The sequence below is a fragment of the Pavona decussata genome, unplaced genomic scaffold (assembly GCF_977016875.1).
Source record: "Pavona decussata unplaced genomic scaffold, jaPavDecu1.1 SCAFFOLD_59, whole genome shotgun sequence".
In the NCBI taxonomy this organism is placed as follows: Eukaryota; Metazoa; Cnidaria; class Anthozoa; order Scleractinia; family Agariciidae; genus Pavona; species Pavona decussata.
The window spans coordinates 1,314,095-1,377,500 of NW_028145481.1; the positions used below are offsets into that span (position 1 = coordinate 1,314,095).

The 63,406-nt window shown below is 39.7% G+C and overlaps 6 protein-coding genes, 1 long non-coding RNA gene and 3 pseudogenes across 8 annotated transcripts in view; 6 read left to right on the forward strand and 4 right to left on the reverse strand.

Moving 5' to 3' along the window:
- Window positions 1-3,059, reverse strand: part of LOC146479335 (uncharacterized) — a 6,013-nt gene extending 2,954 nt beyond the window's left edge. Inside the window, exon 1 of the mRNA XM_085110840.1 lies at window positions 2,937-3,059. Within this exon, the coding sequence (XP_084966966.1) occupies window positions 2,937-2,997 (61 nt within the window). The 5' untranslated portion in view covers window positions 2,998-3,059. The remainder of the gene's footprint in view (window positions 1-2,936) is intronic.
- Window positions 3,060-4,940: 1,881 nt separating this feature from the next.
- On the forward strand, window positions 4,941-14,460 carry LOC146479336 (uncharacterized). Of its 2 annotated transcripts, none has more exons than XM_085110842.1 (4): window positions 4,941-5,155; window positions 11,438-12,162; window positions 12,879-13,561; window positions 13,818-14,459. In XM_085110842.1, exons 2-3 carry the CDS (start codon window positions 11,443-11,445, stop codon window positions 13,047-13,049), a joined length of 891 nt encoding a protein of 296 aa, XP_084966968.1. In that variant the 5' UTR covers window positions 4,941-5,155; window positions 11,438-11,442; the 3' UTR covers window positions 13,050-13,561; window positions 13,818-14,459. The 2 variants fall into 2 exon arrangements, with proteins under 2 accessions (XP_084966968.1, XP_084966967.1); XM_085110841.1 differs by lacking the exon at window positions 4,941-5,155 and adding an exon at window positions 8,875-9,072 and having other exon boundaries at window positions 13,818-14,460.
- Window positions 14,461-16,311: 1,851 nt separating this feature from the next.
- Window positions 16,312-20,337, reverse strand: LOC146479337 (E3 ubiquitin-protein ligase TRIM45-like). The gene has a single exon (XM_085110981.1). The coding sequence runs from the start codon at window positions 19,833-19,835 to the stop codon at window positions 17,661-17,663; it is 2,175 nt and encodes a 724-aa protein (XP_084967107.1). The 5' UTR covers window positions 19,836-20,337; the 3' UTR covers window positions 16,312-17,660.
- Window positions 20,338-22,740: 2,403 nt separating this feature from the next.
- LOC146479338 (uncharacterized) lies at window positions 22,741-24,712 on the reverse strand (annotated as a pseudogene).
- Window positions 24,713-31,215: 6,503 nt separating this feature from the next.
- Window positions 31,216-33,644, forward strand: LOC146479339 (uncharacterized). Its single transcript, XM_085110861.1, has 3 exons — window positions 31,216-31,384; window positions 32,543-32,685; window positions 33,543-33,644. Exons 1-3 carry the CDS (start codon window positions 31,300-31,302, stop codon window positions 33,642-33,644), a joined length of 330 nt encoding a protein of 109 aa, XP_084966987.1. The 5' UTR covers window positions 31,216-31,299.
- Window positions 33,645-33,709: 65 nt separating this feature from the next.
- LOC146479340 (uncharacterized) lies at window positions 33,710-40,738 on the forward strand. Its single transcript, XR_014864934.1, has 3 exons — window positions 33,710-33,810; window positions 39,035-39,488; window positions 39,807-40,738. It is a non-coding gene; the product is annotated as an uncharacterized LOC146479340 (long non-coding RNA).
- On the forward strand, window positions 33,951-38,719 carry LOC146479341 (uncharacterized; annotated as a pseudogene).
- Window positions 39,873-48,155, reverse strand: LOC146479342 (uncharacterized). Its single transcript, XM_085110843.1, has 7 exons — window positions 47,912-48,155; window positions 46,028-46,611; window positions 45,359-45,535; window positions 43,893-44,102; window positions 42,914-43,114; window positions 41,507-41,791; window positions 39,873-41,081 (listed from the first exon to the last, which is right to left on the reverse strand). Exons 1-7 carry the CDS (start codon window positions 47,961-47,963, stop codon window positions 41,025-41,027), a joined length of 1,566 nt encoding a protein of 521 aa, XP_084966969.1. The 5' UTR covers window positions 47,964-48,155; the 3' UTR covers window positions 39,873-41,024.
- A 2,702-nt stretch (window positions 48,156-50,857) lies between these two features.
- LOC146479343 (uncharacterized) lies at window positions 50,858-53,917 on the forward strand. Its single transcript, XM_085110844.1, has 4 exons — window positions 50,858-50,941; window positions 52,054-52,379; window positions 52,979-53,094; window positions 53,760-53,917. The coding sequence occupies exons 1-3, from the start codon at window positions 50,893-50,895 to the stop codon at window positions 53,087-53,089; spliced, it is 486 nt and encodes a 161-aa protein (XP_084966970.1). The 5' UTR covers window positions 50,858-50,892; the 3' UTR covers window positions 53,090-53,094; window positions 53,760-53,917.
- A 715-nt stretch (window positions 53,918-54,632) lies between these two features.
- On the forward strand, window positions 54,633-56,052 carry LOC146479344 (uncharacterized; annotated as a pseudogene).
- Window positions 56,053-63,406: the final 7,354 nt, after the last annotated feature.

A 63,406-nucleotide genomic window follows, 5' to 3' on the forward strand; every position in this document is an offset into this window, starting at 1 on the left:
TTTGTGTTTGTGACGTAATCACTTTAGGCACTTTAGCGGACTCTACTTTGCAGTGTCAAGGTTGATAATTAAAGGTTAATCATGCGAGGCACAAGAACTATGTAATCACGTGATATATATTTTCTATATCATTGTTAGTAGCTGTTATAGTTTAAGTTCAGTTCAATAAAGAATGGATAATGAGTCCCTATGAGTCCTATGTTCTGTACAATGGAACTGAAAAATCCGTGAACTCAACAAATAGCAGTAGTAGTTATTATCGGAATGATGTGTTATTCAAAGTGACATAGGCATACTCGGAAAAAGGAAACCCGAGTGCTCCTATCAGGAGTCGAACTTAAGACCTTCCGATTACTAGCTAGCTAATAATAATCATCATGATGGTGATGAGATATGTATTTTTTCCTTCAGAGACACTAGCATATTTGAAAAAGAATATCCGTGTTCTACCAACAGGAGTCGAACCGATGATCTTCCAATTACTGGATCGGATGCTTTATCACTGAGCTACAGGAGACTTATGAGAGCTAATTAAGGCCATTAAACTAGATTCTTGAGAAAAACAATAACAATAACAATAGTAATAATAACAATGCCAGTTGCGATAAAAATAATGGCGATAATGATCCCAGTGGGGCACTCAGGTATGTCAGTGGCGGAGATGTCGGTAAATGAGGGTAAGTTGTTAGACAAAAAAATATATTAGGCTGAAACTGGAAACAAAACAAGTCCAACAGTCCAAAACAGACCCCCCCCCCCCCACCCCCTCCACTCCAATTATTATTCTTCTCCTGATATCGATAAAACCCTCCAAAATTCCCTGCCAAAAAAGTTCCTCCTAAGAAACGTTCACGGGAAGATTTCTACTGAAAAAACTCCCCGGCGACTGGTTTTCGTCACTGCCAGTGATATACCAGCTGAGTGAAGTCCCTAATTTGAAATTTAGTAGAGTAAATTGTACTACGTCGGTGTAGAAAACAAGGAGGAATTAGTCAGCTACATGCAAGATCGTGTTCTGTTGCGTGTCATATATCAGGTCCAACTCAAGTGCATGTCATTGTTGCTTGGTCGACGGATGATGACGACGATGATTGTGATGATGATAATGATGATGATGATGATGATGATGATGATGATAATGATGACGATGAAATGTAACAATTGTCAAGGGTTTAGCGCTTTTACGGTTCAAAAGCTCTTCCAGTCACCTGAAAGAATGGGAACGGGGGAGGGCGGAAAGGAGTACTATACACTTAATGTATGGTCCCGAGTTAGTTTAGTTTTCCCGAGAGTCCTGATGTTTTCCGGGACGATGTCGAGGGAAACATCAGGACTCAAGGGAAAACAAAACTAACTAGTAACCCGAGGGACTACACATTAAATGCTTTGTTATATATTTAGACTTTCCCTTCAACAATCACAGCAAAACATACAAACAAACAACTGAGATAGCAACAACTGCGGAATTGATATCCCGGTCAGGATACATTTGTATTTGATCAGTGACACGTGACCAAGAATCAACCAATCACAGTGCTCGTTTCGTTGAGTGAAAGTCTTGGTATATAAAAATCCTAGTTGATTCATGCTGCTAGGAGTAATATCGGGTCTTTCAACGACTTCATACAGTGTGCGGTGTTTATCCATATTTTTTCGGAGTTTCCTTCTTTTAATTTGAGAAACAAAGAAGAATAATACTTGACTTTATTGTTTAAAACATGCTAAAACTTCGCCAAGCAGACGCCATATAACGCCATCAATTTAAACTTATTGCGTGCTTCCAACCTGCTTGCTGTGTGTAGTCAATTAGGGTTTCTATTCAAATTTACAATGCGTATGTGATTTTGGATTGCAATTAAAAGCAGGGTCGAACAGCTGGCAATTTGCCTTCCCAGTAGATATAAATAAATCTATTCATGTTTGCACAATGATGATTGCTTCATTGATTGCCCAAGATATTTTCTCTTCGCTCTTTAGAGTATTCTTTGGGGAGATTTCATTCCAATCGTTTGTAATATGAGAAATGAATTTTTGATTTCACATTTTTTGTTTTTAACTGTCTTAATATTCAGATCAGACTGTGGAGTAGTTTTAAACTAAAACTGTTTTTAAACATTTGGTGAAAACAAGCTTTTACTAGACAGCTGCTCTATCGGGCTTATCGTAGGTTCGCAGTTCCGAGTGCAGGGCGGCCGCAATCGAGGGTGGCTTCCAGCTTATCGTCTAGTTCAAATCTCACTTACTGAACGTGACTTCCGCTCCGCGGCCTTGGAAGCGTTTTCACCCAAAGCGTCATCACACATCCACATTAAATTGACTTTAAGTGAGGTGAAAAGTGAAAGTGAAAATGGAAGAGTGTCATGCATAGACCCTTGCAACAGTAATTTAGAATTCTGATTTAGGCTAGGTAATAAAAAGTCAACACTGCTGAAAAGAGCACCTTAAAACACACCAAAGACCAAGCTGGCCAGCTGGCCTTTTTTCTCATTAACAAAGGAAGACAAGTGAAAATAAACGATAAAACCGAACAAAGGAAGAAGGAAGAGGGATTAATTTTCCAGAAGTACGAGATTTTGAGCTGCCATTTGTCGAGGTAAACTTTAGAAATCCTTTATAACTCAACCTGAATTTCTGACGCGATTTAAGTCTTCCAAACAGATATCCACCGAAATGAACTGTTGGGTGGCCTTGGCTTCTGTTGGTGAAAATTAAATATAACTGAACCAAGAAGCGGAGTGAAGCCTCCATGCACTGTTATAATTTACTAGTAGAGTTAGTTTTTTTTACCATTTCCATAGACGGGTTTGAGCTAACTAAACATCTATGGTTTTCTGTTGTGTTGTGAACTTCATTTTCATTTCTATATTTTTGACCGAGATTAAAGAAGGCAGCTGGTTTTTAAGTTGAAAGAACACTGAATTTAAGAAAACACTTACCTTGTGAAACAAGACTACTCACAATGATCCCAGACAAGATAAAAATCGAAGCCACAGCCATATCAAACACTCAACTTGGTGACTATAAAAAGTTGTCCAAAGTTGCATTTGAACAGGCCGTTTTAAAGCAATAATGATTAGCTTTCACACAGTCGAAGTCGAATTCTTTATTTGTCGCCAAGGTGATGTCAAAAAAATTTAAAAATAGGAAATGGAAAAATAGTTCTTCCTTCCAAGAAGTCTTCAAAAGAAACAGTAGTTGGTAATTTTTTTTAACAGACAATTTTAAAAAGGAGTTTGCTTCTTTTAGAATTGGCTTCAGACAAATTTAGGCCAGATTTATATACGCAAACACTCGTTTTGCCGTTTTGTCTGAAGACTGCGACTCGCTGGCTCCCTCTTATTGCCAGGTGGAGTTATCTGGATGATTGAATATTTCTAACTTTGAGAATCATTGCAGCCATTCAAAGGAAAGCTCTATTGTCATTTGACCACTGGTGTATGTGCGTGTATTGCTGTGAGTGTGGTGTTTATTTACCATTATGATTTGTTAACATGCACAGTCTTACAATGGTTTGAGAACAATTCAATGGCAGGAGATGTTTGTGCTGGTCAGCTCGACAGCGGTTACACGCAATATTGTACGTAGGAGGCACATTGTTGTAGTCCGCCATGTTGAATGGTCCAGTTGCGAATAAAAGGAAATTCTGCTATTAATATTGGTCTCTAGACTTTTGCAGGCCATGTAAAAATTGTTGAAAGATACCATTCTTCTATAATCTAAACCGAGGTCTAAAGATTCCCTTTATTGACTTCCCACGTGTTTTAAAATACCGTTCGATGATGATTCGATGATGATGATGATGATAGTGACGTGGAAGAAGTTTTTCAAACAATCAAAGCATGCTCGGTTCTCTTGCTTCTTTCACTCGTGGATGAAGTACAACAAGCCCACACGTGGCCCGAGAGGCAGGCTGGGAACGCCTTTGGCATGCTGGGTAAACTAACGCTTCTGTTAAACCTGAACAGGCATTTTTAAAGGATCACTCTACCTAAAATATGTACCACCACCTGTGGTATTTATTCTTTTAGTTATTTGGCAGCAAAATCCTGAATCGCACTTCCTAATCACAACCGCACTATCACTGATTTCAGCTCCTTTCGCCGACTAAAATTTTTGTCCTATAATCATATTACATAATCTTTATCAATTTTATTTTATTCTTTTTTGTATCACTAGGTAGCTTGAAGGAATTAGCAGTCATGCTTCTCTGTAAATTCGAGAATAAATAAAGTTTGTGTGTGTATGTACTGGTTTTAATAAGAAAAAATCAGACGTATTTACTAGCGCGCCGCCTGAATGGCAACATTAAAAAAGGGTTGCTGTGTGTACTTTGTTAAAGTTGTCTTTATGGAAATTTGTATTGTAAAGAAATGAGAAACATGAGCGGTACGTTTATGAGTGAGTTGGAAGACCTTGAAAGGTTGTTTGGTGAAGACAATGTTTTTCATAAATACCGGCTTCGAGTTCACTTGTTTCACGGCTTCAAGCTTTCGGACTGTTGAGAATTTTAGGTGAGGGTGCCGAGTATCCAGGCTTCTCGCTTATAGAAAAACAACAAAAAGAAAGAAAAAAAAATAGGCGCACAACAAAGGTAAGAGTGCCAAATGAATGTGCAAGAAGGAGAGATGCGACCTTTTCTTTCTTCTTACCAAGAACCCTCAGTCCCCCAGGCCTCCATGAAAAATGCTATATGTTTTATACCTTTACAGAAAATACCAGCAAAACGTGGAGTCTTTTATAAATTCTTTCACTAAAATTCTCTTTTAATACCTTCCTGTAAACCTTTTCTTTGAATTTCTTCACCATTTAAATTTCCGCGCTCAAATGATTTAACGCCCAGTCTTCACGCGCCTCTCACGTTCGAAGAGTGACGACAAAATCAGTTACCATGGGGATCGTAATAAACAATTGAAATTAATTCGCTTTAGTGCTGAGCGCTTGATTTAGCTAACGCGTTCATGGCCGAAGGTGGATATCGCAAACTACAAGTGGAGTATTTAATTCCCTTTACAATCAGATTACAGGCGAAGATGCCACTGCAAGAACTTACAGTTCACGAAGTGCACTTTCCAAAGGAGTGTGGACCAAAGACCTTCCCACAAATACCTACGAGCCTCTTGAGGCCTCGCACGGCGCACGGATCATGACCAAAAAGGTGAGCGTAATTTTTTCTTTTAAAATCTTTTTTTGAATCATTTTTTCGAATAAAGAGACCGTTGTTTACAACAAATGCAGGCCCAAATGACACAGTATGTTTAACAAAATACAATGAAGTCAAACGTGATTTTGTTTTTGGTTCAATGTAATGTTCTTTAAAAGATAGGCAACAAATCAAGGGGCGTGTAACTAAGTACAAAAACATTTTGGCTCAGATTTCGCTGAAGGACTTATAATATAACGTTCATTTGTGAGGGCAATTTTATTTGTTACGGAGTTACATTTTTTCGAAAGAAAAAAAAAATCTAGAAGACAACTCACAAAGAAGGAGCGCGCGCGCAAATACGCTTTCAATTATGACGTCTCTAACTTGCTTCGAATTCTTCCGTCATTCATTATATTCTGGAAGACAAAAAAGAGAGATAAAATATTTTACAAATAAAATGAGTGCGTAAATTAAGCTTTTTTGGTGAGGTAAAGAAAGTTTTGTGCTAATCTGACTTCCCAAGTTTCACATAGGGAATTAAAGTTGTCGGGAAATTTCGAAAAAAGAATCTTTTCTAAACCGCGGCTATCTGACGCAAATTTTTGTTCCAACACAGCTTGTGTTCTCATTGTTGTAAACATAGATAGCAAAATTGTCGAATGTTGATTGGTCAAGATGGAGGCAAAATTACTTTCTCCTTCTCTCCTGATTGGTCAAGGGCCAAAACTACCCGCTCCTGATTGGCTGAGGACACAATTTCTACAGTTACTAAATAATTCAGGTCATTCTCGTCCCCAGAGCCTCTTCAGTCCCTTTTAAGGGCGATTTACACGGTGTGACTTTGTCGCATGCGAAAAGTTTACGACAGGCCTACTACTACTACTACTACTACTACTACTACTACTACTACTACTGTTTCGTGTAAATCAAACCTTCAACTCGCTTACGACTGTCGTGTACGTCACAGAAAAATGTTGTAGGGTTTTTGCAATCGTAGGTATAGGCAATGTTAAAGACGAGAGTTGTGTGTGATTTTTTGCATGACGCGAGCAGCGCGCGTTCTAAAAACAGCATGCGACAGTCGTAAGCAAACGTTGTACCGTCTAAATGGGCCTTTAGCGAACGAGGTTAATCCGGTTCCTTCAACGCAACATTCGAGCGCAACAACTTTTTCGAGTTTGACTGACAGTACGACTTTTGCTCGGCCGGTAGTTTGTACAAAAAAGAAAAAATAATAAAAACAACAGGAATGTATGAAAATCAAATACTAGCTTGAGATGAAATTCCGTTTTTACACGGGATGGCCTGGGCCGACCTCGTTAAATAATCGGTCGAGTTTCGTTTCATCGTAGTCACAAATTGCAATGTTTTTTGTAATGTTTAGAACACGAGCAGCAGCAGTTCAATTTTATATAGCTAGAAGATTACAAGTTTGATTGTCAATTTTTACTGAAATACTATTTTGATGGACGAATCCTCATACTCTTGACAGTTTTCGTGAAATTTTTGCTGAAACGCATATAAAACAATCTTACCTAAACAAGCACATTTTACTCGCGAACGGATCAAATCTCCTTCAACTGTGAACGAAAGGACACGTCTGCACGCAGGCTAAGACAGCCACTGTCTCGCATCTCGTGCTTTAAAAGAACACCTAATGCCACTTGAAGATTTCAGGATTAAGTACAATGTTCAAACAAGAACCTTACAAAAGCGTTTCGTTCAAACTGAAACACCTTTGAATACTGGGCGCTTTTTTGACTCCTGAGTTTTCCAGCTAAAACTTGATATGAATGTTTTCCTTGTTATATCAGTTGAGACTGTTGTCGATATAGTCCAATTTTATCTAGCTTGAAAATGGACTTGTTACGTTTAGTTTGCGTGGTTTCTCCTCTTTATATATTCAAATGTTGGCAGTTAGCCATAGCAATAACTAGTTTATAGTACACACGACAGTGAATCGTATAAAGAGGCCTGCTAGCAGCCTTGAGTCCAGCGGGTATGGAACAGAGCGAGTCATTGTTGTGTCACTTCGATGCAGCAGTAAGAGTGTTACTCTTTCCACCAATTAACCCCATTCGGTTATCACTTTTTAGAGACAGTACAAGTAACACTGTTTTTAATTCTGAACTGAGCGCTTTCATTTACATTTGCATTTATTTTATATGTTTAATTAAACGGATTCTGACTGTGGGTAGCCATTTAAATTGTTAAAGCTAATGCTTATCGACGAGTACCAAAACATCCCGCGTGAACGCCTCCAGGCGTCTTGTTTTTGTCAAAATGGGTCGGCGCCTGGCAGGTTTGAAAAACAAATCATTCATGGCGACCACGCGCTTTCAGTTCACCGCGGCTTCTTACAACCTAAAGAAGCGGGCCAAGAACAGCAGCCATGGTAGTTTACTTAACTTAAGTAAACTGCGTGATTTCCCAACGGTAGAAAGCTGCACAGTACAGTTGAATCAAGTTCAGATTGAAGCTTAACATTTGGTTTTAATCACCGTTTACTTTGTTCGTAAATTAAACGTATATTGCTCTCTCCATTAGATGTACGTATACGTAACAATTATCCACCCTTGTTTTGTTCGCTCAGAGAAACGGGTTAACTGTACGTTTGTGTTAAAATGGCGAAAATAGGGCAAACTTGACATTGCTTCCCCAAGTGATGAGTTGGAGTTAGGATCTTTTCTTGGTAATATATCAAACAGGTAGCGAGGAGCTCCTTTAAAATTTAGACCAAGGATAAAGTTGAGACGTATACCTGAAAAGACAGTGATTAAAGAAAGTAAGATATAACAAACATGCCCATTTTTCGCACAAGTGCTTTCTCTTTATGGGAAAATATTTAACTATTTCAAGTTCTCCAAACGTTTTTGAGTGGGACCACAACGCTTGGAAAAAAAGAAAGAGTTTTCTGCTCAGGGGTCCGTTTTTTAAAACCCTCCAAGAGTTTTCGGTTTAAAGCAAGCCGCTAACTGCCACTCTTATGGCAGCTATCTGCTGTTGATGAATTCAACGCATGCGCGAAGACTATAGGATGCAGAAAAGCTGTGTCATCAGTTTTAAACATGACATTATCATGACTTGTAATAACATGTCTACTGCTGTCATGACATATACTGATAATATTAAAAGAGAAAGAGAAATAACTTTACAGGGAAGACAGGTCAACAGAAATGTCATCGCTGTCGATCTTTCACTTGCAGACCAACGTCAAGGTTAAAAAAAAAAACCTCCATTCGCTCTGACGAAGAGCTAGCGCTCGAAACATAGGCACTCGAATCTCTTTACGGTGGCCAATTACCTTATCAACGTCAATAAACAAAACGACCCAGCTTTGAAATATAGGTGGTATACCTGTGAACGGGGTTTCAAGCACGGAAAAGTGAATTTTTCATGGTAATGTTTTTCTGTTTTACACATTTTTATTCAGCTATTTATGATTAATTCAGTCGATGAAACCGACGGATATGTACACCTGAAACAGAACAGAAATATAACCGATAACCTAGTGTTGCTTGTTTACGCTGTACTGAAATGGAAGTCCTCAATTTCACCTTCGTAACGGCGGTGACAACGTAGCATTATTAAATTTGCGTGCAAAGCAAGAAAAACAATAATTCTTTGAAAGTATTGTCAGTCAGTCCCCCAAACCACCTGCTATTACTGGAGTGTATTCAGAAATTACGCAAAACCTGTTTATGAACGTTATAATTAATGACTTCCAGTAGCGAAAGACTAAAATGTTTCAATGCAGCCACATTTGGCTTAGACGAGCCAAATTAGGCTCAGCTGAAGTTCTTTCCACATCGCTTCTACAAAAGAAACCTTTTCGCTTTTCGGCTTAACGATGGCGTCCATGAAATGTCTACACACAAGCTTTGTAGTTGTTGTGTTAACCTTGGTCGTTACGGTCTCGACACTTGGTGGTGAGTTCACTTCAGTTTATAATTCTGATCTTTCACTTAACAGATCGAAAAGCTACCAACTGTGTTTGAAAGGCGCTCTGTTTCTAAATGATGTCGAAACATCCGACTCAAGTCTGAAATAACACCAAATGTTTGGTATGGAACATATTTTCAAAATTTTTAACAATCGACATCGGTAAGAAGTACAGCTTGACGACTTAGTTACTCGAATATGTGTTCTGGCTTCGGGACTGGCTAAAATGTAGGATTAAAGTTTTCACCGAAGTTATGAGAAGTGAAAAACGAATTTTATACTGAAACAAAAAAAAAAAAGTCGTTTATTTAACCAGACTTTTAATTTTGTGAAACACAAATTAACGTTGAACCCTGGATTCAATACTCAGTGAACTCATTCTCCGACACAATGTGATTCAGTAAGAATGACAATTTGAATACGTTAAACGCATCGTAGATGTTAAATTACAAACTAATGTGTTGGCTCGAGGCGTTTAAATGATCCAAAATATCAGATGAGTCGGAAAGATTTCAATGAAAATAAACTTCCAAATATATATTTTTTCAGCCTGGCTTGATCCTGACTTCTTCAAAGAATTTAAATTGCGAAATAAAATTGATTAAATAAAGTTTGTTATGATGACAGAGGCAATTTTCTAAAATGTCTTGCTTTTCATCAGCTTTTTCCGACGAATTTTCTTTGAAAGAAAGTTAAAGTAAAAATTAAAAATGAAGAAATCTCATTTTACTCCTTTGATGATCACAAGTAGGTTTTTCTTTAGTCAAACAATGTTTTAATAATTCTTGTTGACGGAGCCTTAATTATTAATAAGATCAGCAGATATGTACTAAGACAAGCAACGCGCGGTACTAGTTTTACAAAAGAAAAGTGTTTGTGTAGCTTTTTACTTTTCGAATTTAAACGTGAATTCATGAATGATTTTCAGTTAAAATGTATGAGTGAAACCATCAATGAAATTTATGAAGGAACACATGAGAATTTATGGATGAAAACAGGGCACGAATTTATGACTTAATACGTGGCTGAATATATGGGTGCATTTGAATGAATCTATGGATGAATACATTGATGGGAATGTACAAGTAATTTGGATTGAAGGGTGAATGTATTAAGGGAGCACAGGAGTGAATTTATGGGGTAAAAATTAACATTGCTAGCATTCCTGTTTTAGGTTGTTGAGCCGACGGGAACTCGGCAAGGCTTGCTCCAACCCCCCCCCCCCCCCCCTCCCCCGGTTCGTTCGCTCGACAATAATAAACAATAATAAAGAAACTAATAGCAGTCTATACGTACATAGGTGAGTTCAGAGGGCGATCGAATTTATAGGTAAAGGTTAATTCTTGGGGTGCATTGAAAAGGAATTTAGAACTCCATGGCTAGTGGGTGTAGGTGAATTTATGAGGATGAATACAGTACAGCCGCTGAAGCATTTGCGCAAGTAACACGAAGCTATGTCATGGCTTAGTGTCGTTTTAGTACATTCACAACGGTTGGGGAAATTCTCTGCTCGAAGAACATTTTCAACAGCAAAGTGTGCACCGATTTCTGCTATCTACGTGACTTAATCGCATGTTAGGGGCACGTAAGGAGAAAAATTAAACAAATACTGAAAATAGTGTCTCCCCTGAGTTCACGGATCATTTTGTGCCCTTCATGAAAAACGGAGTTTAAACAAGCACTATACGATTGGTTAAACCGAGATCATTACGGACTCCACAATACACGCAGCCGTACATTAATTCATTATTGAAGACATATTTGTGTAAGCTGATGTAGATTGATTTGTTCGGATGCTTTAGCTAAAGAAGTTTTAGGAAATGGAATTTTGTTTCCCGAATTTACTAGCTTTTGACGGTTTTAGAAAAATGCTAGCTGACCTATTTTTTGCGACGACTAATTGCCCTTCTAAAAACAAAAGCAATTAGAAATTTAGAAATTTAAAACTTCATTCTGCCGAAAAAAACGACAGATTTTCTTTGCGACTAACTCCGAATTTCTGGGGCGATTTTGAAGACGTTCCGAACTAAACCGAAAAATAATGCAGTTGGTGGCCCTTGCCGGTGTATAGCGACCGACATAAATGGCATCTTTTTGCAGCATAAGAATCACCACCAGTGGAGAGCTTTGCTGAAGATTTCATTCCCCCTCCTCTCTCAACTTAAGAATTTTAAAGCAAGATAAACAGTGCCCATTTTTGTAGTTTTAATTGACATCAGTCTTATCAACGGTCTCTCAATTTTCAGATCGAGGCATATCACACGAGAACTGCTTTGATTTTAGAACTTTGGGCTATCTCCCCGTTTTCAAATGAAGACTTCCGCTTTTCACTTTTCTTCTTCTTTAATACAGAAACGATGGAAATAGAGGTTACACTTAACGGAACATCAATCCCATGGGATATCAACTTTGCCAACCCCAGAAGCCTCGAATTCAAGCAATTGGCTCTGAACGTTAAAAATAGGCTTAGAGAAGTCTTAAGTCAGCAGAGGGGGATTAGCGAAATCAAGATCAAAGAATTCAAAGAGGACAAACATGGAAACACATCATGCGTGTTCGACTACAAGATGAACTCCGCGGTCGTTGAAAAGGAAGACATCGAGAAAGCCCTTAACGGTACAGTCGACATTGGTGTTATTGCGCCAGTGGCGTACGCCCCAATAAAAATGAGCTTGAAGTTGTTAAGTGTGTCATGGATTAACTCGTTCGATGATCGAAACAGTACGGATTACAAAAATCTGACGAGAAGAATCAAGGCTGCACTTTCAGAAGTTTACCAGAGCACAGGCGACGTTGTAGGTTTCGAAATCAACTCGGTGTCAAAAACCTCAGACGGATCTGTCTCTGTTGAATACATGGTTATGGTCTATCCGGACTCGAAACTGAAGAAAAAAGATTTGGAGAAAACATTCAACGAATTTACAAAGAACAACAGCTTTGGAGGAATGATCGCAGAGAACCAGTTGCAGCCTGTGAAACAAGAGGAAGAAAAGAGTGAGTCTGATGGGGCTGTGACTGGGCTGGTGGTGATTGGAGCATTGATGATATGTGTGGTGATTATAGCATTCCTTGTTAGGGTAAGTCAAGTGTGAAAACAATTATTTCTTAGAAAGATGTATTTTATTTGTCAATGTATATGGCACAGGTATCCTCGGAAAAAAAATACGGGTTCTCCTAATTGGGGTCGAACCTATGACCTTCCGATTTCTTAAACCACATGCTCTACCACTGACCTATATATAGGAGACTCCTGGGACAAGGCTCTTTAACGGCCAACATCCTGAATACTGCTGGGATGTGAATGCCGCCCCGTTCAGCATGATAAGGACCACCTGGGTGAGTCATTACGCTCGAAGAGAGAATGTATTTTCTGGTGGAGGAATTTTTTTGTGCGTGCGATGCACTGTGGGGCTTAAACGAGCTCTGCATTTTTCAGTAGGACATAAGTCGTAAAATCAGCTTCCTTTTTCACAACAAAATATCACAACACCCTACCATTGAACATTGATCCTCTATTTTGAACCAGTTAAAGCATATAATCTGACTGAAAAGGCTCAAAAGCCGTACACCGTGATGCAGCCACCCTAGCAGACGACGAGGAAAAATTGCGTGACAAGCCTCGCGTCTGCGAGGGAGACTATACACTATGAGGATTTACATGAGTACACCTGCATGGCCCATTAAGGAAGTCTCAGCCGCTCCCAGACTTAACACTATATTTATCCCCTAAATATATAAATCTGTGATTTTCTCTCGAGACAGCCTACTGAACTGTTTGTATTTCTTATGGTAGGTTATCAAGCAGACCTGGAAGTGTAAGGTGAAAGTTGCTGAGGATAATTTTGAATCTAACAAGCAAACGGAGGAACAGGTCGTCAACACTCCCCGTGTGAACTCCCCTACCTCAGCCTCATATTTAAGCGATAACAGCATTGACACGAACGTACAAGAAAGCAAAATGTAAAGAATATCAGGCCACACCCATACTAATAGCCTTTAAATTCCCCCATTATATCTTCTTGAAACTGGGCAAAACCTTTGACATCCTCATTCGCGTCATGAACGCCTGGTGTGGATCAGTCTTTCGGCTTCTTTGCACGGACCCGCGAATGAATCATGTTCATTGTAATTCCTCTGTTGTTACACTTGTTAAACCTTTTTTGTTGAGATTTTTTTCCCTGGATAGATGAATTTTTAGGATACTAAATGCTTTTGTCATAGTTGCTTGTGATAGTCATTGTAATACCCGTAACTTCAGTGGACCTTGCAAGAACCCGTACATACAAAAAGGAACAATTTGTAGTTATGTGATTTTAATTACATAAGTTACATAAATAACATAAATTACAGAAGTTGATTTCCTTAAAAGGAATTCAACTTCTGTTCAGTTGCTTTAATTTAATTAGTTTAAGGAATTTGCTTTTGTAAATTTAGTAGTTACACGACGCCCAAGCCTTTGGCTTTAACTATTATCATGTATACAGTCATTTCAACTAACGTTGTCGGTTCAAAGCATGCAGCTAAAAGACAAGACCGAAAGTTTACGTGGGATTTTTATGAATAAATTCATCAAAATTCATCAAAATCATCAACAATAGGTTGTAATCAGCAGTACAATGACCTGCACGTGCAGGGATGATTTTGATGAAATTATTCATAAAAAATAATCCCACAAAACATTGCGGTCTTGTCTTTTAGCTTGATTTTAATCCGACAACGTTAATTGAAATAGCTGTATAGGTAAATACGATGCAAAACTTGCCGTTTCATTCAAAACGTCGCCGGACTCAAGTGATCCATTAAAATCACAGATTGTTTTACATGTACCTCCGTTGAAGATGCGTTGGCAGAGGAAATAAGTAAATAAATAATAAATAAATAAACAAGTAAACAAATAAATAAACGAACAAGTAAGTAAATGTTAAAGGACTTAACAATTAATGATGTAGGCGATCGAACGGAATTACAATCGAACTCGCAAAAAAAATTTTGGCAACTTTTGAATTCTTTTATATCTTCATTGTGCCTGTAATTGTTGTAATTCGCATAGAAGGACCTTAACGTTCCTTGAGTCTATGTGCATGTAGTTGCAACCGACACTATTTGCGTTCAATAACTAATTGCTGCCGCAGCGAGGGAGCCTGAAGCGACCGAGCAAGGTTGCACTCTAATCGGGACAAATATATATATACCAGTATGGGGCCTTTCGTTCAGCTTTCTTGCAAAATGCAGAGCATTGTGGTTGCGGTAAGATTAAATGGGAACAAGGCATTGTGGTTAATTTTGTGGACACCACAATGCGACGCGCTGCTGTGCTCCGCTCGACTGTTCGGATCGACTGGAGAAATCGAAGTGAGTATTTTTTCGTTTTCAATGCCCCTAATTTTACGGAATGTTTCTACTTCGCTTTTAACTTCAGAACGCAATGTATTTGCCTTTAAGCTTAAGGTGTATCCTCGAGGTAAGAATAAATGAATACAGGCAAATTCTTGAAAGTTGTGTTGTTGACTTTGATCAGGCCAGGGTTTATTATTCTTATTATTCGCGATTTCGTCTCCAATTCCATATAGCGCCACGTCTGCCTTCACTTTCTTGATTACAGTGGTAGCTAACAAGTCGTACAACCTGTCAATTTCGCAGACTCGATAAGTAATATACAGCAGCCCTGTAGTAAGAAGAGTGGTTCACTCCGATGGGCCATGACCCAGTAGACGCTGTTAAAGGGAACCACCACTCTGACAACAAATTGACGGTTAAGTGTTGGAAATAGTGTCCAAATTCTGAATTTTGGTCTAAAACGTAGATATGACATTCAAGTGTGTTAAAATTTAATATGATTATCGACTATTTTTGTTTTTAAATTTCCTGGGCGCAGCCATTTTGAATTTTTTGACGTTTAACGGTTGCCACTATTGTTATTCATTAGACGTTCTTTTGTTTGAAACAATTAAGCAACCGTTTTACGTCATGAAATCCAAGATGGCGACGCCCAGGTAATTTAAAAGCGAAAATAGGCGATAATCAAATCCTGTTTTGTCCGACACTGAAATATTATTTCCATGTTTTTCGACGAAATTTCAAATTAGATTGTATTTTCAACAATTTAACGTTAATGTGTTTCGAGAGTGGAGGTTTCCTTTAAAGTGCCAGGATTCAGACATGATCACTTTTTAGAACAAAACTTAGGCACTCAGGCTACACTATAATTTGAAAACTACCTTATCCGAAAAGCAAAGAATGCGTATACAAGGCCTGTGTTTATAGAAAAATGGTATTACACTGAATGGTTCAGTTTTAGAACTTTGCCAGACCATAACGCTGGCTACCGTGCCGAAATCGCTGAGACAGCGTACTTCCAATCATGCAATCTTCCATATCGTCTCTGATTGGAATTTTTTTCAGCAGGCCAAAACTGCATTTCAGCTGAGCTTAAATACTTGAATATTTGAATGGCACAATGACACAATGACACAATGTTTTTCTGGATATTAATCGTTTTCAAATGACAAGCTTGACATGATCATGACAACATTTATTTCATTTCAGATTTTTCATTACGCGCCTTTCAACATGCCAATAAATACACTTTGAGTTGTTATACACCTCAGTTAATTGCATGAAACGTCCGACTCTGTTATGTCTTTATAGTCTTACCACCACCGTATGTTAAAAAATCTCAATACAATGTCTTTACTGGTCTTAAAGTCCCAACATATCTCCGAGGAGACCTCTCAGTATAAGCCCGGGGGTTTCTTGAGGTCTCCTCGCCACTTCTTACTTCTTTTACTATTATTATTTACTCTAAACCTATGTACTTGTAATCCTAGTCTATTATTCATTGTAACTTTCTATGTTTGTATGTCGTGGTGAATAAATAAATAAATAAATAAATAAATAAATAAATAAATAAATAAATAAATAAATAAATAAATAAATAAATAAATAAATTTGTCCATTACCGTAAACTGCCACTTATAAGCCCTGGGCTTATAGAACTTCGTACGGGGTTTTGACTGGCTTATAAGCGGAGGGGCCTATATCCGAGGGGGCTTATAACCGGAATAAAAAAAAGTTCCGTAACGAGCTATAGCCGTGTCGGATCGAAATACGTTTTGCTTTTACTGGTTTTTAATTTTTATTAAAACGTCATAATAAATCGAATTCATTTCAATATTTGGAACAAAATTAAAAAGTGATGTACAGTAATGCTACAGTTAAGCATTGAAAAATTACTTTAATGGTATTTTACAATAAAGTTGTACGGTAGCCGTGACATAAAGAGTAGATAATCAAAGACTCCTGTGAGCCAATTCTTGAATGCAGAAGTGAATAGTGGTAACCGTATTTTAATTATTAAATTAATTAGAACTGAATTGCTCGTTTTCACTTAAATCTATTCGGCACAGGATGCAAGGAATCGTTCCAGTTTTAACAACGAATTTGAATCCATCAGTTTGACTGACTTGGAATGACTTAACTTTAGTATCACACAATACATTTGTTAAAATTATACTTCTCAAACTCATTAATAATTCATCAAGCCATAACAAAGCAATTCACTTCCGTGAAGGAGGTTTAGAAGTGTGATCTTAATTATCATAAGTTTTTGTGAACTTTTGCTTTGAATGTTTCCAAGAATTATCGATAGTTTGAGAAGTTATATCAAACACTCGAAAGAGTGTTTCCTCCTATTTCCAAACACCTCGAAGTTGGCTAAAAAAACTCGGCTGCGCCTCGTTTTTCCAACCTACTTCTCGGTGTTTGGAAGTTGGAGGAAACACTCTTCCTCGTGTTTGATATATTACATGAAAATCAATCGGTATAAACAAGCAAGATTCGGACCGTTTCTATGTTGTTATTTAGGCTGCGTTGTGAGACGTATGAGGGAAAACAGGAGGAAGCTCTTTAATGTCACGTGAATTCCTCGTTCCCTGATATCCCGTCCACTATAAACAGAAGCGCCTCCGATACATACAGGTTACCTTTTACACTTTTATAAAAGCTTTTTTTCTATAATTGATTCAAGTATATATATGACATAATAGTAAACTTTTTCCCGCTCAAACAAACGAAACATCTGTGGCCCACACTTTGTGACTTGTTAAATATATCTTTTGTCTTTTTCATGCCCAAGCTTTAAAATAATTCCTTTTGACGGTTAAAATCAGTTGACCTTATCTTAAGAATTCTGCCAATCAATTTGGCTTTCAAATTTCATTATTCCATCAAAGTCATGTGACCATACTTTAAAAACCAACTCAGTGCTCGTGTGACTATGTTACAATAAATACAGTAAGTATAAAGTATTTTAAGTAAGTATATTACATTATTAATTTTGAAGTAAGTATTGGAACATCGATCTAAAATACCGAGCTTCTGTAAACTTCCAAAACTTGCCAAAAAGGTCGTAGTTTCCTTTTAGATTATGCAATTGTAAGAAGATATAAACAACTACTTTTGATTTTTCGTCGACATTTTTAAACTGCGTCAAGACACGCACTAAATAAGCGCAAGCTTAAACAAAGCTTCTCCTAATTGAAAGCATCGATAAGGTTCTCTTTTACGGTTCTAGTGTTTATTTTAAGAGATATACTTTTTTCGCTCCAATATCGGTCACTAAAATCCGTCCATCTGGCGTTGTAACTATCCCACAGGGACATCGTAGCTTAGTAACAGTTTTTCCGCTGAAAGAGCCTTCCAATGAAAACTGAACAATTCGATTATTGTCAGTATCACAAACAAGAATGTTGTGATGATCGCCACATTTCTCAACACACAGACCCCAGGGCCAGTTCAACTGTCCATCACCTTTGCCTTCTTCTCCAATCTTGCGCAGAAACTTCCCTGAACGATCAAAGATTTTTAAACAGCTGTTCCAGCCGTCACAAACAATGAACATGTTTTGATGGAAAATACATCCAGTGGGAGAGGTTAGTTTTTCTGAGCCGCTATCTCCAAATATAAACACTGGTTCACCATCCACTGTGAAGACCTGAATTCTATTGTTGCCCCAGTCGACTACAGCAACGCGTCCTTCACCATCCATACAAACACTTTTTGGATTCACCAACTCGCGGGCGCCTGCTCCCTGTTTTCCAAAAGCTTTCATAAAGTTCCCCGTGTGTACATTAAACTGCTGGATGCGGTGATTCTCATCATCCGCCACTAGAATGTGGTCGTCATTTAAATATGTTACACCAGCTGGATTCTCAAGCTGCCCTGCTCTTTTTCCTTTGCTGCCAAATTTTGTCAGATAGTTTCCTTCCTTATCGAAGGTCAGGATACAATGACCATTCCTGTCAGTTACAGCAATCAGCCCTTTACTGTTCACAGCAATATCGCGCGGATTTTGAAGAATTTCTTCTTGCAAATCCAATTCACCCACAATTTCAAGCCGACGTTCCATCACCTGGACAATGAAAGGACTCTGATGAAGACTGTCTCCGTTTATAGTTACTTTAATGCTGTACGTGCCTGGCACTTTAGGAGTAAACTTCACCAGGAAATTTTTATCTTCTCTTTTGAAGGTCGTCATACTTCCTACTTGTCCATCGTGTTCCACGAGAACTTCAACGTGAAATGTTCCTTGATCTGCATTAATTAATTTTAGAGAGATTACTAACTCTGTTTCTACTCCAGCTTGGAAATCTTGAGTCAGTCCTTCTACAATTGGTTCGCTGATTGCAGTGACACCGAAGGTTAAATTCTCTGGTTCAGCAGTCGAGACAAACTTCAGAAATGAGCCAACCGGAAGTGCTGGGGCCGTGATCTTGTTAAGATCTTCAAACCGCTTTTCTAGGTTTTTCTTGCTCTGCATGATATCTGAACTTGAGCTTCTTTGAACTAGGTTGCTAGCAAACTCGACTGCTTGATTCATTTGTTTGACCAACGACTGTACTTGTGCCTTGGCGGCGTTTAATTTCTCATTTCTCGACACGCGCGTGTTCTCGATCGCGGCAATGCCCTCTCGCTCGCGTTCTCGAATCTTGTTGATCATTTGTTCGGCCGTTTGGGAAACTTTCTGTTTAGCGGCTATGGAGTTAGTTTCCAGATTAACGGCTGTTTGCTCAAACTCACCAATCAAATCGCTACAGACTTTGCTTTTTTCTTTGATCAACTCGGCTGCCGCCATGACTTTAGCTTTCTCGACGTCAGCTGCTTTGTCAAGTGGATCAAAAGTATGATTCTTGTGATCTGTCACAACACAAATCTGGCACACACAAGTCTGGCAGTCGATGCAAAAAAACCTCGTAACCTCTCGCTCGTGGTACTGCTGAAAGCAAAACGATTGTCGCTTTAGAAGAGCCTCGTAGTCTTGTGCTTGAAAGTGTTTTATTGGTCTGACTTTGTGTCCTTCAAACGCCACATTTCTTAGAAGTTCATGTGCGTTTACACAGTCAGGGCACATGAATTTTCCGCATTCGAAGCAAAAGCTTGTCTCAGCGCTCTTTTTCCTACAGTTGCCGCAATTAATCTCGCTTCCATCGTCACTCTGCTGTACAGCAAGAACACCTAGCAAACTGTTCTGAAGAAAACCGGTCGGCAATTTATCGAAGCTCTCAGGGACGTCAACTTGGGCCTGACACTCAGGACAGCGAAATTTTCCACGTTGTTCGGTTGTTAGAGCGTGTCTCTTCAAACATTCGCAACAGAAGGTGTGCAGACATGTTATTGTCTTGGGTTCGGTGAAAGTATCCAAACAAATTGAACATGTAACGTGTTCTTTTAGGTTTTTTAGGAGAGATTCCATCGCAAATGCTAAACTTAATCTCGAAATCGCTGAAGCACACCCAGCAATTTAAGACATTCAACCGACAGGTCAATTTCTGTCTAACCTTGTGGCCTCAAAACAGCTTTTTGTGTTAAGCGCGTTGTTGCACGACATAAGTTCTGGTTGCGTGATTTATTAATCTCTGCCTTCTCCGCAGGCCTTTCTTATGTGTGCGAGCGTGAAAAACAAGATGGGGGAATCGAGCTCAAAGCGCCAAGTGTTTTGGTAAGGGAAGGTATATAATGCGAGTAATTTCTTAGTGTTTGTCCTGTGTAACGTTATCTTTGTTTGTTGCAGCAGCCCTTTTAGAGGTGTAAGCTCAGTATACATCGCTGTGAATGTAGAGGTTTTTGATGAAAGTCAAATCTCCACACATGAAGAATAGTAGACTGAGCGTCACGTGTAAGTAGTGGCGGTTGGAAGAGAATATGACCACAGGTTTACCATCTTTAGTTTGGCGTTGCTCTGTGCTTTTTGATGTTTTGGCACAAACAAGTCTTCGTAATATTCTGGCCGTTTTAACAGAAAAATAAAATGAAAAGTGGTTACGGAATTCCCTCGAAACTTCGTAACCAGGATCTCTCGGAAGGAAAAACTTAGCCTGGGAACGCCGGGTTGAAGTTTGCCGTGTTTTACTGCTGAGTTTTTTGCCGATTCGTGTTAGAGGAAACGAACAAAGACGTCACGTGCTCTTATCTCTTGTTTACCAGTGATCTCTTTGTTCACTCGCGATTGATATCTGAGGAAACAAGATGCCTATACTGGCATTTACGCGTGATGCTGTGTCTGATTTATTTCCACTGTACGCTTCGCAGATTTTTAAAGCAGGCGCGTAGCTAAGGTTTCGATAGGGGTGTTCGTTGAGCCCCAAATCTTGCTGAGCGCCGGAGCTCTTACTAGGGGGGTCCGGGGGCATGCTCCCCCTGAAATTTTTGAAAATCTAGGTTTCCAGAAACCTCATTCACGGCTGCATTTTGAGACCCATTTTAGGCAAATCACAACTTTGTTATACAGCAGCTTTTTAAGCTATATACATCACTTCGACGGCATAATTGTTTCAACTTAAACAAGAAAGTTCGGATCTTGTGTCTTATAGGGGGCCTCGATCGATGGTAACGGTCGATATGTCGGTCGACACACGGTCGACTCACGGTCGATATCTCGGTCGATGTATCCACCGAGTATCGGTCGATTGTCGGTCGAGTATCGGGCGAGTGTCGGTCGAGCATCGGCCGCTATATAGGCGACGTATCGACCGATCATTGGATCACCTTCGGTCGAGAGATCGACCGACAGTCGGTCGCGATAGCATCGGCAGAGTGTCGGCAATTTATCGGTGAACCGTCGGTCAAGTATCGGTAAAGTATCGGTCGATGCATCGGCCGATACTCGGTCGACACGAAAAAGGAACGAGGAGTTTGCTTTGTTTTAAACCGGTTAAACCGGGACACTACAGTGTAATACGCTGGCATATTTTTGCGCTTTCTCTTGACCTAACGTGGTAAAATGATGCAATGGTGGAAGAATCAAATGAGATAACGACAGACTATCGACCGACTATCGGTCGTTATTGATATGACGACCGATATTGCGGTGCGCGATGTACATGAATGTCGATCGAGATAAGGAAGAAGTGTCGAAAAAACATATCGATGGAATATCGACCGATATATCGGCCGATACTATCGGCCGGTAAGCGGTGAAATATCGATGAAGTATCGGTGATGTGTCGGTGAAGTGTCGGTGTATTTCTATCTATATCGGCCGACAGCCACCTCGGTCGATACGACGACTGCCATAGAGGTACAACATCGACCGAGTCATCCCCAATTATCGACCGAGTGTCGACCGAGTAGCGACCGAGGCTCGACTGAGATATCGACCGTCAGTCGACCGTGAGTCGACCGACATATCGACCGTTACCATCGACCGAGGCCCCCATATAAGACACATGATCCGAAAGTTCAACGTACATTCCGCGCCCTGTCAAGTTCTGATAACTATTCGATCTGCTGATAGTCATACACCAAGCTGTTAAACTGCATCATTCTCGGGTGTAGGCCTTTGAACAAATTGACTATCTCGTCAAGATTGACAGGCATATCATATTTGATATGCATTAGAGCCAGGGCGGACAGCCTACTCTCTCCTCATTGCGCTTATGCAACGTTCACATTCACAAGTGAATGTTCTCAGGCGAACTTGTACGTAATTGCGCGTGAAACTCAACAAGGCTTGAACTATTAAGTTTGAAGTGAATCTCATTTCAGAACAATGCCGCATTCAGAGAATAAAACATATCGCAAAGCATGCTTTTCTATGGCTTTTTCGGGCAAAAAGTGAAACGTCATTAAAATTAATCTCCAAGGGTTCTTGACAATTTTATTTTTACTAAGGATAAGACATAAGGCCTAAAGAACGGGTTTATATCTCTATTTTTCTATGGTTGATGTATTTCGACCATAGGAACTTTATTTAAAAGTTTTTCTTCCGCCATTATTGATCTTCAAAGGGGGTTCGTTCGAGCCCCTCGAACCCCCCCTCCTACGCGCCTGTAAAGCTATCTTCCCTTCGCAATTGAAAAATTGAGATCATACCGGAAATTTCTTTCTGAAAACGTCATGACAGGGGCAGATACATATCTGACTCAAGCGCTATTCAGGGTTATTTATATTTCCTATTTATCTATTGCATTACATTGTTCGGTTTCATAGGGAATAGGGAAAACTTGAATTTGCAGCGGTTCGCAGAATAGCAGCAAATTGTTGTTTTCACGGTTCATCTAATTCTGTTGTATTCTCTTTTGAATAGGGTACTGACCGCTGTGCCGGTAAAGGGCTAGAACAAAAAGAACGGGATTATGAGCGGAACTGGCTCTAAACGATTAAAACCACAAAGACTTTGTAACAAGCAAGCGTGCATCTATTGAATCTTCAACATAGCCATCCTTTGCAGACTCTGACCGCCATCTACCGTGGCGTTTCCAACAGCGGTCTGAAATCTGAGCATTGGCTGCAGCAGTGGCACCACCTGCTCTAAACGAATGTAAACTAATATTTGCCGATTCTGGCATCAATTCCCTGAGCAGACTAATAATTGATTCCCTAGCTGCAGTATAACTGATAAGCTTTACCTTCTGGATAAGGCGAAAGACGGTTTTTTGAACTTAACTAATGGCTTAAACAGATCAGTAATCATTGTACTTTCCATCAATACATGCCAAGGACAGGTATCTTCCCAAGTTCTTGACAGGGCATGTCACTTTGTCTGACCTACCTATAACGACTTCGTCCCCTTTTCTATTCGTGAGTAACTCTAATAACTAAACGAGTTGCATAAATCTGAGTAACGTCTTGAACAGGAAGTGCTGATATTTCACTAAATCTCTGAAAAAGAAAAAAAAAAAAAAAAAAAAAAAAAAAAACGGCAAACAACAAAAGTGCCATAGCAATGTTTCTACGTACTAGTAAATCATTACAATGTTCATACTTGTTACAGCATGCCAATAATGCTTCCTTAGTGATTGGATCTTTCTTTACCACAGGTTTCACGTTTTGCCTTTTGGCCCCTTCAACGATTTTTAACTAATAGGCTTGACATGGAATTAGTGACCCCAGCAACGTCGTGCACCCATTTCAGTGCACAATAGTTCGTTTCTATCACTGATGCTGAAACACTGATGCTGAAACAAATGACTAAAATACAAATTGAGAACACAGCTAACTGTTTGGCTTTAGCAAATTCAATCCAACGATTTAACGAACGACAATAGGTATTCACAGTTCTACTAGCTTTAGCTGCAAAAACAGTTTGTTTTAGGTTTCAATTAAATTAGTGAGTTGAGCATTAGACTTGACACGATCTTGAAGCTCCATCCAGGGTCCTTGACTGAAGATGTTTAGATCTGCAAGGAGGAAGAAAATTAAGTTACCTGACATTGTAACGTTTGCCAATTATCTAGCTGAAAATATACTCAAAGCCACTTGAACATCCATAACGCTCCCTTAGTGTATCGACACAAACAAGCCACCTGTGGGCACGGACCTTCTGAAAAGGGTCTACAACAAGCTACCTGTGAGCTGTAAGATAAGATGTCTCCTGTGGACACACTAAACAATTAACAGTTTAGGCAACTTTGGCACAAGCCTCTCTCTGATAGGCATGCAAAATCCGCTATTTTGCTACTTTCCTTTCGCAGGGCCTGCCAGTCAACATAAACAGCTATAAGTTTGAACTTAAGCTTGTCTCCATAGAAAATAGAATTATACGTCCGACCTTTGATTGTAGAGACCGAGTTGAACTCTGGGATGCCCACCCAGTCTGTAACACATTTAGCGGCATGCACATCATCAGGACATAGGCCTGGCCAGAATGCAGCATCTTCCACAAAGGTACAATCAAAACTCCTTTAGCTTTACACGTCTGAAAGTGACGCCATGTCCTATAACAATTCAACAACTGTGTGTAAGTCTGGTTTCATGCTCCCTCTCGCCATGAGGCGCACCACGTTCTGGTTGTCAGTATGCCACTGTACCTTATGCCCTTTTAAGGCACTTCCAACTGACAGTAACATGTTATGTACTGCTTTGCGTTCTTTCCAGGTGGAGCTCTTAGTACTTTCCTCTACTTCCCACTGGCCCTGACAGACCAAATTCGGCTTTCCAGAAATAATGTAACCACCGCACCCCTGTTCTAATGCATCAGAATAGCCACAGACTGAAAAGCTTCTGGCTGGTCAGATAGCTTCTTACCATTTAGATGCGTCACATGTGTGTCCCAAAAAGAGAGTTCCTCAATCATTTTAGTAGAACAGGGAACAATTAAATCCCACGGCTTGCAACGTGTAATTTCAATGGCAAAGTACATGGTCTAGTATGTAAATAGACACTTGAGCCGATGGCCTGTGACATGGATATTATGCAGCCGGTAACATGAGCCAACTGTCTGGCAGTAACTGAATAAGGATTGGTCAAAATAACTGAAAGAGACGCACCAGGAGCCCACGATTCTCTGCCATATTGAAAATATGCCCCAGCCATGTCTGCATTTGCTCCGCTTCCCAATTGCATTTACTACCACTCAAAACAAACCCCAGTTTACACAGATCCTCCTTAACTTCTTTGGACGAAATAGTGTTGTTGCTAGAAAGGGCAGGTAAAGTGTTTTCATTTGAGTGAAACTGAGAGCATGAAAGAACATTTTATTTCCTTTTCTGATTTTCCAGAAATTCACTGCTATGCAATACTTGACTTTATTCCAGGAATCATGATTTACGATTGAAACTTTCCATTCGTCTTTATATGCTCTCACCAGCGAGAGAAGTTCGGCCTTCGTGTGAGAAATGGAAAAGTCAGAAAACTTTAACGACGAAGGGAGACCGTGGAATGAACAGCAAAGAATCGTTGTTCATCGTCAATACACGTACTGTGGGTTAACCTAATCCAATTGGAACTCGTAATTAAGGGCGCGTTTTCTTATCCACAATTCTGGAATAAGAATGGTTGGTAGGGAATGCTAGGAATAATTCGGATTGTCTGCATAAAAAAACCCCCGTCGGTACGGTCCTGGCAGAGTAAACATTGCGTAACAAATATGGCGGCCGACGAAGAGGCTGCCATTGCAGCCGTTATCGCAGCAATTTTCCTTGTACTTTTAGTACAATGGAATTAGAGGCAATGTTTCATTTTGTCCAAAAGTGTAACCTGAGTGTTTCCCTTGTAGAGACCTGACGTATTTGAATCCGCATCGCTCATCTCGCCGTCCGCCATCTTGGATTTTCATTCGCTACATTCTGTTCATTCTGCCCCTGGGAGCAGAATGGAAGGAATGGCATTCTGTCCATTCCGAAATAGTAATGCAGAATAGAAAAACGCGCGCATTTTACATTCTGTCCATTCTCATTCCAGAATTGTGAATAAAAAAACGCGCCCTAAGTTATATCTTCAACCTATGCCATATAAAGACCAATATAAATTGAATAATCATTAGACTATGGTACACAGGTTCGAAAGATACTCTCACTGGCCTTGTCAAAGGCTGTTCGTGTGGTGGGTACTCTAGAGCACGCTAGGAAGATTTAACAATGACAATGTCAGACAGTGACGGTCCGTACGAGATAACACCGTCCCTTAGACCGAGCACGAAAATCTGAGAAATACCAGTCGCACCCCTTGTCCTTTGACACCAGTGCGCGCACCAGAAAATAAAATCTAAAAAATTTCAACCTCTTTAGGTGCTGACGAGTCCTCAATTTAGGTTCAATTGCCTTTCATAAATTTGACCATTAAGCTACGTAGAGTCTTATTTCTCTGAAAGTAGATTTAATTACTTACTTCATTATGGACGTAAGTGCGGTTTGCCTACTAGACACGAAAGAGGAGTTTCAGAAACCTATTTCTCTCGACTACCTCTAAGCTATACTTAGTAGCGTGTTTGTTGATGATCATCACCAAATGCATTTGCTCTATGCTTCTGGTCAACTTGAGTTTTGACGGCCATGTTCCACCCCCACCCCATCTCCCTTCCCGCCTATATCCCACCAAATAATAGCAAAAACGCAACAAAAGAAAATAAAACGAAACAAGACAAAGGAAAAATCTCAGTTGCGGTGGTTTTTTTCAGGATCTTTATCCTTCTTATTTTGGAATTTTATTCCTACTTCATTTTTTTCTTTTTATGGGCAAATGTTGGGGCTTGTCCTACTGGTGTAACGCCGATAATACTTGTCACGCAACCTGAGTCGAGTGACAACTGGCTTAGACTAGTTGACGACGATTGAGGAAGAAGAGGACAAAAATTTTTGCTTGATTAACAAAGAATCTGACGCCTTCACATGTGATCTACTACAAATATCTGGACTGCAGATAAGTAAGAGCATTTAAATTCCTCAAAGTCAGACTATAAATTAAGGTTAAACTCTTACCTTAAAAGACCTTAAAATTCGATCAGCCCTTCCGTCTGCAATAATGCAGAATAATGTTGTGTATTTCCAGTTAACATTTTATCACCATCAGTGACTCATCTCGAACAGAGCAGTATTTTCGACAAACACACAGGGAAAAAAAGATTGATTGGCAAGTGTATTTATACAGATGGGCATAGAGAAGATTTTTTGTTTCTACTTTCTGGTCATAAATGTATACAGAGGTAAAACAACGGACGCGTTTCATCCATGTGGCAAGTCGAGAAACGGCTGATGTTTACATTTACGTCGGTGCGCGATTTTTTTCAGTTTTTTCTTGCGGTGGACTTCATTCGTAATATTTTAGGCAAATTCTGTTTTAGGTCACGTAAAAAGGGAGCATTTACACTTTCTAGCTTAAGGTTACCCTATACCTTCAGAGGTGTCTCGCGTCCAAGCGATTTAGCGCGTCCGGTTTAAACTGTAGATACCTGAACCCTTATATCAAATTAAAGCTTTATATAATGCTGGCTATCAAACTAAACCAAGAATTTTGAAGTAAAATGAATCGCCAAATTTTTAGCGCTGTTTTTTTTAATCAATTTTTTCACTTTGGAGGAGCCACTTCAAAGAGCTAAAACTCAAAAGGAATTTGTTCGTTTGCCTGCAAATTTGGACAGTAGCTAGTTTAACATATAAACAACAAAAACGTGTCTGCGAATTTTTTCTTTCGAAATATTTTTTCTCCGAGAGCGATTTTTGTACGATCACTCCACATTTTTTTCATCCTATTTCGAAAATACTCTATAACTTTTCATTGCGATTGAATATGGCAAAACGCAGAAACGTTTTTTAGCGCTTTGTGTCCCGAAACTGAGGAGCAAATTACTTAGCGAAAGACAAAATTCGCTTTGACTTGTAGCTTTAAAAAGGTGATTCGGACGCTTGCATTTAGAGGTCGTGAAAAATTCGGCAGTTTATTTTATTTCAAAATTCTTGGTATAGTTTAATAGCCAGTTCTATAAGCTTTAATTTGATATAGGGGCTTAGGTATCTACAGTTTAAACTGGACGCGCTACATCGCTTAAACGCGAGACACCTCTGAAGGTATAGGGTAATCTTAAAAATAACGGAAATTTCACCTGAAAAGAATCAATTGATAACTTAATGCTAATATGGGGAGCACTCAAGTTTAAAGCTAGTTATTTACGTGTATGAAAGCACGAGATGAAACCAGAGACCTGGCTTTTATCTAAACGCTTCCGTGAACTGTATTGACACGTGCAAAGTAACAGGAGGAAGATGAAGTACTGAAATGGCGAATTGTGTCAAAGTGCATTCCACACATCTCGACCTAGCGCGCTCACTTTTCACGGGCCAAACTACATATTTTAACATGATAAATAAAAACAATTGCCCATTCAAAAAAGTTATTTTATTACCAGTATATTTGTATACCCCCGATGATATGGTCATCTGAAATATGGCAAAAATCACTCTATCTAACGAATAGCAAACATTGTATTCTTTACGTAGGCAACTTCAAATAAAAGAATGCTTAGGTCGATATAAAATATAGTTTGGAAGCAAGCACAAGGGATCTAAAAACGATTGTGAAAACATCAACTCGAGAAAACGTTGCCTTGTCTTGAACGCGGAGAGTTTTGAAAATGTACTAATTTGCATAATTTCAATTGGGCCATCAGACACATTTAGGCCGATTTTGAACTTTCCCAATTTTTGCCAAGATAAAAATTCGCTGGAACTTTTGAATATTATTTTTGAAAATAGTTCACCAAAAGGGTCGTTTGGGGCATATAAAAAGAAATTCGAATTTTCGCTTCTGTCCCCGGATTCTTGAAAGTTACTGACTGAACGGCTCTTTAAGTTATTATCGTGCATAAATAAATAAAGGCTTTATTTCTTGAAATTCTACTTCCTACTTGCTCACTGTGTCATCATCCTTAATGTGACGTGCGTTGTAGCGGTGGGAATAACTATCCCTTTTATCGTGTGGGTCCTTGTTTAATGTTTTTTCTCAGGTAGAAAGATCACCGTCTCCCCTCTCCCCTCCACCTGGTATGAAGCAGCTAATTGCGCTTATACGCCAAGCGCTTCAATCCAGGAAGTTCAGATAACAAGTGTAACACCCTGAGACAGAGGTGAATAAAGGTGATGCGCATGTTCATTACGTCATGTGGACATTCATTTACAACAAAATTGAGGCAAATGTTTTTCCTTTTATTGACAGGGCTAAATTCGTTTCAAACTAAATTTAGAAAATAATTAGCATTTTCATCTGAAAACACCAGACACTGTTAGCTCATTTCGCGTATATAAATGTTTACAAGATGTGTTCTGAATTTATGATCCACTGTTAAGTTGCCTTACGTACCACCATTCAAAATCTTTTCACGGGCGGATGTTAACCAAGAATTCACAAACAATTGTTTCAGCGTAATTTCGGTTTGGACCCCCTGAGTTGATTTAGATATTAATCTGATTCTGTTCAGTTTTGAACGCGGCTCATGAACTGAAATGCCTTAACACGATATTAAATAGCAGAAAAACGAGGAAACGTACTTCCTCTCTTGGCTTAATTCAATTTTGCATACACCTGTTTAGTCTCCGTCTTTCGGGTTTGCTCTACATTATTTTTTTCCGACCCTATACGCATGACATTTTGTGAAAACTGTTACATCTTTTGCTGTAAACAATATCGGACAGCTGTTTAACTGGAAACATCCTGGTTACTCCAGACTTGCGCTCAAGGCTTTTGGACGCCTTTTAATATCTGCCAAACAAATAAAAAACATGGTTCCTCCAAAAAATAAATCTCCCAAAAGTCATCATCCATCCACATAAAATTGAGGGTGTTTTTCATTTATCAGAACTGGTTAATTTATCAGACCGGTCAGTCGATTAATTGGGTCACTGTGAAGGCTTTATTCTGCAAAACTTTCAGACTTGAACAATCCAAAAATGGTACCTCCTATTCAGAAGAAATTCGAGGGACTAGCATGTAACCAGACCTTCAAATTTGCGCGTTCCCTTTGAGAACCGTGATTTGGTCTGGCAGGCCAGTTCTGGTATAGGGAAAGCGGCCTTAGATAAGTGAAATGAAGGACCGCGGTAGAAATTGGTGTTGCGGAAATTTAATTTTTGATGACCCAAAGATGTTTTCAATTAAATTATTAAGTTTTGACCATTTTTTCGAAGACACAGCCGTATCGAACACTATTGAATTAATTATTCTTACAAAGTTTATATGACTTAAAGTGGTTTGCTAAACGTTTTGACTATTTTCTCGAAGACACAGCCGTATCGAACACTTCCCTGACCGTGAAATCAGCCTTGCTCTTTTTTTAGATTATTTACTGTATTGAATCAATTTTTCTTACAAAGTTTATATGACTATATGACGTGAAGTGGTTTGCTAAAAGACTAATTTCTAACATTCTAGGAGAAAGTCTTTATTTGTCCCCATGGTGATGTCAATATTTAATAAATTTGAAAAAAAAATACTTTCTTTCAAGAAAATTTAAGATGATGACTTTGCTGATTGTGCAAATAAGAACAACCATGGAGCGCTTCGATGGAGCTATTATGACTTGTTAGACTCAAATCAGCTCAGACCGGCTTGATTTAGTCTGAATCGTCAGCCCGGTTTTCACCTACTGTTGCAAGTTCGAGCTGTCATTTAACTAAAAAAGTAGCACTATTTTACCCAAAAATGATAACTGTAACGGCGACTTGGATTATACGTAATTCTGTGTGACGAAGAGAAGAATGTAACAAATACAGACCATCTCCAGCTTTTCTGCAATAAACTGTGCTTAGTTATCAATAGTTGAATAACAAAACAACCAGATCCTGCTCAATCTTACGGAATATGGGATAAGTATGGGATAATATTCCCCGCAGGATATGGTTAACTTTGGGTTAGCTTTTCACGTTGTGCTTACGCGAAATAGAGTAATGAACCCTTTACGATACGTTTTACCTACAAAGATACCCCTGCACACGCAGTATACCCTAGTATATCATGAATACATATCCCTTGGCATAAGCGTGACATGAAAGAGTAACGTAAACTTATGAATTGGTAACCTCGCCTCCAAGGCCTCGCTTACCCTTCCACAATGGTGTCGTCAACCTACTTCCCAGGGTCTCTCCTCTTCGCGTCCCAGGGAGCGAAAGAGGGACGTAAAGAGGGGAGACCCTGGGAATGAGGTTGTGGTGTGTTTTCCGTGAAAAGGTCTATATACATGTACCTAGCCAGTCGGTTCGTAAGGCTTATGAAAAACAAATTTTTACGCTGAAATTATGTCCTCCGCTTCACCTTTGCAAGGAATCGGCTTTTGCGTAGGAAGGGTGAAAGATAATTCTTTAAAAGGATAATTAAAGACCACCTGCTCTCCCGGAGGAAATCGGTATTTGTAGACAAAACATGTTAATGGCTGTTAATAATGCCATTAGAAGAGCTGAATTAGCTCTTGACACTGCTGCTTCTAACGAAACCTCGGGCTTGGTAAGAGAAAAATGGCGTCCATGAAAAGGCCCCAGATTACAAGCGGCTTTGCTGTTGTATCAACATTGTTTGTTACAATCTCGAGCTCAACACTTGGTGAGTTTCACTTCATAATTCGTTCACGTAAAAAATGAAATAACACGAGTTAGCTTGGTATAAGGAGTACGTACACATAACGAATTCAGAGAGATATACTGAGGTATAAGAAAGCCGATGTGTGAGGACTGTGTAATGAACAGCCGTTTGATTACTTAAGTTTGTGTACACTGAATCATGATCGAAGTGTATAACATACCGATATTTTCTTAGCATACATATAGCCTGGCGTATAGTGATCCTAATGCGGGTCTTCAGTTTATAACTCAAATTTGAGTCATTTATATTTTTGGCTGATTAGATCTCTCACAGATCCTGCGTAAACCTGCAGCATTTTCGTTGTGCGGTTCCTTGTTTATTGTTTGCTTATTTATAAAGCCACTTCCTTTATTTTCTAAAGACGACCCTGTATACTGACTGTCTACCACTTGGGTTAGGGATGGAGATGATTGAAAGCTGCATTAAGAAATATCACAAAATAGCAACATTGTATGTCCCGTTATTCACATGATTATAACCAGGTTTCTCCTTAGTCAAACACTATTTGAATTTCCTGTTTTGCTAGCCCTTAATTATTGATAAGATCTTTTGGTAGCTATGATTAAATTTATTTTGGTCCGCGAAGATAAATTAACGATGAATTCATGACAATATAGCTTTTACTTGTATTTCACCGCAAAGTTTCATTCACTGGCTCAAAACTTCACCCTACCAGGTAAAGCGTAGTAGCTGCGCCCGCGACTGTTCTCAGTTCTGAAAACCTTATTTTACCTTATTTTAACCTTATTTTATATCTTCTTCGAACAAACTTGTTATGACCAGTTTTCCAAGAACCACATTAGATGACTCTGAGAAGATTCGTTTAATTTAAGAATTTTACGGTCTTCTTTTGGTAAAAACAAATACCGAACAGTACCTAGCAGTATGCAGGATATTTGTCCCATGAACCTAGTTTAATGGCCTTAGCTCCCAGACGTCTCCTGTAGCTCAGTGGTAGAGCATCCAAACTAGTAATCGGAAGGTCTTAGGTTCGACTCCTGATAGGAGCACTCGGATTTATTTTTTCCGAGTATGCCTGTGTCACTTTCAGAATAATACATCATTCTCAACAAAAATTATTTTTATTTATGAAGACCTCCGCCTTTCCCCTAATTCTAGTTCTCACAGAACAAATGATTATGAAGGTTAATGCAACATCAACCCCAACACGGAACAAGAGTGAGTCTGATGGGGCTGTCAGTGGACTGCTCGTGTTTGGAGCGTTGATATTAAGTGTGGTGATTTTAGTGTTCCTTGTTTGGGTAAGTGTAAAAATAATTAATGGTATTGTGCACTACCGGACCATGTTTCTTTATGCGCAGCTTAGAATAAGGATATAGCCAGCTCCAGAGTTCTGGGGCCCTTTCCATGTTGCCAAAAGTTTTGATCTAATCGGTTGAAATGTAAATAGTACGCGTGGATCAAACCAAAATTTTCCGGAACAAACGGAAGGAATTTGGGGGCACTCTTCTTTTCCCCTTTCAACCGGTTGGAACGGAAATCAGTATCGTTCCATTTACACAAAATTCCCATTTCCACTTTGTTGTCGTCTTGCGGCATCACCTTACTTCTTTGAACTACCAGTGAGATTGTAAATTTGGAATGACTGGAAAAAGCCTTTCCATTTGACCATTTGACACGGAAAGTTTAAGAACTTGCCCACCGAAAAAGAGGATCCATTGACCAGCCTTAAGCAAGGTGACCTCCTAAAGCAAGGCGGTGACCTCCTTAAGTAAGACACCTTGCTCCATATTCTACTGTATTTTTCCACCCAACAGTGTATAACTCTACATAGTGCATCAACAAGCTGTGAACCAAAGACCAGTGCAGGAGAGAGGAAGAGACTTCACAAGAAGCGACTCCTCTTGCTGGACGAGGGGAAAGAGTGTGAAATAGAGGCCTTAGATATTTTTGGAGACTAAAATATAAATGAATCTTCATCTCCATTTCTGATCAATATAATGCCCTAAAATGCCTCTCTTCCTGCGCCATTGGGGAAAAGCAATTAAGCGAAATTAACATTGCCAATTCAAAGTGCTCAAAATCTATACCCCGGGGTAAACCTTTATTTTACAAATAAACAGTGTACTGAATGGTTTGTGTTTCTTGCATATGGTAGGTTCTCAGACAAAACTGGAAACGTAAAGTGGAATCTCGCTGTTACGAAAAATTGTTGCGTGACCGTATGCTAATTTACTCTAGAATATTCTTGCATATTTAATTAGTTTTGCATCATAGTGACTAAGCAGTTTCTGAAGCCGTTTACGTGTGATCCTGTAAATAGATTTTATATTGTAATGTTACTTTATTTAGTTGCGTCGGAAAGTTCTAGAATCTTACGCTCATTAGTATATAAGGAAATCGGTTTAGCTTTTAGAGAGGTTGTTGTTTATGCGAAGAGAGTACGTATTTATTGTAGTGTGACAAAGGTCACGTGTAAAGTTTGGCAGAGGCCGTGTTTATTGAAGTGTGACAGAGGTCGTGTGTATATTTGGCAGAGGCCGTGTTTATTCAAGGGTGACAGAGGTCGAACTGTAATTTACAAGCCTAGCGTGTGCTTGTTGTGAAGTTTTGTGTTGAATTTGCTACGCTCATTTGGAATAAATAACCTTGTTGTTGTTCCGACAACCCTGCGTTCTGTTTAGACTACGAACTATTCGCCACTCACAAAACGAACTCGTAACATTGGGGGCCTGTCGCTGGAGAGTGGAATTCAAGGAACTGTTTGTTGTCTACCGATAACCAGGAAAGGATCGCAACTCGGAAGGAAGTAACTGTGCCGTGGAAACAAGTGGTAGCAAGTGAAAGAGCCTTGGAATTCTAACGCTGTCAAATGGAGAAACTTATGCAACTTGGTAAGGAGTTTGGACTGGAAGGTGAAAAGCTACTCGAATTTGTGCGTGAACAACAGAAGTTGGAAGAAGAGAAAGAAGAAAAACAAAAGCAGAAAGGCAGAGACGTGAGGAAGAAGAGAGGGAAGAGAGACGCAGACGCCAGGATGAAGAAAGGGAAGCGAGACGTCAGGAAAGAGAAATTAGGAAATTACAACATGAAGCTGACCTCATGAGACAGAAGGAAATTGCTGAGGCCGCCAAGAGAGAACATGAGTTGGAACTTGCTAGGTTAGCAGCAACGAATGGTGATGGTCGTACAGCAGAGAGAGATGATAGAGCTAAAGCGCCGAAACTTCCAGCGTTCGTGGATGGTAAAGATGATTTGGACGCATATTTGCAGAGGTTCGAGAGATTTGCAGATACAGCCAAGTGGCATAGAACTGGATGGGCATCAAAGCTCAGTGCTCTGTTGTCTGGACGGGCACTCGAAGTGTACTCACGCCTATCTGAAGAAGCAGCTAAAGATTACGGTAAAGTCAAGATTGCGCTGATGAAGAGATATGATCTCACAGAAGACGGCTATCGTCGTAAATTCAGAGCGTCTAAGCCGGAAGTTGACGAAAGTCCGGACCAGTTTATCGTGCGACTGGACAGGTACCTGTTACGGTGGCTAGAGCTTTCGGATACTGAGCGAACCTTTGACGGTCTAAAGGACTTGATAGTGAAAGAACAGTTTATTGATTCCTGCCCTAAGGATTTGGCCATTCACCTACGAGAAAGGGCACCTGAAACCCTAGCACAGATTGCGAAGATCGCTGACCAGTACTTAGAGGCCCATGGTAAGCATTTGTTTAGCCCAGTGAGCAGAAAGCCGGTATTACCGCCTGAGAGGGAGGAAGCCAAGAACACACAGTCTAATTCAACAGCCCTCCAGTGCTTTAGGTGTAACGCTCGTGGTCATAGAGCCGCCAACTGCCCAACCATAGGAAAAAGGTGTTTTCTGTGTGGCAAGCAAGGACACGAAGCTAGAAACTGTCGATCAGGTGGACGGAGATCCGGAGGACAAAGTAAGGATGGTAACCCTGTGCAACGTGGTCAAGTGAGCGCCAGTTGCTTAGTCCAGCAGACTGAGAGTAAACCCACAGCGGAAGAAGTTAAGTCCTGTATTAAAGATGAGAAGCTGCTGTTAGCCTGTGGTAAGAAGATTCCATTATTGAGTAGCGCCTGTGTTGAACCTTTGTCTGGAGTGAGAAGTAAAATGCCTGTAGTGAAAGGTAGAGTTGGAGAGAAGTCTGTTGATGTCCTGAGAGACACTGGCTGTAGCGGAATAGTAGTAAAGAAGGATCTTGTGTCTGAGGATCAGTTCACTGGCGACTTTAATGTTATGCTGCTCATCGACAACACGGCAAGGAAAGTGCCCATTGCAAAGATTGACGTTGATACACCTTATCTCAAGGGCCAAGTGGAAGCGCAGTGTCTTCCCGATGCTGTTTATGACTTAATTGTTGGTAATGTACCAGGCGCGAGAGCTGCTGACGACCCAGATCCAAGCTGGCAAGATCATGTGCAAGAGGCGTGTGCTGTAACCACGAGAGGTCAAGCAAAGAAGGCCGGAGAACGTATCCCATTGAAGGTACCGAGTACTAAAGAAAGTCCTGTAGTTGATAGAGAAAAGCTCAAACAAATGCAAAATGATGACGAGAGCTTACAAAAATATTGGGAGCGAAATGATGTAGTTGTGAGAGGCCAGGCTGAGATTTCATTTGAAGTGAAAGGTGGAGTTTTGTACCGCGTCTACAAACACCCTTACGTGAATAATGGTAAACCCCTGAAGCAAGTTATGGTTCCTGTGCAGCTGAGAAGTCGGATCATGGAACTAGCTCACGGATCGCTCATGGGAGGTCACATGGGAATAAAGAAGACGGCTGATAAGATTCAAAGCGCATTCTATTGGCCAGGTATTCAAGGGGACGTGACTCGTTACTGCAAGTCATGTGATGTATGTCAGAAGACGGTTAACAAGGGTTCTGTACCGAAGGTTCCCCTGGAGAAGATGCCATTAATTGACAAGCCGTTCAAGAGAGTAGCAATCGATCTGGTTGGGCCTATTGGCCCCCCGAGTGAAGACGGTCATAGATACATATTGACGTTGGTCGACTTTGCAACCCGTTATCCTGAAGCTGTCCCGCTCAAAAACATTGATACGGAGACTGTGGCGGAAGCGTTGGTGGATATCTTTAGTCGTTTAGGAGTGCCTGAAGAGATCTTGAGTGACCTCGGCACGCAATTTGTATCTGAGTGTATGAAGGAAGTGACACGGTTGTTGAGCATTAAACAGCTCACTACGACTCCTTATCACCCTATGTGTAATGGCCTGACGGAGAAGTTTAATGGAACCATGAAGAGTATGTTAAAGAGATTGTGCAGCGAGCAGCCGAGACAGTGGAATCGTTACATCAACGCTTTATTGTTTGCGTATCGTGAAGTTCCTCAGGAGTCTACTGGTTTTTCGCCGTTTGAGTTGCTGTATGGAAGAGCTGTCAGAGGGCCGATGTTTATTCTTAAAGAGCTCTGGACGAAAGAGTTGGAGGAACCTGAAGTAAAGAACAGCTACCAGTATGTGTTTGAGCTACGTGAGAAGCTGGAAGATACTCTCAAGCTTGCGCATACTGAACTTCAGAAAGCCCAGCACAAAGGCAAGCATTACTACGATCGTAAGGCTAAAGTCAGAAGGTTTGCACAAGGAGATAAAGTATTAATACTGCTACCGACCGACCATAACAAGCTTCTAATGCAGTGGAAAGGTCCATTTGAGGTTAGTGCAGTAGTGGGTCTCAACGATTATAAGGTGTGTGTCAAAGGAAAGGAGAGAGTTTACCATGCCAACCTACTAAAGAAGTATTTTGAACGAGAGGATTCTGTACCCGTTGGAGCAGTGGCTGTCGAAGTGAACGCTGACATTAGTAAGAGCGGACATGCTAAAAATGAAGCAGAAGAAGTTGATCCTGTGGATGGTGTTGATTTTTTAGAAATTGGTGGATATGTCGCTAAAGAGTCAATCAAAGATGTGGCTACTGGAGATAACCTTACTGACGAGCAAAGAGCAGAGTTCAAAGACCTTGCAAGTCAGTTTCAAAGCTTGTTTACAGAAGCACCAGGTACTACAAGCTTGGCTCAACATCATATAAAACTTACATCCGATCAACCAGTCAGATCAAGACCTTACCCAGTACCGTATAGCCTGAGAGAATCGCTGAAGAAGGATATTACAGACATGATGAAGATGGGAGTTATAAGAGAGTCAAGTTCACCATATGCCTCACCTGTCGTGGTTGTTAAGAAAAAAGACAACACAAATAGGATATGCGTGGACTACCGGAAATTGAACAAATTAACTGTGTTTGACCCTGAACCTATGCCGACTGCCGAGCATTTGTTCCAGAAGTTGAATGGTGACAAGTATTTCACAAGAATTGATTTGAGTAAGGGCTACTGGCAAATTTCTATACCTGAGGAAGACATACCGAAGACCGCTTTTGTGACGCCTGACGGATCATACGAATTCCTGAAGATGCCGTTTGGTATGATCAACTCCGCAGCGACCTTAAAGAGAGCCATGAAGAAGCTATTGCATGGAATGGATAACGTTGAGTTTTACTGGGATGATATTTTGGTTCACACCCGTACGTGGGAAGAACACATCAAGATACTACAAGAGTTGTTTACACGATTATTAGCAGCCGGAATGACCATAAGACCGACTAAATGTCTTTTTGGAGTTAACGCTGTTGACTTTCTCGGTCATCGTTTGGAGGGAGGTTTAATTGGTCTTCATCAAGACAACGTGGCAAAGATTAGAGATGTTCCAAGACCTACTACAAAGAAGCAGATAAGATCGTTCATGGGTTTAGCCGGATATTATCGAGATTTTATTCCCAACTTCGCAGCCTTAGCTGCCCCGCTGACAGACCTCACGCGCAAAGGTCAACCGAACAAAGTCGAATGGGGCGAGGCACAAGAGAAAGCCTATCAGAGTATTAAGGCCCTCCTCACAAAAGAACCAATCCTGCAGTTGCCAGATCCAGAGAAAACCTACTTTCTGCGGACTGATGCCTCCGACAGTGGTATTGGTGCTGTACTAATGCAGGAACATGATGGCAAGCTGTTCCCCGTTTGCTACGGTAGCAAGAAATTATCAAGTGCGGAGCGTAATTACTCAACCATTGAGAAAGAGTGTTTAGCCATTGTGTGGGGATTCAAAAGGTTTCACCTGTATTTATACGGAGTTCCCTTTGTACTACAAACTGATCACGAACCGCTGAAGTATATCAACAGTGCGAAGTTCGCTAATGGACGGTTCATGCGTTGGGCTATGTTTCTTCAGAGCTACAACTTTAGAGTTGAGGCTATCAAGGGATCCGAGAATGTAGGAGCAGATTATCTGAGCAGATTAGAGGAATAACTTTAGAGACATTGGACTACCTCCTCTCTTTGCGCTATTTAATTAATTTTTCGTTGTTAGTAGAAATTTAAGAAATTTCTTCTCAAGAGGGGGTTATGTTACGAAAAATTGTTGCGTGACCGTATGCTAATTTACTCTAGAATATTCTTGCATATTTAATTAGTTTTGCATCATAGTGACTAAGCAGTTTCTGAAGCCGTTTACGTGTGATCCTGTAAATAGATTTTATATTGTAATGTTACTTTATTTAGTTGCGTCGGAAAGTTCTAGAATCTTACGCTCATTAGTATATAAGGAAATCGGTTTAGCTTTTAGAGAGGTTGTTGTTTATGCGAAGAGAGTACGTATTTATTGTAGTGTGACAAAGGTCACGTGTAAAGTTTGGCAGAGGCCGTGTTTATTGAAGTGTGACAGAGGTCGTGTGTATATTTGGCAGAGGCCGTGTTTATTCAAGGGTGACAGAGGTCGAACTGTAATTTACAAGCCTAGCGTGTGCTTGTTGTGAAGTTTTGTGTTGAATTTGCTACGCTCATTTGGAATAAATAACCTTGTTGTTGTTCCGACAACCCTGCGTTCTGTTTAGACTACGAACTATTCGCCACTCACAAAACGAACTCGTAACACTCGCGTAGACCCCTGCGAATCTTACAAGCAAACTCAGGCTGAAATTGATATTCTTTCAATGCCAGCTCAGGAAGAACCCAACATCGACTCTGCAACCTCAGCCTTATCAAACATGAGCGAGAACGGTTGTAGCACGCATGTACGAGTCATCACTCTGTAAGGATACCAGGTCACATTAATTCATGTATATGTCCGCTCGCGGCGTTTTTGAGCCACTTTTGGCTGTTCTCATAGGGTGCTGGAAAATGATTACAAAATGATACGTTTTCGCTCTTACTAGAGCTCTTCTCGTTCACTGTTCATGTTTGCGTAATTTTAGTTAGTCAGTGTGAGTAGCACGGGGAATGCTTGCGCAATCTCCCGAGCTAGAGGCTCATGATTAAGTACTTGACAATAATCCAGATAGAATTTGAATTTGGAAATATTGGTTTTTGAGAAGAGGGGAAAATCGGAGTACCAGAAGAAAAACCTCTCGGAGCAAGGATCGACGAGAACCAACAACAAACTCAACCCACATATGGCGCAGAGTCCAGGAATCGAACCTGGGTCACATTGGTGGGAGGCTAGTGCCCTCACCACTGCTCCATCCTTGCTTCCCTAAATTAAAAGTTTTGGGTCGCCGTAATGATGATTTTTGTAGTCAAGTGTGACAGTTGTTTTGGCGAATGATCGAGGGAGGTCTCTACCGTGATCGTGAAAATTTTATTCATCATACGGTACTGTTCCTTAACATGAAGGAAAAAAAGAAGAACAACAATCAGTTTCTAGTTTATTTACCGAGCACAATCCAGTTGTTTTGTAAGAAATTGCAAACAATTTTTTTCTTTTCTTCACCTTTTACTATATTTAGGGAATTCAAAAGAGTTAGAAAGCGGGAAGGAAGCGACCTCAAGATTATTGCTTCCCCTAAGAAGTTAAAAGTACCTTAGTTAATAAAAAATGTAGTGTATAGATGCATACATATAAATGACGGCCGATTAGTAATTCTTAAGGTTTTCGATATATATTTATTAGCACTACCAACCTCGTTTTACATATTAACGTGCATAGTAAGGCTAATTTTCATGAAAATCAAAGCATAATTTATCGGCCACCATTTATGAATAAGGTCTATAGTTTTCCTATAATTAGCTTGTACTTGATATATCGTTTAACTTGAAGATAGCGTTTCGTAACTTTTGATATTCATACATATTCACTGTAATAAAATTTAATATAACCTACAAGCTATAAGAGAATTGGAAAAGCCCTGAAATCGCATTTTATAACTTGCTGATTTAATGCATTGGAATAAAGGCCACTTGATGTTCCTCTATATCATAATGATGTATGCATGATCATAAAACACCGCCCTTCCTCAAGGTATGTGAAATAAATAATAACTAAATAAATAAAATAATGTGGTTGGATGACCGACATTGTTTTTATTTTAAAAAAATTGAACGATAGAGACCGTTTATGCTTTGCGAGAATTCAGGATTAACGAGGTTACGAATCCCGCTAAGTTAAGACGTACCCTAACTATCGTTTCTTAAGTAAGGCGTGGAAGTTCCTATAATTCATTAGCAGAATAATCCAACCGATCCAAAGAAATCCGGTTTTCCTCCTATTTTCTTGCAGAGAACAGGTAAGCAGTTATGATCGATGAATTACATAGAGGCAGAAAACCACGGTGTGGTGATTAATCATCTCCATCCTTATCCGCTGAAGGTGGACGAACAGGACTCACATTAAATTTCTGCAGAAAAAAAGAAACGATCAGGACGTTAAGTATTTATAATCACCCTCCTCAGATGAACATTTTGCCTGAACAGAAGATGGAAACCTTCATTTTATGCACACAGCGTTCTTAACACTGATCCAACTTTATTGATTTTTAAGTTCATAGTTTTTTTGGAACACATTGACAACTAAAAATTGACTTATCAGGCCTGATAAGTTATCGAGACTTTTGCGGATAGTTTTCCCTCTTCTGGCTTCTTTTGTTTCAGATAGCTGATAACCTTTATCATCAGTTTAGCGTCGATGATAGCGATACATGTAACAACCCACAACAAGGTTTCGAGACAGTCCAGACAGTCATCCCTGGCTAGTTGATTATTCGTTATCTAATAAGTTTCCTCACACAAAAAGAAAAAATAAAACGTTTACTTAATAACTAACCTTAACTATCCCTCCCAGTGGTCTGATCTCAGCCTCTCTCTTCCGACGCTCTGCATCATCTTGTTGAGATGCTGTAGAATAGAACTGGATGCGTTTCAATTTCTTTGGTTCTCTTTTTGTATCGTTAATGTTATCCTTTTCGTGTTCTGCATCATCTCTAGTCGGTCCTTGTTCAAATGCTTGCACCTTAGAAAGTATGCTGGCTTTTCTGTTACGCTGTGTGGCATCACTCTCTGGTTTGTCTTCGCTAGGGTATGCACGGTTTTCTTTTTCTGAATTTTGATCCTGAAAAAGATAACTTTTCACTTAAATATGAAGATGTCTCATTTTTTTCACTTGCAAATTCAGTGGTAAAGACTTCCAAGGGGAATGCTAGAGCAAAGGCTGTCTCATAGAGAGGTGAAATGTTTGTGATTGTGATGATCATGGTGCTACCGTCTTAATCATGATGACGACAGCGACGCAGATGGAGTAGAAGACAACCACCACCACCACCACCAACAACAACAACAACAACAAAGAAGAAGACGAAGACGACGACGGCGACGACAAATATAAGATAATGACATGATGATGATGATGATGATGATGATGATGATGATGGCGGATGACGGAATACGAGGCTGGTGGTGGTTTATTGTGCTATATTTATTTCATAGTTATTTGTCCCTCGACTAAAATAACCTTCTGTTCCAGAAGAGGTATATTTAAAGTCACTTGTCTAACGAAAACCTAAAGTGTACCTCAGACCTGACGATATACCTTTTGTTGTTTTTCCTGGAATCCCGGCAATTTGGTCTTCTTTCAGTCAGAATCAATCTGAGCTTCATCGAAAAAGCCGGCTATCGTTGAATCCAGGTCCTTTCTTGGTATGGTGGTTTTGTTAATAGCGTCATAATGTTTGAAAGTAACCGGAAAGAAACACCATGAACTAGAATACTACTTTGTTCATTCATCACAGTCAACGAGGATTTTGCAGTTTCCACTGAACAAACTGTAAGTCTATAGTTCACATATTTTCTGTCCAGCAAGCACAATCTTGTTCCTGTTTTGGCTTTAATTTGCGTCTCGCTTCTAAGCAGATGCATGACAAAGCAGCCGGCTAGTGGCTGATCTTTGGAGTTGGGGTACTCTCGGTCCTAAAACTTTTTTAAAACAAAACATATACGATCTTTTGGTCTAAAATTTTCTTAACTCTACCTGGCTAAGACTTATATGGACTGCTACAAGCTTAAGTTTAACGGGAAAATTTCCGTTAGCTGCGTGGCACTTGTACTTATAAAAAGGGAAAGGTAAAATATAGTTCTCGAAGACGAGTGTTCAGTGCCAATATGCTACAAGCTTATGCTTGCTCAATAGTGCAGACGATTCACCAAGCATATCTGAATAGCAACAAAGGTTTCATACCTCTTTTGTCGAAGAATCTGGAGCGGAGGATGAAGCGACTGACATCGAGCGCATTTGGATTTTTTCCATCTTCCTCCTTGGAGACGAATCTTTAACGTGCTGATTTTCTCTCATAGCTTCCTGATGTGGTGTTTGCCTTGATCGCTGATTACCTGCTTGACTTTCTCTGGTAGTTTCTTGAATTGGTGTTTGACTTGACAGCTGAAAATTACATAAGGATATTAAATAGCACTGAGCCTGATGATCATGAATTCGATAAACTGTGTTTAAAGGAGGCTATGACATTTGCTAATGCAGTGTCTAGTTTTTGAAAGGAATTCGTTTAACTTAAAATCAGTCAATACGCTTGCTTCAACCTCCTAACACTCCTAACATCCCCATGAAAGCCCCTGAGATTGTAGAAAATTATAAGGGACGTTTTATTTGGACTCCTGATTGGAGGACTCGGATTACCTTTTCCCAAGTATTTCGTGTGTCCCTCACTAAATAACACATCATTCTCATTATCCCGGTCACTTTTATGGTAGATTCCGATTAGGAAACGCGCTACAAGAATGTAATTATAACTATCTTTCTAATTAACCATGAGGAAAATAAAGGCTGTTGTTGTTGTTGCTACACTACAGTTCGGTCATGTTTGATCCTGGCGTTCAGGCCCGAAAGACTATTTCAGCTATATCAAAACACATGATATTCACTACCAGAAATTCACTTTTCATGATTTTGAAAGGAAAAACATCGCAAAATGTACAAGATTAATGAACACAATGGCTAAGACTGTCTGAGAAACGGACCTTGCAATATGGAAACTCCAAATTTCAAAGAATTATGAAGAAGAAGAAGAAGAAGAAGAAGAAGAAGAAGAAGAGGTGGTGGTGGAGGATGAGGAGGAGGAAGTGGAAAAGGTGGAGGAGAAGACTAAGAAGAAGAATAATAATAACAAAAACAACCATAGCTGAAAGAAAGAAGACAAACGGACATGAAGCAAAGCACCAGTCAGCGTGTAATTATCATCCACCAGTCCATCAGCGCCATTGCCATGTTGTTGCACTGTTGTCACATGTTGAGAATCTCGTAAAAGGTCAACAAGTCTTTCTGCAGACCTTGAAGTGCCAACGGAATATGTCTGACTGTGGTACCAGTCACATTTCCTTTCTTTTCCTTCGCCTTGCTTGAAATCTTGCGGAAGCTGGGAACAAGAATATAAATCATTGAGAAATCATTGTAAAGTGACTGTACAATCCAAATTTTCTTGTTTAGCGCTGAGTTCTTGATTTGGCGAGAATTTAACCTCAAAACTAGAAGTCTTCGGATAAATGAAGTAACTAAAATGCTGCTCTGAACGGAAATACCGGGATGCTTGTTGACGTTTGACCTGGAAATGAGCAGTGAGCGGACATAGCGCTGAGACTGAAACGAAATAACCGGAGCCGAACTAAATCGTTTTCCAGTAGATAGTTTTCAGAAAACTGCCAGCTGAAAAAAGGTGCGTTTCAAAATTTCCGTTGTCCAATGTTTTACTGAGTTATTCGTCTTTGCATTTTAGTTCCTGAGTTTGGAATTAACCCAATTATAACAATCTAATTCAGGTTTTGTGACTATTAAATCTAGCATTTACAATTCCTTTCCTACTCAGATTCTCCTTCATTTCCTCCTGTTTACTGTGCATGGATACACTCGCCTTTCAGTTCGTGAATCATGCACGGCATGCAACTATGTACCAAAACAGGACACTTGCATACAAAACTGACTTCAATTTGTTATCCTTTTCTCATGACATGTATTTTCCAGTCAGTCAGTCACAGGCACACTCGGAAAAAGGAAATCCGAGTTCTCCCAGGAGAATCGTGTGAGTGGTGGCCATCATACATTTGGATCCTAGCGGTATGCAGGCGTGTCTTTCATACGAAACTAATTTAGCGGCCTTAGCTCTTCCGATGTCTCCTGCAGCTCAGTGGTAGAGCATCCGGACTAGTAATCGGAAGGTCTTAGGTTCGACTCCTGTTAAGAGAACTCGGATTTTCTTTTTCCGAGTATACCTGTGTCACTGACTGAAAATATATCTGTCATTGATTAAATAAGGGAACTGGTCATAACGCGTTTGCTCGAAAAGGACCCACCTTCTGTTGGTTAGGGGGTTATCGAAGACACCTGGAATTAACATCTAGCATCCTAACATTACCGACAAAATTTTAATGGCTTTAGAATTTGAGTTGACGGAGAAATATTCAGCTAGCAGGGGTCAGCATTGCTAGTTAATTAAACAACAAAAGTGAGGTTGAATCTCATTCTCATTTTTATTGCTGGAGAGCGGGATGGCTATGCATTGAAGAAACCTCCTTTTAAGGTTGAGGAGGTGAAGGCAGCGACCACCATCTTTTTTGTGGTTTGATGGGTCCTTTTCGAGTATAGCGTTTTTCACCACTCCTCTAATAACTTTCATACCTGAGCTCTTCTGTCGTTCTGAAGAATTGTTGCCAAGTCTTCAGCGGAAGATGCAGCAATGATGGAGAATGCAGCTTTTGATGGTACGTGCCGCTGTTGCTGGCGAAGCTGGTTTCGTTCTTCTTTAGCTCGTCGTCTTTCTCTGTGTAGGGATTTCCTCAACATTCTGTTCCTAATCTGCAATGAATGCCCGACTTATAATATTACCGTTTCGATAGTAAGCAGTAGGATTATAGTAGATGCGCATAGTAAATACTTCCGAAAATGGAATGTCGTTATTGTCGTCATTATCATCATAAACAAAACAATAGATAGGAATCTATAATTACTCTACGATATCCACGGGGTGGTTCTTCATCCACTGTTTTCCTGGCCGTAGTGGATTTTATTTAAAAAAAATTTCTAACATTTAATGTTGGTTTTTGAGAAGGGGCTAATGGGTTTAACGAAAAGAAAACCCTGGGAGCAAATCAACTTTGACAACGGAGCCTGGGTCACATTGTTATCATAATCATCATCTACTTCCTCCTCCTCCTTCTGATCATCATCATCATCATCATCATCATCATCATCATCCCCATAAACCGAGCTAGTGGAAAACTCGGCCACGTGCTTGAGAAACGGATTGGGAAATACAAGGAAGTAAATTAAAAGTTTCCTCGTACTCACCATGAGACCAAGAATGCAGAGCAGAAGAATAAAAACAATTAACAAGCCACCGAGAGAAACAATCTTCCATAGCTCCCACTTGAGAAACGTTTCCGTTTCTTCTGTCGCTTTTTCATCTCGGCTTTGTTCTGGTTCGACAGTTATATTTTCTAGCGTAAAATTCGCTAGCGAACCAGACGACAAAGCTCCTAGGAGAAGTGTATGCAGTTTATCGGGTGTGAGATCTGGATTTCCACTGACGTAAACAGCAAAGTGTGTAATCACACTCCCTTTGTTGAACCATTGCACCACACAAACGACAAAACCCGGAACTACGTTTTCCAAAGCATTGTTCAGTTCTTCTTCAAGCGACGACTTCAGCTTTTTATAGTCGCTGCTTTTTACGTCGGCGTATTCCGCTTTCCATGGCGTGTTTGTGACTGTAAACCTTCCTTTGAATTCTTTGGGTCTTGTGATTGGTTGATTTGCCATAGCCTCATTGGGCTTCGTTGGCGATACTGATGGCGTGGCAGCCGGTTGAGTCAATGTTGGCGACGGAATAATAAAGCTCTCATTCTGACTTGCTTGTGATGGTATTGACAGAACTATATTTAAGGGAAGAAAAGAAACAAAAAGTGTTTTACAAAAAGCTTTTCAGACGAAGGGATCAACGTTATCTCAGATCTTCAACCTGGCAAAGCTCAAATAATTTTATGTCAGGAATCTAGCTACAGGCTTATTTTTTTGTGATTTTATCACTAAATAAAAGAAATGCAATGATACAATCTGATTTTCTTGATTTTAGGGCTGGGTCATAATTTTTCTCCAGACGTGCGCGAAAACTCTATTCCAAACCGAAGCAAAATATCGTTTTGATTACGTACGTATCTGTCAAGATTATTGAAAGGATTTCTCCACAATTTCGATAAAAAAAGAGTAATTAAACGCGGCTATTTTTGTTCCCAGTCTGTTTTGAAGAATTACAAGTAAGTTTCCGAGTAAAAAATAAATAATTTTCTTGACCGAAAATGTGTTAAGACATCATATGCAAAACGAACTTAAAAAAAAAGAAAACATAGAGGTTAATTGATGATATTTTTATGTAGATTTTTTGGCTTTTATTATGCACAAGTTCTTTTTTTCTCAGGTTTTATGTACAAATGCCTTTCAAAGTTCACCGCGGGAAGTCACCATCAGTTAATATTGTTCTTCGGTGACTCTAAATTAGGTTCGTGATCCCTCGGTGGGCTTACTATTAAACTTGTTGTGGCGGTTTTAGTTGTTTTCTCAAAACAATGACAATTTTTTTTCTGCATCATCCGGGAAGACTCTTTTTATTTGACAGAAATTAAAGCTTAAGCCGGTGACATTATTTCTAACTTTTCACCCCCCTCTAACGGCACCGACAGCATTCATTGAAACTCAATTACGACAATTGCGTTTGCAATAAAATACGTTTTCGTAACGCCAGAAAAGTTTTGCAACGAGGAACACATGACTTAAGATTAAAAACGCCATGAAGTATTCGTTTTGAATAGGTGGCCAAATACTCTTTTTTGCCAAGAATCATTCCCAGATTAAAAATTATTTATGTGATATTCAGATTAAAACTCGAATGCTGGGCGTCGAGAAATTAATTATAAGAAGTTACTATGTGCGAACCAAGGTAACTTTAATTCATTATAGGACGAAAGAACTCGTTGGAAAAGCTGGGATTCTGCGCGGCTTCAATGTAAGTCTTCCTTGCAACAAGCTAAGAAGATGTTTTGTGGTGTGCGATAATCCCAACATGAAGATGCTTTTTTAAAAAAACGATGGAATTTGAGATAAAAAAAAAAAAAACATTGAAGAAAAGTAAAGACTAGTTATGAAGATTTTCATTCTACAACTTAGGACAATACTCACCTCCAATCGAAAGTAATAACCACCAATACATTAATAGAAACAGCACTGCCATAACGGGTTACATGAAACGAAAGCAACTTTGCGTATAAAAATTTAAATAACACGAACTATGATTTCCGATAATACAGCACAAGAATGCACGTATATAGTTTTACCCCAGAGTTGTGGACTAAGTAAACTTTAAATTCTGTCGGTGAGGCTTCTATTCCGGCCATAAATAAGTAATGTACCTACACAAAACAGACAGATGTTGATATGGCTAAATCAGCGGCAAGCATTTAGGTACTCTTCGGCAAACATTGTTTTCGCTAACATAGTAACATTAAAAACACATCACGCTTTCTCCTATGGAAAATAGATGTCACCTTTGATCAGCCGCATAAGAAAACTTACGCGCTTTGCACATGTTAAGGAAAGCCATAGAAAAATTTAAAGGCTCAAGATCACGATACATCTCAAATAATTTATTGTCTATGTATAGTTAGATTAAACTTAGTTGGTAGTGAAAACGTTACAAATCTTGCAGGGGCGGTGGTACAATGGTTATCGCGTCGAACTTCAACGGGACTTTTGGTCGGAATATCGCCGGTAGTTCGAAGTTTAGCTGGTCTCTGCATTGAAACGTTGTTTCCTTAGACAAGAAACTTTACTCCACAATGTCTCTAAGTAATCGGGTGCATAAATAAGAAAGGATGACCATTTGCCATTGGCGGAAGCCTTTGACGGATCTTGATCATGAGTCACGTGAAAGTTTATTTATTTTATTTTATTCACCACGACATACATTCATAGAAAGTTACAGTGAATAATAGACTGAGCTCTTACATAAGTTTACAGTGGATAATAATAGTGAAAGAAGAAGTAAGAAGTGGCGAGGAGACCTCAAGAAACTCCCGGGCTTATACTGAGAGGTCTCCTCGGAGATATGTTAGGACTGTAAGACTAGTAAAGACATTGTATTTAGATTTTTTAACATACGGTGGTAAGACTATAAAGACATAACAGAGTCGGACGTCTCATACAATTAACTGAGGAAATCAAGAAGCTTTCTTTTGGAGGTGGGTAGACTAGGGGAAGACGTAATTGATAATGGCAAAGCATTCCATATTTTTGGCCCTCTAAAGAGTATAGTAAATTGCTTGGTATTAGTTCGGCAGGTGTGAGGTCGAAAATGAGCTGAGGATCTACTATCATAATTATTCTAGTATCATCATTATTAAGTAACCGGTTTAGTTAGGCTGTGCCCCTCTGGCTACTAAGGCACGATGTGAGACAAGCTACCTGATATAAAACGGACGTCAGGATTTAAGAAATTAAATAATAATAATAATAATAATAATAATAATAATAATAATAATAATAATAATAATAATAATAATGATAATAATAATAATGATAATGATAATGATAATGATAATGATAATGATAATGATAATGATAATGATAATAATAATAATAATAATAATAATAATAATAATAATAATAATAATAATAATAATAGTAATAGTAATAATAATAAAGACAATTATTAATCGGAGCAGCTAATGTTTGGGTTACAGAAAGAGGTCATGAATATGGAGATAAATGTACAAGGCCGTTGCGGTAACGACCATTCAGGCATGGTAACATGAAGGAGTTTAAAAGAACCTTTCTTTGTCTTCTAGAGGATCAGTTTCATGCGCGCTAATAGTCGATTCACAAGTTGAGAAAGAGAGTACGAGAAAATCGCCGTTTGGTACTCAAGCAATGGTTGCAAAAAATTCCCACTTATCTTAAAGGTGCTTTATGCAACCGGGATCGGTTTGGTGAATTGACAATAAGAATTGGGTGACCACCAAAAGACATTGCTGCCCATAAAAAATGTGTACAACATTAGGTGGATTTCCAGTAAATATTTTCAAGAACTGGCCGTTACGTTCTCACTATTTAAACATCCTGAGGAAATCATTAAGAGTAACGGCTCAATTTTTGTCCTTCTCAATCGTAGTCTCTCTTTTGAGGGCTGTTATACATTCAAATAAATATAAAAAGCAACTGCATGCGTCGTCTCGCTGTGTTTATCGATTGCGGATGCTTTGATAACAATTGATGTTCTTTGCAGCTGGAGAAATGTTTTCTGCCACACGAACGTGCTGCGCCGAAACCAAAACAAAAAAATCAATTTACTCATATGGTAATCCTATTCCATAACAAAACCTTGCCACTCTAATTAATAACAAACGGTGGTCTGTACCAATCTGCAGCTTTTGTCGAACAAAAATCAAAACATGAAACAAGCCAGTCACTATGAAAAAAGCATCTCTCAGACTACTATTGGTTATTTGGCGGTGAAATAAATGACATATACTTTTCTGGTGAGCCGTCTTCTAGAAATTCCAATTTTCCGTTGAAAATATCCATAAACGTTTAGTAAGCTGAAAATATAACCCAGTGGTATCGATCGTACATTGATTCGTAAACGAATGCCTTATACTTTCAAAAGGTCCAGTAAAAATGCTATTATTGGGAAACACTAAAAACAAGAGCCCGTGCAATCTAGATTAAAGTAATTTTACCTCAAACACAAATTTGGGGAATATTTTGTTCGCTAAAAAAAAAGTTTTTTTATAGTTAAGAGTTGGTAGAACGATCCAAGCTGTGTAACTTGAAGGAGGTCTGTTTAAAGGCCTTGAAACATATATCGTTGACTTTTTAAGGTTGCAATTTCCTTGTTGGGTGCTCTGTACTGATTGGGTAGTAATTTCTGATTTTCTGAATAAAAGTTAAAAACATCTGCTTTAATAGAATCAAAAGTCTTCATCCTACAAAGACAAAACCTCATTTGGGAAAGCTGTTTTTATAAGCTGGGTGAGAAAATAAGTTAAAACTAAGCTACTATGTGCATTCTTTGTAAACTGATGGGTTATTAGAGATACAATACATGTTCAGTGACACAGTTAAAGCAAGCAACAAGTCAAGGCGGAGTTTGATTTCTTGAAAACATGGCCATTTTCTGTTTTCTTCTTCTTCTTGGCTTCACGGTAATAGAAGGTAGGGAAGTTGTGATATCCTGTCACTGATGCTGGTTCATAACTAGGATACTGTTTCTCTGCTAGCTGCAAAAAAGATGTTATTTGTAAGTTGGAACAGGCAAAATCGTCTCTTATTATTGAAGGAAACGTTTTCCTGAGAACTGGCCTAAATCTGATTCTTCTCAGTGAGATGGAAATCTGGTTGATTCTGCAGTAAACAGGTTAAATTCTTACAAATCAGAAGAAACAATCTACCCTAGTCCTTTTAGGAAGTCTTCTTAGTCTATCTATTCCTTTTTAGACATTTCCGTGAGCAGGTTTCCGAAATTGAACTCTGTCAAGCAATTTTTTTTATTTTTTATGATTCTGATATTACAGTGAAAGGTTCTCTAATTGTCATGTGAATTTGAATTATTTTTAAACTACTTCTAGTTCCCTGTTGAAAAGGATCGCTGTAATTCCAAACTTCCTTTTCTGAAGTAAACTTAATAGACCATTAGTAAATCCGCATTAGTCCCTAAGTCACCGTATGTTTGAAAGTCCATCAGAATTACGATAGATAAGAGAACGGACTCGCAAGCCGCGAAATAGTCAATTCAGTGCAGCCTTGCATACATTTGAACTAGAGGAAATATACTGAGACCAAGTTTGGTCAACTCGAATTGGGCGCATGGCCAAGCGCCTTCTTGCTTGCGAATATATGCACCTTTTTCATATTAAATGGTTTTGTGTTAAATCGGTGATTAGCTCTACTTGGCCTCACTTTAAAATAAAACTCCGATGAATTTTGCAGACGAGGACAGTAGGGCTAATAATCATGAAAATATGGAAATAAGTTATCGTTGAAAAAGGTCTATGTGCTCGGGAAAGTGAACGCGAGTCATTGTAAATTAAGTCGACAGAAATTCGCAAGTTGTGTCTTACAGAGATTCCTATTGATCTGGGCTTTAGTGTTCAGTGGACAAAACGCTTACTCACCATGCAACAGTCATCGACAAAAATTAGAGAAAGAAATTATGGACTAACTTCCGCCAAATTGGATGACGTCATCCAGCTCTAAAAGGGCCGTTTAAACCTCAGAGAGGATTTTTGCTTTGCTCCTGTACTAATAAACAATATTTTTTTGGACAGTAACGCTATTCAGTGACAAGGGTGAATCAATGTCAAACGATAAATTGCCGCTAAGGGTAAAGGAAGTGAACTTCAAAATTTGCTTTAAAGCTTTTTTAAACTCGTCGTTACGAAAAGTCAAGAGTGCATTAAAGAGTGCAGCGTCAAAAGGAAGAGTGAATCTCACTCTTTATAACATATACGTCGTAGATTGCCACCCGCACACAGAAGAGACAAAAAGGAAAAGGCCAAAACTATTGAAAACTCGGATGGAAACATGGCAGATCCTAGCTATTGTTGGATTTGTGATGTTGTTGGTCATGGTTATTGTCATCTACCGACTCCATGTAAGTAAAACATCCTTTTCCTCTACCTTTTCATTAACAATAAGCTTATAGCGTTTCTGAGCACCGGATTGTTGAGCGGGAAGTCGCGGGTTCGTAACCTGGCCGGACAATCACTCGGAGTCTTAAATAATTGAGGAAAAGGTGCTGCTTTTACTTTGGCATCTGCAAATCGTCAGACCTACACGTGGCTTGGATGGCCACGTAGAAATGGCGTCGGGTCTCCGATTCGAGGACGTAAAAGAAACATTGAGGACGTAACAAACCCTGTGACAATCCTCCTCAGTGCCAGCATGTAGTCGGCTTGGCCTAATGCTCTGAAAGGCTTCTTAGTGAATGCGACCACAACTCTGTATAACAGTCAGAAATCAATGGAATTTGTCAAGTACTAGGAAAACATGTAGAACGTAGAGGCAACTGAGTATCGGTAAAAAAAATTCCACTCTAAAACCAAATAAATTTGCCATAACTGAGAGAAGTGGAACGATAATGTAACCTGGTGAGGGTTAAAAATGAACGCATTTTTCAGTCATCTGTTGATTTTATGAGTTGCTATTCTCTATATACCGTGTTAACTTTGTCTATCTTTTCTCTTTCAAAAGATGCGCAATTCCAAGTTGAAACGTATGTTGACAAACACCGTTACAAACGTTGACCCGTCCATAAGGACGAAGTCTTTTTCCATGTTGCAGCCAGGCCAAGGATTTACTTAGGATAGGTAAGGAAAACGTTGATAATTTGGGTTTTAGACCTAGACAACATGGCCCACATTTATCGCTAGTTATGAGTTTGCCCATTGATTCGGGATCTACCGTGATCATCGTCAATTTCTGTTGGGAAGGTTAAAAAATAAGCCCGATATGGCTATTTTTATTAGTTACGTTTGTTTACGCCTTTGTTTCTCCTCCCCCTTGTTCAATGCTGAAGAATACTGAAGAATAACGAAGAATAATAAGTAAACTGAGATTCGCAGTTGAAACTCAACATTGATACAGGTGGTGGGAGGGGGGGGGGGGGGGGGGGAGGAACGTGAAGGCAAGGCAAAACTTAGCAATATTCCTAAGAGTTTTGACGATGATGGTCGCTACACTTGTTATCAGCAGCAGTTCTGGGTTTACGCGTCCCTCTCTAATGAAGCAATACTAATTTAGCTCCCATTTCATAGGTTCTACAGACCTCCAATTATTTCTGCTTTTCCAGTAGCCACAGTAAAGCGCCGCCTTACACACTTGCCTTGCTCAAATTTGACAAAAAAGGATATAACTATTTAATTTCAAAATAAGCATACTGGTGAATGAAGACGATGCTTCATACTTTTCGGACTATCTAAGTCATAATACAGTTTATCCCATTGACAAATTTTTTTTCTATTTCCTCTTTTAGTTCTCAACCAGCCAAGAGAAGTTACCGTCTTCATGACGAGGAAGTCCACGTGCTTTTAATATTTCACAATTAATATAAAACCTGTTGTCATAACCTGCTTAATGTACAAATACAATTTCAGAAAAACCCGCTTCAATTGTCAACACAATGTGTTGTATTATTAAGGTGAAAAAGAAATGAGATTGATTAAGATATCTCATGAACACTTGAAAGCACGATTTGTTGAGATTCTGTTGGTTTTTTGCGTAATGGAAAGTTTATACGTTTTGTTCGCCATTTTGAAATACATCTAGGCCCAGTCTCACTCAGATCATAAAATATGAGCAAAGCTTGGAGTCCAGTGTTTTTCCACGAATATATGTGGAGTAGGACTGTAAGGGCTTCTTAGCATGAAGGATCCATTGTAACCCCACAACCCCCCCCCCCCCCTGTTTTATTCGTTTGACCACTGAAAGACCAATGGTCTTAAGAGCGCCTGTCTGTAAAAATCACACAAATTCTAAATTTCGTGGGAAGGGTGGAAAATTCGATTTCTTTTATATTTTAATGTCAGATAGGCTAGGATATAACTAAAATCACTGTATAGTTTTTTCGGTGAAATAACCTTTTCTTTCAAAGAAAAATGCAAATTTGAGGCGCTAAATTATTACACGGGTTTGAGAGGCTCGTGTGCGAAAACAAATCATTCTATCGGTTTTAAAACACTCAAATCTTTTTTTACAATCCTTAAGTATCTGTTGGAATGATTTATTTGTTTATTTATTTATTTTTATTTATTTATTTATTTATTTATTTAGCTTTGTCCAATATGGACAGGGATACCGCAACAGCTAAAGCCAATTACTGCTGACCCGGGATATACGGAATATACTGTAACGTTAGGTTATACCTGGAGGGTATCCCCCCTAAGTAACTATTGTAAACTAGTCACGTGACTAGAGTTGTAAGAACCATGTGGTCGGTTGAGTTTCTCGGAATCTGTGATTAAAATATGGCGTTACATTGGTGGCAGCGGTGAAAGAAAACGAACTTAACAGAAACCTGTGGTCAATGGAAAAGTTTTGATGGTTTGTGCGAGCGAATTTCAACGTTGTGTGGTTCTGTTTCGAACTTTTGCTTGTGTGTTGTTTGCAATGGCGGAAAATTCAAAGGCGGATTCGGGATTCTAAAGGATGAGTTGTTCGACGCCAACTAAGCCTTTCAAACCGGGGAACCCGTTTACACCAGCAACTGATTCATCCCTGGATTTATCAGTCCACGTCGCCGAATTCACTCTGCAAACCCGTTCGCATCGGAGAACCAACTGGACAATTCTTCAGCTGATTTGTTTACACGCCGCCGAAAGTTTACCAAACCTGTTAAAAATCCTACGGATTATGATGGTACTCAGTCGCTACGAGGTTATTTGAAACACTTTAAGCGTTGTTCTGTTGTTAATGGCTGGAGCAAAGATGAAGCTGCGGTATTCCTGGCCGCAAGCCTTCGCGGCGAAGCTCAAAAGGTGCTAAATGGCATGTCTGATAGCGATTGTCGCAACTACGCGGAGATTGTTGGCAAACTGGAGCTTCGGTTCGGTGTCGAAAAACAACGCGAGTTACATCAGGCGCGTCTACACAACCGTAGACAACAGGAACATGAAAGTGTTCAAGCTCTTGCTGCAGATATCGGCTGTACGTCCAGTCGGGCATATCAGGATTTATCCCCTGATAAATCCTATCTTGCCGTCCAGCATTTTATTGATGCTATCAAAGATGAAGACGATCGGCTGCGACTACGCAAAGACACACCATGCAGCATGGACGAAGCCTTGTCACTGGCTTGTGAACTTGAGGCATTTCGTCTCTTGGATCGACATCGGCGTAGAAGCTCGGTGAAGGTTCGCTCTGTGGATGAAGCTGTCAGGGAGCCTGATTTATTTAAAGCTCAGTTGGAAATGTTGCGTAATGACATTCAAATGCAACAACAACGTCAGGAGACTCAGCACGTCGCTCTCCAACAGTTGGTTCAGAATATACAGCAGCCCACTCAGTCAATGTCTCTGAACACACCTGGAAGCCAACAACGCCTACCTGCTTCACGTTATTCCAGTCGATGCTGGTATTGCAACGAATCTGGCCATTACCGTCGTAACTGCCCAAAATACAAGTCTCTGAAACAAGCTGATCTGGGTTCGGGAAACGCCAGCGGAGTGTTGCCCACGGGCCAGGGGGATGCCAAAATGAGAGTAATGTTGGCCCCACAACAAGACCTGATGTGAACAATGCTCTTCCACAGTCATTGCCAAAGCAGGAAATGATTTGTCCTGATACGCCCATGGACGTTTCAAAAGTTAACAACAACTTAACTTGCCAGGCTTTATTGGAGGAACTCGTGTTATGTGGTTGATAGACACTGGTGCTGCTTGTTCAATTTTGTCGTTTAAGATTTATGATTCCTTACCTGCTAGTGTCAAGTTCAGTTTGAGTTCAGCTAACCCTGCAATTGCTCTTGCTGATGGACGGCAAGCAAAAACACATGGTGTGGGACATGTTGTAGTGCGCCTGGGTACTAAGGAGTTTCAAATGCATGTGGTTGTGGCTGAGATTGAGGATGAGGGCATTCTGGGTATGGACTTTCTGTCACAAGCTGATTCTCATATTGACATTGTGAAAAACCAAGTGTCGATTAATGGAGAAGTGTTCGATTGTTCTGATTTCAAGAACCGACCTCTTAGCTCCAGATGTGTGGTGCGACGATCAACAATTATTGAACCTAACACTGAGGTGATTGTCCCAGTTACTGTTCAGTTACTGTTCACAAGCGTTGTACTAACTTAGATCCAAAGGCCTCTCAGTTAGGCATGCGATTGTTGGAGCCTTGTCTCAACTCTCGTTTGCAACAAAAGGGCCTTTATGTTGCAAGGACTCTGGTGGATGTTAAAGAGGACAGAGTGGTTCCTTTGCGTGTTTTCAATGTTTCTGACGAAGTTTGCTACTTGGCTGCCGAGACTGTGGTTGCTCTAGCTAAGCCAGTTGTTGATGTCACTTCACTGAAGCTTTATGAAGAGAACGATGAGCGTGTTGTAGACCAAACTCGAGTAATAAGTCAGCATGTATCACAACAACCATTTGAAAGGACTCTACCAGAGCCCTTACAAGACCTTCTTGGAAGGAGCACCGAGTATTTGACTGACAGTGAGACTGAGAGACTGCACAAATTACTGTTCAATTACCAACATGTGTTCTCCCTTTCTGACAGAGACTTAGGCACCACACATATGGTCCAGCACAGAATTGAAACAGGCAATGCCCCCCCGCCAATCCGACAGCAGCCTCGACGCACCTCTTCATGGAAACGTGATGAAATCGAACGACAAGTAACGGATCTCTTGCAACAGGAAAAGGTGAAAGAATCATCAAGTCGTTGGTCCTGTCCAGTTGTGCTGGTGACTAAAAAGGATGGTAGTCAGAGGTTGTGTCTAGATTACCGCCAGTTGAATGCAGCAACAGTGAAGGATGCCTTCCCTTTGCCACGAGTTGACAATTCACTCGCTGCTCTAAGTGGCTCAAGATGGTTTTCCACGTTGGATCTTGCCTGTAGTTACTGGCAATTGACAATGGATGCATCTACTCAGGAAAAGGCAGCATTTGTAACTCCAAGCGGCTTGTATGAATGGAATGTGATGCCATTTGGTCCCTGCAATGCACCAAGTACATTTTACAGGTTGATGAAGCTATTCTTGAAGGGTCTTCATTAGAAAATCTGCTTGATTTACCTTGATGACGTGATTGTCATAGGACGCACGTTTGAGAAAGAGTTGGAGCGGCTGAAACAGGTGTTTGAGCGACTTACCTGTGCAGGACTAAACCTTAAGCCGAAGAAGTGTTTTCTCTTCCAGAAGCGGGTTTCGTATCTTGGTCATGTTGTCACAGAAGAAGGCATCACTGTAGATCCTGGAAAGGTAGAACAAGTTCGCACATGGCCCATTCCAGAAAACAGCACGGAGGTCAAAAGCTTCCTTGGACTTGCCTCTTATTACCGCCGTCTCATCCCTGATTTTTCAACCATAGCTCAGCCACTGTACAAGCTAACAGAGGCAAAGACAGAATTTGTTTGGACAGGGCAATGTCAGCTGGCTTTCGACAGCCTGAAGGGTTTACTTACGTCCGGTAGAGTCCTGGCCTATCCGACCAGAGAGGGGAAGTTTGTGCTAGACACCGATGCATCAGACCATGGAGTTGATGCTGTCTTATCACAACTTCAGGACGGGGTGGAGAAACCTATTGCGATTGCAAGTCGAACATCTCAAGAAAATTAAGGCATGGGTCTCTAGTTATTTACTCAAAAAGACAAGGGGGTGGTAAATCTTCTGAAAATTTAGCGGTAAAGTCGTGAGACTTTGGCAACATAATATGCTTACAAATGTAAACATATTGGCATACACAACTTATGTAAATTAGGTCTTGTGGCCTTTTATGGATGAAAACTTGAAGAAAACTTTTGAGCAAAAAATGGCACCACTTTTTATTGCCTCCTGGGGGCTGCCTGTAGATTTAAAACTTTACCACTGTTAGGCACTTCACTTCTGTGCCCGGGCCTTTTTAAATATTCCCTCAATTTTGAAAATAAACGGCTAATTTTACTTTGGAGGGACTGGGCACTAGTAAAAAATGCCGTTTATTTTCAAAATTAAAGAAATATTCAAAAAGCCCGAGCACAGAAATGAGATGCCTAACAGTGGCAAAGTTTTAAAACTACTAGCAACCTTCAGGAGGCAATAAAAAATGGTGCCATTTTTGCGCAAATGTTTTCATAAATGTTTCGGCCGCAACAGGTCACGTGACCTAATTTGCATAAGTTGTGTAGGTCAATATGTGAAAATTTGTAAGCATACTATGTTGCCAACGTCTCACGACGTTATGGCTAAATGTTCAGAAGATTGACCACCCCCTTGCTTTTTTGAGGAAGTAACTAGAGACCCATGCCTTATTTTTCTTGAGATTGTCTAAGTCGGAAAGGAACTATTGCGTGACTCGTCGTGAGCTTCTGGCCATTGTTGAGTTTGTTAAGCGACACCGGCATTACCTGCAAGGTGCAAGATTCTGCATTCGAACTGATCATGCACCTTTACGCTCCGTCCTTAAGGCAAAAGATCCAGAAGGACAGCTAGCGCGTTTGATTGAATTCTTAAGTACTTTCGACTTTGAGATTCAGTATCGTCCAGCAGAACGACACATTCATTCCACGTTGGTGCGGAACATGGGTGGATGGTTAAGCGGATTGCTCCAGTGACGTTAACATTAAATGCTCAAGGACTGGTGGACACTAAGGAACTGTTCATAGGAACTGTGAACTTGAAATTTTGTTGACATTATGGAATAGTCTAGGCAATTAGACAAGTTTATACGTTTTTTTAATGTTGTTATCCCCTGAGAACTGTGGACATTTCTTATGTCAATGAAAGGTCGTTAGAGGCTCTCAGTCTGTTACATGAAATTCAAGTTGTTTTCAGATTTCGTACTGGCACTTGGAAGTGATTTGCGTAGTGGACCAGTACTGGGACAGTGCTCATAAAGGGGGGAGTAGTGTAGCGTTAGGTTATACCCGGAGGGAACTCCTTCTAAGTAACTCTTGTAAACTAGTCACGTGACCAGAGTTGTAAGAGCCATGTGCTCGGTTGAGTTTCTCGGAATCTGTGATTAAAATATGGCGTTACAATACGCACAAAGACCAGACCACAACACTACGTCCACATCCCCTTCTCTTTGCGAACAGTGAGTGGGTTCTTTAACGTCCCACAGAGTTATTTACAAACAAGGTTTGTGAGACGGGCCTACGGTTTATCGTCCTTATCCGAGAAGATTTTGGGAAATATTGCGTCGATGTGTGTATATGAAATAATTTAATTTCGAAGGCATACAATTCACTGCAGTAAAAGTACCTCGTGAATAAAATTAATTTTCACCATGTGCGAACCCTTCAAATCGATTAAGCTTCAGGTGGGTGAATGTTAGAAGGATGGTCTATAGATTCCTGTAAAAATGTCTTTGGGCAAATGATTACGCGCGACGTGAGAGCTATTCAAAGTCCGCATAAAATCAGATAAAATGCAAATATTTGACCCCGCGCGGTAAAAGTTGAAGTTGCGGGTCAGACAATTTTTAGTCCGTGTACATGTCTTGACCCATATTAGGTTAAAATAAGCATATACAAAAACATTTCGAAATGTTTTCACCTTATAATATACTGTCAGGTCCAAAGGCCATTTTTAGCACGATTCTCTGGTCGTTCGTCGCATAAGTTTGAGCCGGCTGTTTGTACGTCCGATGTACACCCGACGTAACTAATCGAACAGTTCGGTAATCGAACTTAATCGAACCCAATCGAACTTAATCGAACGATTGGGTTCGATTAGTTCGGAAATCGAACACAATCGAACCAAAACATTTTTGTGAGACTTCGATTGAGTTCGATTTCCGAACCCAATCGAACCCAATCGAACCTAATCGAACAACATAAAAATCACAATATACCAGCTCAGCAGCGGGACTGTGTTAGCATATGTATATAAGTAAAAATTAAGAACAATAACTGATAATCACTTTATTGAAATAACCTTTGGGGATAAAAAAATACAGTGAGTTTACTGTAAAATCGAAAATGATATAAGTTCAATGGACTACAAGAAAATGCAAATTAGTTGCGAAGAACGCGGTCTTCAACACAACATCCACAAGATAACGTGAGATAAATGAAACTGCCACTTTTGCAAGTAAAGCAATTAAAAGCAACAACAGAGTTGTTAACCGTGCAAGGTCGCATGGATTCGTCAAAGCGGAAAACAAATCAATTTTTGCAGCTGGAGTCATCTCCAAAATAGTGTGTGTTCTCATACTCGACCACCATTTTCAACTAACAATCGGACCCGGGGAATCCAACCAGAAAATATATATTCACAGATGCAAAATCAAACCTAATCCGCGAACTCAATCGAACCTAATAATCGAACCCATTGGAACTTTCGATTTGGTTCGATTAGCCCAATTTTTTTGTGAGGGTTCGATTGTGTTCGATTATCGAACTCAATCGAACCCGATCGTGTGATTGGGTTCGATTGGGTTCGATTAAGTTCGATTTGGTTCGATTAGTTACGTCGGGATGTACACCACGCAAACTGGTAGAATACAAATCTTTGATCAAATTTGTGAAGTTTCGGCGGATTTCATCAAGACTCACATCTTCTTTGACGGCTAAGTTATTTGTGAAATATTACTTGGTTTACAGTGCAAGAAAATATTACATCTGACCGCTGCTAGAATGACAAAAATTGTCAGTTTCAGTCTATCTTGCATTGCAACAGCCGTTTGTTTGTCACGCAATACAATGTCATGGACATTTTAGCACTTATGTCCAGGATCGACCTTGTTAGCAAGAATTTGCTAGCAAATTAGTTTCGCAATTGTCGCAAAGAAAACGGCTTTTAGAAAAGTATAGAAGAAATAGCAAAAATCGCAAAAGTAACAAGACATTTTCTTGCCATGAGAAAAGACTGAGTAACAAATATAGCAAAAATCGCAATAATAACAAATGTAACAAGATTCAACACTTAGAAGAACATGAAGGATAGGAGGGCCCCGAAATGTCCGCAAATATCGCAAACATCGCAAAAATAACAAGGATTTTTTCTTGCTAGCAAAAAGCATTCATTACAAATATCGCAAAAATCGCAAGAATAACAAATGTAGCAAGATTCAAGACTAAGAAGAAGATGAAGGCAAGAAGGGGCCCGAAATGTCCGCAAATATCGCAAACATCGCAAAAATAACAAGGATTTTTTCTTGCTAGCAAAAAGCGTTCATTACAAATATCGCAAAAATCGCAAGAATAACAAATGTAACAAGATTCAAGACTTAGGATAAGATGAAGGCAAGTAGGGCCCCGAAATGTCCGCAAATATCGCAAATATCGCAAAAGTAACAAGGATTTTTCTTGCTAGCAAAATCCGTTCATTACAAATATCGCAAGAATCGCAAGAATAACAAATGTAACAAGATTCAAGACTTAGGGGACGATGAAGGCAAGAAGGGCCCCGAAATGTCTGCAAATATCGCAAAAGTAACAAGGATTTTTCTTGCTAGCAAAATCCATTCATTACAAATATCGCAAGAATAACAAATGTAACAAGATTCAAGACTTAGGGGACGATGAAGGCAAGAAGGGCCCCGAAATGTCTGCAAATATCGCAAAAGTAACAAGGATTTTCCTTGCTAGCAAAAACCATTCATTACAAATATCGCAAGAATCGCAAGGATAACAAATGTAGCAAGATTCAAGACTAAGAAGAAGATGAAGGCAAGAAGGGGCCCGAAATGTCCGCAAATATCGCAAATATCGCAAAAATGACAAGGATTTTTTCTTGCTAGCAAAAATCGTTCATTACAAATATCGCAAAAATCGCAAGAATAACAAATGTAACAAGATTCAAGACTTAGGATAAGATGAAGGCAAGTAGGGCCCCGAAATGTCCGCAAATATCGCAAATATCGCAAAAGTAACAAGAATTTTTCTTGCCTAGCAAAAACCCTTTATTACAAATATCGCAAGAATCGCAAGAATAACAAATGTAACAAGATTCAAGACTTAGGATAAGATGAAGGCAAGAAGGGCCCCGAAATGTCCGCAAATATCGCAAAAGTAACAAGGATTTTTCTTGCTAGCAAAATCCGTTCATTACAAATATCGCAAGAATCGCAAGAATAACAAATGTAACAAGATTCAAGACTTAGGGGACGATGGAGGCAAGAAGGGCCCCGAAATGTCCGCAAATATCGCAAATATCGCAAATATCGCAAAAGTAACAAGGATTTTTCTTGCTAGCAAAATCCGTTCATTACAAATATCGCAAATATCGCAAAAGTAACAAGGATTTTTCGTGCTAGCTAAAAACATTTATTACAAATATCGCAAAACAGGACAATCTAGCTGAACAACAACCACCAAGTAAATATTATTAAGATGTGTATGCCCGTTCATTTATTTTAAATAACAATATCAGTTCAGACGTGAAGCTACCTTAATTACGGTCAGTATCAAATACCGTAATATCAATCAGTGTCTGCTTCGTTCTTAATTCCATCAACATGGAAATGAAAATGGGTCATCAGATCCCCGCATTGTACATGTATGTTTCTGTCCAATACCCATGGTTTTAAGACAGGCATTGCCAGTAATCTGGTAATATTTATCTAGTTAAATTAAACTTATAGTTGAACAAAAAAACCACCAAGTGAATATTATTAATTACTGTCAGTAGCAAAATACCGTAATATCAATCAGTGTATGCTTCGTTCTTAATTCCATCAACATACAGCTACAATGCATTAAAAGGAGTTTCGCTCACAGAACAGGGCAAATTTTAGAAACCAACGGAAACGTAAGCAGAACTTTTCATAGCCAGGAACCCAACATAACAATCGTTACAAAATATCAACATAGCCAATTGGGGAAAATGAAAATGGGTCATCGGATCCGTGCATTGTACATGTGTGTTTCTGTCCAATACCCATAGTTTATAAACAGGCATTGCCAGTAATCTCGTAATATTTCTCTTTTAGATTAAGACTTATAGTTGAACAGCAACCACCAAGTGAAAATTATTAAACAACAAC

Excerpts from the sequence above, each read along its gene's own strand:
- LOC146479336 (XM_085110841.1), top strand. The coding sequence starts at position 8,994 with ATGGCGTCCATGAAATGTCTACACACAAGCTTTGTAGTTGTTGTGTTA. Across the intron at positions 9,073-11,437 it reads TACGGTCTCGACACTTGGTG|AAACGATGGAAATAGAGGTT; the intron begins GTGAGTTCACTT and ends TCTTTAATACAG. Across the intron at positions 12,163-12,878 it reads TTATAGCATTCCTTGTTAGG|GTTATCAAGCAGACCTGGAA; the intron begins GTAAGTCAAGTG and ends TTCTTATGGTAG.
- LOC146479337 (XM_085110981.1), bottom strand. The coding sequence starts at position 19,835 with ATGGAATCTCTCCTAAAAAACCTAAAAGAACACGTTACATGTTCAATT.
- LOC146479342 (XM_085110843.1), bottom strand. The coding sequence starts at position 47,963 with ATGGCAGTGCTGTTTCTATTAATGTATTGGTGGTTATTACTTTCGATT. Across the intron at positions 44,103-45,358 it reads AGAACGACAGAAGAGCTCAG|CTTCCGCAAGATTTCAAGCA; the intron begins GTATGAAAGTTA and ends TCTTGTTCCCAG. Across the intron at positions 41,082-41,506 it reads CACTGGGAGGGATAGTTAAG|AAATTTAATGTGAGTCCTGT; the intron begins GTTAGTTATTAA and ends TTTTTTCTGCAG.
- LOC146479343 (XM_085110844.1), top strand. The coding sequence starts at position 50,893 with ATGGCCATTTTCTGTTTTCTTCTTCTTCTTGGCTTCACGGTAATAGAA. Across the intron at positions 50,942-52,053 it reads TGGCTTCACGGTAATAGAAG|TAACGCTATTCAGTGACAAG; the intron begins GTAGGGAAGTTG and ends TTTTTTGGACAG. Across the intron at positions 52,380-52,978 it reads TTGTCATCTACCGACTCCAT|ATGCGCAATTCCAAGTTGAA; the intron begins GTAAGTAAAACA and ends CTCTTTCAAAAG.
- LOC146479339 (XM_085110861.1), top strand. The coding sequence starts at position 31,300 with ATGGCGTCCATGAAAAGGCCCCAGATTACAAGCGGCTTTGCTGTTGTA. Across the intron at positions 31,385-32,542 it reads AATCTCGAGCTCAACACTTG|TTCTCACAGAACAAATGATT; the intron begins GTGAGTTTCACT and ends CCCTAATTCTAG. Across the intron at positions 32,686-33,542 it reads TTTTAGTGTTCCTTGTTTGG|GTTCTCAGACAAAACTGGAA; the intron begins GTAAGTGTAAAA and ends TGCATATGGTAG.